Below are 65,971 nucleotides of genomic sequence, written 5' to 3' on the forward strand. Positions count from 1 at the left end.
CTGGTCAAATCATATTGTCAACACCATGTAAAGAAAGGATCAAAAAAAGATGAAACCTGTTGTATCACACTAAAGCACTAAAACTGCGTCGTTCGTCCCGTTAGAAAAGCTACTTATTACGATGGCCCCGCTAGAAGAAAGCAAGTATGAGTTGATCTCTCGAGCTTTTTTGACTTTTAGTGGGTTCTTTACCGAGGATAAACCGTAGGCTTTGATGCTTACACGTGGACAGACAGTTCCTTGCTCCTAAAGGAATCTCTCTTTTCCAATTTCCATCGTCCATCATCAGCATCATCCATTGTAGGCCTACTCTGTATAACCATTTAACTCCTCTTTTTTACTAGAAATAATGAATGCCCTTTTCGCGAACCCATCTCATTATTCTCATATCATATGACAGTATCACAATAGGTCTCCTTCTAATCACTTGTATTAATTAATAATTGATAAATAAAAAAAAAAAAAGAGTGAGGAAAAGAAAAGAACAAAATATCTTCATATTATTTTACGATTTATAATAATACAGTGGTGAATCTTATTTATAATATTATGGATTTATAACCAAAAAAAAGAAAGTATAAATATAATAGATATGGTAATATAGTTGGTCAATTTTTAGTATAAATATAATAAATGTCCATGATTACCACCGGTGAATCCCTTTTCTATATGAATTGACCAGGACCTAAGAAGCTACGTACATCACATCAACAAGGTTGGAATATCTAACAATTTAAGAAAATTATTAATTAAATTGTTAGCAATTTGGATAGTACAATGTGAAAGTGCCTACATGATACCCATTTTCTCAAATAAATTTTAGACTATCTGGCTACCTATTCGGATAAGTGGATCTCACGTGGGCTCTTTCACACAAACTATCTAAATTACTTATAATTTAGATAGCAAGTCACTAAAAATCCTTATCGGCTTCAACTTTCTCGTACAATTGCTTCACGAGGGGGAGGCAATGGCAATTGCTGAATGGAAAATTACCCCAATTGTTTCAGATCCACCAGCAGCTCAGATTCTTCACAAATTGGACTGCCTCTAAAGCGAGTAAATGTGCAAAGTAAAGCACCTCATATTGCCAAATGGGTGGCTTCCCACAAATTATTGGGAAGCTCTCCAATTTCTTCCCCCTAATCTTCCATATACTTGGAGCTGGTTTGGAGATTTTTATTTCTAGGGAGTTTTTTCAATGAGATTATAATATAATATATTAGAAAACCACACAACTCAAAAATTTACCCTATTGAATTTCGACCCAATTGTGCTGTATTAATACTTATTCCTAATATGTTTTTTTAGTATAAAACTCAATTGTTTTCCATATAATGTTATAAGATATAAAAGTCTATATAAAGTTCAATTGTCCTGATGAATAGATTGTTTGAGACTTGTTTAAATAAATAAGTTTTAAGTAAAAAATTATTTATATTTATTAACAATTCACACAACAAAATTACTAAAAATCTTTATCCGATATCTTCTATGATTGGGTTGGACGATTAATTGTACCGTAAAATAATTGTGAAGCCCTTTACTCTTTCCCAACCGGGCTCACACGAACGGACCGACAACAACCCCTTTCACGAAGTTACTGTCTTAATTTACACTGATCTCTAATCTTAATCTTAATAACAAATTCATTCTTCAGTCCTTTTGTCTTCTTCCACTTCACAAATCTCACTCTCACAGAACCCTCGTCACTCTCTTCAATCTTGGGAGTAGAGGTAGAAGAAGGCAGAACCAAGATGGGTTCTGTGTCTCTGAAAATAGGGGATGGAACAGCCAGATTCAGCAGAGCAACTCTGTGCTCTTCAGCAGTCAACATCCTCATGCTCCTTTCTGTGCTCACCACCAATCTATTTGCTCTCTATGCTTTCACATCCGCTCCAAAGGACCACCAAAACCACCTACTCCACAACACTCACAAGAACATCTCTCTCATATCGGAGCAGGTAGCTCTGATCCTCGGACAGATCGATGTCTCACAGAAAAAGCTAGCCAAGATGGAAAAAGAGATTCTTGGCTATGAAAGCCTCGATCTTTCAAGACCCAACCTTGCAAAAGAGCTCGAACTTTTTCTCCAGCACCACCAGCTCCCATTGGGCAAAGATTCAAGAACTGGGATCACTGAAATGGTGGCTTCTGTGGGCCATTCCTGTGAGAAGTCTGTAGATTTATTGTCTCAGTATATGACTTACAAGGTCTCTGGGCCTTGCCCCGACGATTGGAGCGCTGCCCAGAAGCTTATTTTGCGTGGATGTGAGCCTCTGCCGAGAAGGAGGTGCTTTGCCAAGTCTGCTCCCAAGGTGGGCCTCTTCCCCTTTCCTATTTCGCTTTGGAAACCTGTTAGTGATAAGATTTTTACTTGGAGTGGCCTTGGGTGTAAGAGTTTAGAGTGTTTGAACAAAAAGAAAATGAGTAGAGATTGTGTTGGTTGTTTTGATTTGGTAAATGGGTATGAGAATCAGAGATTTGTTAAGGGTAGAAGCACACATGATTTTCTGATTGATGATGTTTTAGCTTTGGGAAATGGAGGGATCAGAATTGGGCTTGATATTGGAGGTGGGTCGGGGACCTTTGCTGCTAGAATGGCAGAGAGGAATGTGACTGTGATCACTAACACTTTGAATGTTGATGCCCCATTTAGTGAATTCATTGCTGCAAGAGGACTATTCCCTCTGTTCTTGAGTTTAGATCATCGGTTCCCTTTCTATGATAATGTGTTCGATTTAGTTCATGCAGCGAGTGGATTTGATATCGGGGGAAAACCTGAGAAATTGGAGTTCTTGATGTTTGATATTGATCGCATTTTGAGGGCTGGCGGCTTGTTTTGGTTGGATAACTTTTACTGTGTAAATGATGAGAAGAAAAGGGAGCTAACAAGGTTGATTGAAAGGTTTGGATATAAAAAGCTGAAATGGGTTGTGGGGGAGAAAGTGGACGCAGCTGGGTCGAAATCAGAGAATTATTTGTCTGCCGTTTTGCAGAAGCCTGTAAGAGTATGACAGTAAGGAGCTTCAGTAGGAAACCGCAAGAGGTAAAATATTATTTGCTAGTTCTATCTTTGTTCTCACAGAATCAGTGTGAGTTCATTGCTTCTTCTAAAGCAGAATAAGTGCATCAATTTTTTTTCTTTTCCCAACTGCAATTCAGCAGTGAAGGATGATTTGTAATGTAATTTTAAGGTTGCTACATTTCTTATTCCGCACTTTAGTGGATAGTCTTTGAATATTAATTAAATGATTAAGCTTAAGCTTTTGGGATAAGTGATAATTTAACAGATAGCGGCTATTTGGGTTACTTGGACAATCAAGTTTAGGTATTTCATATTTGATGTTTTGGATTGAAATATGTTTTCCTCTTAATAATGTTTCTACTTGAATGAAGATGAGCTTTACTCAGATCCTAATGAAAATCAGCATTATGGTATGTCTGACTTTGCATCAGCTCGATATCCACTTGTAATCTGTGTGTGAATGGCACATTGGTTGCTTTATGGACTCCCTGAAGTTGATACTGCATATATGGATCGGGTGCAACTAAGGATGCCTATTGTATAGGGGTTGGACACTACTCATTAAAAAGGTTGTAGCACATGTTTGAGCAAACGGGGTCGGGTGTTCTCTCACATGAGGTTGTCCATTGCACCGCTCATCGTACCGGGCAATGAACCGCCTTCATTGCACCGGATCGATCTGGATCTAAAACCACCAATCTTATGACCATATACAAATAGCCATTCGAACTTTGCACCAAATTTGGCTATTCAGAAATCCTGACCCAGAACATCCATTTACTTCCCTTTCTCTGATCACTGAAATTAATCAGAAAACTGCCTTGGGCGTCTTACTTGTAGGAGATGCCTGATGAAATATTCAGAAACTATATAGTATATCAAATTGTCAAAATCACTTATGCTGGTGCCTAGAAAATGAGGACTGTTTGTCACGATCATTAATTTGACTTTCCTACCGTTGATCCAAATGAAAAACTCTATTTTTTAGCGATATGGGTCTACGGTCTCATACCCTGTCAGCCTGTTGACTACTCTTGTTTTAGTGCGGTTATGACTCATGAGACGTAATTTTTTGGTTACTAAGGGAAGGGAATAGGATCCTCTCTCCATTTTAAATGATGGTCCGATTGAAAGTTTGTTCATCTAACGATATATATATAAAGTTAATGTTGGCACAATTTAAAAAAATTTAAATATCAGAGAATTATATATATTGTTAGATGCACAAACTTAAAATATTGACAATTAAATGAATATTTATCTATTTTATTACAAATTGAGAGGAGAGGATCCTTGTCCAAAGGAAGGCACTCACCGAAATTGCAGCTTTGATTTCTTAGACCTTTAGTTAGATTCACATCCGGCTTAGCAAATTTTCTTTCTAGTTATTACAAAAATAATAATAATAATAATAAAAAATTACATTTTTCTGTTTTAACTATCCATTTTTTCAAAGCACTTACATCCGGCTCTCTATTTTAGCTATTAACTTTCACTATTTTATTTAAGTATTATTTTTTTTTTTTTTAAGGATTTCTTTATTCTTCATAAACCTAAACTGCTTGTTATGAATGGTGCACTTGCCCTGAAATGGCTTAATTGGAAATTCCGGTACTTCGAACCTTTCAATACAACCAAATAAAAAGTCCAATCTATGTGAATTAAATAAATTATTTTTCTGTTGCCAGTATAGGACTAATAAAAGCCTCGTAGGAAAATTGTAACTCAGCGGTGAAAGCCAAACCGGGTTAGGCCAGGTTGTAGAGCACCAAAGCACATAACCTAGCAAGGCCGAATTTAATTGCTATTGGTTGTATTAGTTTTTTTTTAAGTTGTTTCGTTTCATGATCCAAATTAAATTTCACATATCTAATAGCGTATATGTTGCCACTAATAAGTATATTGTCACGTCATTTAAAATTTTTTGAGGTAATTATTTTTTCCCTCCAAGAACTACCAAAAAATGCGCGATGCCCCATCAACTACGAACTCGACCAAAAAAGAGCATTCAACTACTACAGCTACATGTTTTGTCCCTTTCTGTTAGCCTAACTCGTGAAAATACTTAAATACCCTCACTCAATTTCAAAAATGACTTAAATGCCCTCGACTTGAAGAAAAAAAAAAAAATAGGAGAAGGGGTGCTGCCGGAGGATTGGCTCACAGCCACCCCGCAACCTGGGGGGCCGTGCGGCCACCCTAGAGAAGAACTAGGGTGGCTCGCACGCCACCCCCTCCAGCTGCCACCTCATATTCTTTTATCTCTTTTTTGCTTTTTTTATGCTCTTTTTTTTTAAAATATATATATATATATATTAATTTTATTATTTTTTATTAATAAATTTAAACCAAATTAATAAACTAATTTTTTTTTTTATCAATTAAGGGCATTTTTGTCTTTTAATCAAAATTAACGTCCAAAATCGGCATATTCCGTCCATGTTAACGGGTTTAACCGACAGAAGAGGGCAAAATGTGTAAATTTGATAGTTTGATGCTCTTTTTTGGTCGAGTTGATAGTTCATGAGAACATTGCGCATTTTTCGATAGTTTATGAGAAAAAAAGGAATTACCCCAAATTTTTTAAATAACGTGACACCATTATATGTAACAAAACAAAAGTCGTATCGTAAAATGATTCATTTCCATTTCAAGTATCCTACTCTCAATCATATTGTCCCACATTCAGATTTTGCAATCATTGTCAGAGACACAGATTATATGATCATCTAACAATCCTCCATCTTCACCATTAAACATAAGCTCTTTTATACTAGAGGGGATCCTCATCTACTTCCATGTTCTTACAAATGTGACTAATGTCAAACAGCACATTGCTCCTTTACAAGGCAAAAGCAAGTAAAATGTAGCCACATCAAGTGCCCATGATCGAGGCCATATCGATATTTCAGGCACAAAGAAGCTGAGAGAAGTCTCCCCTCCCCAATATGGATGCATTTTAAGATGCGTGGAATTCTCGTGGATCATTGCAGCTACCCCTGCATTGCAGCACTGTTTAGAAGCTTCATGCCCTCTTCGCTCATCTTCTGAACTTCTGAAGGAGACAAAATTTTGATGCAACGAACACATCGAACAAATTGCCTGCACAAACACAATGCACAGCTAATGAATCTTTAAGCAGAGAAAGCAAGAAGAGCAACAAATGAACCATATGGACTAGAAGAAAGAAAACTCACTCCCAAGGATCATCCCCAACCAGTAGAACATCATTCTCGAAATCCACATATACCAATTTCCACCCCGAACCTCTGGGGTCATTGAGCAGCCCCTTAAGCCCAAACATACACTCAATTGCAGAACATAGTTCATCATAGTTTTTAAAACCCGTGACATCAATTGACCTCCCAACAGATCCTTTTTTCTGAACCTGTCAACAAAAATGAAATTACTTGGTCAAAATATACATAATGTAGCACCTCCAGATACCAAAAGGCACAAGCACAGAGAGCTTATAATGAGATAATAACTTCACTAGGGAATCAACTGAAACAATGAACACGCTCTTATTGAACGATTCAACGTATGCCATAATGTGTCATTGACTGAATCTTCAAAGCACAACTTAAATCCAATTCAACCAATGCACTAGTCTCACCAATTTGGCAAAATGTGAGCTCGGGCATCGTGTACTCCATGAAAAAAAGTAATGACGAAATTGTTAAATATAAAACGGATGCATAATTACGGATGCATAATTTAGAGAAGGGAAAGAAGAGATAACACAAAGGATCTAAGGTGGTACAACCTTAGAGGCCTACATCTACCGTTATAATGCCCAGTAGGATTACATCTTGATTTTATTGACTTGAAAATATTGTACTACAATGGAGGAATTTGTAGAACAATGAGGTTTGCAAGGTGATAGGTCAGATACGCCAGACGAGTAAGAAGATCCCAAAGATTCGAATGTGTGAATAAGCAAATATAGAAAGTAAATCCTGAAGATCCTAACATCCCAAAAACTCAATGTGAAAGCTTGAGTTTGGAAGAAAAAACAATTAGGTGTTTTTTTAGGTTTTTTTATTTTTATGGTCGGACGATTCTCAGACAACATGCCAAGGCTGGACAGGGTTGGCGGGCCTAGGCCAAACGGCAAATTTTTTTTTTTTTTTATTTTTTTTTTTTTTGTGTTTGGACTTTGGACCGGTGTTTTCGGTTGTTGAGCTTAGGATTAGGCTGGGGTAACCAGCCCAACTAAGAAAAGATAAGTTACTTGGCACACGTGGCATGTAGCAAGGATGGTGCACGTGTGGAGCGTGCAAAGACTGGCATGCTAGAAGTGACATAAATCGCTTGAGTAATGGTAGCACATCAGAAGAAGACAGCAATAACTTTAGATGGCATGTGAGGGCGCATCAAAATAGCTTCATTTCACCGGCATGGTGTAGAGATTGGAATTGATAAAATCTGTGGGTATTATCTTTTAGCATAACAATACCTAGAAACGGTCAATCATAGAAGAATACGTGCGGTGGCAAGAGGAAGCTTTCTAACACACTATTGGAGGCTACAACAAAGTAGCTTTGATATCATGTTAAAATATAAAACAAAATTATAATAGCAGAAGCAGAATTTAGAGAGGAAAGAAGAAAAAACATAAAGGATTTAAGGTGATTCAACCTAAGACACCTACATTGACCGTTACCAGGGGCGGAGCCCCCCAAAAAAAAAAAAATTAAATTTTACCCCCTTTTTTTTTGGCCCCCCCAAATTATTTTTTTTTATCAATTTGGCCCCCCCAAAGTCTAAAACTTGGCTCCACCCGACCATTACAATGCCTAATAGGGCTACATGTGTATCATATGTCATGGAAAGACAATCCTCAGGATTGCAACAGAAATAATGGTGATCTAAAACATATGTACAATTTTCAGATTGATAGGCTACTCTGGCTGCATATTACAAGTAAATGTCCAGTTCACACTATGTATGGGATTTAATAATTTATAAATAAAAAAAAGTTCATACCTTTGTATAAGTTCGCACAGGTGGGACTACTGGCTGCCATGAGCTATTCTGCAGAAGACTGCCCTCATCAAAATCCACATTGCTTGAAGATGTACCTCCTGAATTGTCTAGGATGTCCTGCCGAGAGAAAGCCTGAGAGTCTCCTAGGCTTGTAGTGGTAATCTGAGATTGAACATCCTGACACGAACTGAAGTTGCCTACTAAATAATCGGAGGGATTATGAAAATTGGCATTCTTCACCATACACAGGTCATCCAGAATGGCACTTGAAACAGAAGGATCTACCACAGCACTTCCACCATTATTAATATCAACATTAGCACAACCGTAAATCCCACTTTGGTTGTAGCTCTCATCTGACAAATCTCTTAAGCCACTAGATATGTTACATGGGTCTTGATGAGAAAATGCAGTGAGCTGATCAGCTTGGGATAAAATATTTAAATTATTAAGCTGATGATCCCAAATTTCCTGACCCATAGAAGGCAAGGGGGGATTAACTGCTTCAGTAAACATTGCTGAAGGGTCTTGCAATCCAAACACAGATAAAGGTGCAGGTGATCTAAACATTCCACCAAGAGGTTGGCAAGACGGATAAAATTTCCATTCATCAGGGTCTAGGGATGGAAGTAAGCCATTTAGATTAGAACAATCAACTTGTTGGACATCAAGTTGTTGGGAATGGTAGACCAATGATTCCAATTGTGGCTGCATAGGCCACGAACTAGTTTGTGATTGCAATGAGTCCTGGTTCTGGTTAATGAATGTTGGCTGGTTTACAGGGCTCTGAAGACTTATAGGGCATGCAGCTGGTTTTTCCTCGTTGCACTCTCCTGTTGAAGTCAACTGGCTTAACTCATCTGTTGAAACCTCAGGTTCTAAACTTGGCTTTTCAGCATTAACTCCAGCCAGTGTTCGGTTTTCAAATTCAGGTACATAACTCAATTTTCCAATTGCTTTCGATAAGGAATTTGAGTTAATGACATCAGCTTGGTAAAGGCATGACTGAGGCTGAATTGGATATGTACCCTCTGATGAGATAAGCTGAGATTTTTGGTGGGCTGTGCCATGCATGGTCTTCACATCCTGTGATGGATCCAACTTCGTAGCAGATTCTTGCTGTAGAGTAGACAAAAAGTTTCCAGGATGGTTCATAAGTTGAGGTCTCATAAGCATCTTGATCAGTTTTTCTGAGCATATATTAGATATCGAGTATGATAAATCTCCACTTCCATTTTCAGGAACCTGGACAAGGGGTCTTTTAACCAAATGTGCCCATTCAGTTTCTGCTCCTGGTAGCACAATAAATGCCCATAAGATAGATTTCTAAAAAACTTGAACGGCAGAGAACATTGAAAAGATAAACTTACCCAAAAATCCAGCATGTAGTGGTCGTTTGAGACCTGAAGTCAGAGAAGGAAAAATGAAAAGACTTTCAGGAGTCTCTACTTCCCATGGACTAACCCTATTCTGTTTATCACAACACCCTGGCTCATCCCACTCCACCTGTTAAATAAAACAGACACGAAGTTTGACAGCTACACTATCATAAGACAATGATTCCTGGCATCTAATAGGAACAAAAACTAACAACAATTTGAAAGAACAGTTAAGGTACATCAACAAGTATCTAGTCCACCTGAAGATTTCTCCACTTGGAACCAGGCCACCTCAGTGGATCTAAGTCATTAATGCCAACTATTGTACCCATATACCTGCAGGAAAGAAGAAAATATCAACTTTGTCTGCATATTTCTATTGTCCACTAGACTCTAAACGGAAAAATATAAGCAGTAATTGGCCAATATCACATTCCTTCCAGCCAAAATTTAATGATAATACCTGCAGGGTACAAATATATATGTAACAGAATCAACTTATTAAGAAAATTACCTCCGCTTACTCGACTCCTCTGTTTCAAACATCATCCCAAACCTCATGCCAACTGACAATTGCGTCCCATAGACAGATTTACGGTATCTAGCCAAATGAATGACAAATTCTGAAGGACATGCCCTGCAAATAAGAAGAAAGCATTGCAAGGTCAAGAAGCAGAGACAAGATCCAGAAAAGTGGGAAAAGAAAAGAAAAAAACAAAACAAATATATGTGAAAGATTGCACATCAAGTAAACCTTGGGTTGTAGAATATTGTGAATGGGCTTCGGTTAGCAGCAGCATGAGCTGCAGCAGCAAGGACACCAATGTGCATGCTATCAGCAGATAGAACTGATGACGGTAATGTTGTTTGCTGTCGGTTTGCACGCCTCACACCAACCAATAACTGAGACTTTTCACCCCTAGTAACAAATTCAAGAAATGTGTAATCAGGTGATGGCAGTAAGTTATAATATGATCAAGCTTTGACAAAACTTCAACTACATTAAATTGACAAGAAATAGAGCACTGTGCTTTCAGATGGCTTCCATATTACTTGGATTTGGAGCTCAAAGCAATGATAGAAATCTTAGCACACCATGAAAACATGAGCTAGATGAGCAAAGTTGGCACATCACCATGACTTTAGAGACTTCAGCACACAAAGTCGAGTTAGCATTACTAATAAGTTTGCTAGGAACATAGATATTTACAACTATTTGTGTCAATTCTCTCCCAAAACAGTTGCAATAATCAGACCAAAAACTGAACCACAAAATGATTGCTTGAGGTCGAATAAGCAAACATAAGGTGGAAAATTCTCAACACGTACTCAACAGGAGATAGTGTCCAATTTATAGAAAAAACACCATAATTTTTTGTTGCATAAGGCAGCAAGGTAGTTGACGACCATTTACCTGATAAACAGGACAGCATCACCTGCTTTAAGTCTTTTGGCACCAACAAACAAACTCCATCCAGTTGTGAGAAGGTGTCGCTTGGGTTGCCCTAAATAAAAGAGAATAATAGGTCATACTTGAGAGAACAAATCCAATGCATTGTGCACAGATGCATATATACGGAAGAACCATTCAGAAGGGAATATTGTGTAGTGCAGAAATACCAACAACTACTAGGAGAAGAAAAAATAAGTACTAAGACATTTTCCTGCAATACAAGCCAAATTTAAAGTTTAAAACCCCCGAAAGTAATAGTACCAAATAGAGACAAATATCAGTATCCTCACCGCGGTATATGTGGCGAAATGTCCATGTGTTATCATGCAAGTCCTGAACGACAAGTTCTTGCATTGGTGGTTGCACTGTATAATCCTGGAAAGGGTACACATTTGAAAGTGAATATATAAAATATTCCCCAAGTCCATCATAGCATGAAAGGGTATATAAACTAAAAAGTTTTAAATCTTACCAAAGGAGGAAAGAGCTTTTCTGCTGCCCTGCGTGGTACTGAAAAGCCACCATGTGTGCTTGTATCACTTGCAGTTAAAGTTTTGCAGAAAAACTCACTCGGATGTTTGCTGGGCTTTAGTCCAAAGTCTGGTACAGGGAAGACATCTTTTTCCTGAGCCAAAGGAAAATTCATAATGAATATCCAATACCAAGAAATCTTGCAATGTTATTCTTTTCTTTTCTCCTTTCTTTTTTTGTCTTCCTCCACAAACTATATAAATAAACGTAAAAAATCATATAATATTTAGTAAATAAGCTTACAGAGGTGACAGGTTGAAGACTCATTTGAGCAAATATTTCATCTGTATCTTTGTCTGCCTATCAAAAAATGTAAAGCCAAGGGTAAAATCATAGATGTTCTAATCATATATATGCAATAATGTCCATAAGTACATGATTGGGAACCAAATAATCACCCACAAACACATACATGTAATGTGACATTTTGAACTTGGCACATCAACTGAGAAGGGAGATTCGGATAGTTGGGAATTTGTGAGGTTACTGTCCGTTTAGTAGAAGCAGCTACCTATACCAACAAACAAAGAATACATTAGCTTTATCAACCATTATAGGATAAAAAAAAAAAAAAAAAAACTCAACAGAGAAGCTGTCTCCCATATATCCGGGAAATACTTTCCAAAAAAGCAGCCACCACACTCTATCTTTTAATATTTTTGAGATCTTGCTGTTATGAAAACAAGCTAAATGTACAAACTTCTTCCATTCAAAAGTGCTGTGGTCGAATTTTTATGCACCAACTTTACAATCAATTAACTGCACACCTGATTTGCTTGAAAGAAGGTAGCCAGATAGTATACAATTCATCCAATAGAATCACTGCACCGTTTCCCAATTCCATTTCCCGTTAACCCATACAAAGCCAAAATTTAAAATGAATAACAAAAGGTGCAGAGTAGACCCAACTTGGTGATTTGACGAGGGTGGTCTTTTAAACAGACAAGTCTTGGTGATTTCAAATTAGATGCGTAGATAATTATCTTATGTTGATAACATTTCATACACATTTTTTGGTACCAATCAGATACGGAGACGTCTGCCATTGTGACGTATCAGTGCTTCCTAGGGTAACAGAGGAGCTAGTTTCTTAGGATCGAAGTACTTCGCTGTGAAGCAACCAAATGGAGAAGGAAAGTGGCGGCCTCTAGCTGTGAACTTCTGTACTTAAAATTATCCTAAAAACTTCAAAGTTGTATTAGTTGGTTTTCATTGAAATATAGGAGTACTTCCTTAGGAAGTAACCTTTGCTATAAAAGGACGTAACATATAATCTTTTGGACGTGATGGAATAAATCATGAATTGAGAGTTGAGTTTGTTTGAATAAAATCATAATTTTAGGCAGAAAAAGGGAACCAATTGCACACGTCGTACTTGAAAACAGACAGAATATCTTCTACCAACAGTTGAAGAGAAATGCTTTTATAATTTAACGAGAAATGCCACATTGGAAGCCCTGGAAGATTCTATGCAGTGGGGACTCGACGGCTGCCCAGAAAACCAAAAGAATAAAAAAAAAAAAAAAAAAAAAAAAGTACACAAATCCAACAAAACATAAAAGTTAATTCTACAAAAATACAAAAATATTCTTCCTCCTTTACCATTTCATTTTATATATTGTGATTTCCGCTTTTGAATGTCATTAACCATTCTATACTGGCTAAAGAGCCATCCTAGCGCATCATACAGCAAATTGTGTAAGTGTCAAAATGGCAAGTTGAGAAAAGAAAAAAAGAATAAAATAAAAAATAGAGCAGGCAGCTCTTCAAAGGTCAGTATTCAAAAGTAAGGGAAATAAATGCAAACCTGCTCGCTATGACCTTGGGGGAAGTAGTACACCAGACTCCCCACCTGAGGCAACGAAACAAGAGGGCCGGCGCAGGCGTGCCATAATTCGGAGTTTATAACCTTCCTGGCACCTGATATAAACCAGTACGCATCCCAAATAAGATAATCTCTTGAAAAGATTCTAAGAAAAAGACAGATGAAGCAAATTAAAAACTGTTATTGTGTCATTCACCAAATAAGAAAAACCAAAAAACAAAAGCCATTAATGCGTTATGAAGTGTACTAAATGTGCTCCAAGCTAAGCCTACATAAAATAAGATTAAAAAAATATTCAACCTGTAGCAGTTCCAAACTTCACTAACCAGAATTCCAAGCTTATAAGCAAAGAAACTTCAAAAGCTCAAGAACAAAAAAAAAAAAAAACGATTTTTTAACGGAAGGGAACAAACCGGACTGATCCTGCATTTCTTTTAAGAACTTCATCCCCTCAAGCAGACTTGTATTTGCCCCACTAATCAACCCTCCAGCTCTGATTTTCTCTTCAACAAAACCCATCATGTGTGCCCCAATGCAACACCCCAGAACCTCAAACTCCAAAACCCATTAATTCCAAGAAGTAAATTCTTATTCCTCATCTACAAGAATTTTCTCTGATCTTTCTCAGATTACATTTCCCTCATAACTTTTCCTTGAGAAAGATGGGAAATTACCCTCGACCCACGTCTCAGAATTAGATGTTCTCCGAGAAATACAAACAGTCCAATCGGGCACAAAAGCATAGCCGAGTCCCCACTCCCCAAGAATCCAAAATCAAGGAACAAAAACTGCAAAAAGGGACTGCAAATCTTAGAGGTGGGGCTTCAGGGCACAAAGAAAAGGAAAGAAAAAAACCCATCAGTTCGCATCAAAGCACGCGGACCGAAGCATGAGTGGCCCTCCTCTGTATTATAATCAAGTGCTTGTTTTTATCTTCCAAAAGAAACCGACCTTTCGATGAACCCCCCACCCACTTATCACACTGATTCCCTCCTATGCCTCCCCTCCCCTCTCTCAATCAACGACACCAAAAAGAAAAAAGGTCTCTCTCTCTCTCTCTCTCTGTGTTTGTGTTGAAACTGGGAAGAGTGTGCAAGCTCTTATCCTGCGCACACACTTTCTGTATATGGGGGATTCCGTCGCAGCTTTAAACTGTAAGAAGTTTTAAAAAGAGTGAAGAATTATTAAATATAACTTGGAAAAAGCAGAGCAATACTACGTGAACACGAAAACAGTACAAGAAAAGCTCACACAGAGAAGAGAGAGAGAAAGAGAGAGAATGAGAGATTTTTTTTTTTCAAAAAGGGAGGGAGTAGAGAGTGTTTTCGTAGGAAAAGAAAGAATGTCAAGGTGGCGCATTTTAGCACGTGGGTTATACGATGATTTGCAGGGCTTTCATACATATCTTAGCTCCTATTTTCACCTACTCTGTAATATATATATACTTTATATATCTATGTATATTAAACGTACGTATGTTTCCGGTATATTTATGGAAAATTTGGAAAGGGGGAAGAGAAAGAAGAAAAGGTTCTTTCTGAGCACTTTGCGTCTGATATTTGACCGTTCAGCACGCGTGCGGTTCACGACAAATAAAACCAGGAGGCGCACGTTAACTCAACTGACGAGCGTCACAGTCCTCACTGGGCTAGTGGTCTGTCACGGCGACATGGGCACTGTGACCCTTGCGATCTACCCGAAGAATCACAGGGATCAAAAGTCTCTGTTTTACTTAATTTTATCAACTTCAAACCACTACTTCTCAGTTCAATCAAGCAAAATGTTTGAATTTATAATATAAACTGTAATAGTTCTAGCAGCATTTTTTAATGAAATATAACAATTTTAATAGGATCATGGGCAGAACTACCTTCCAAAATTTGAAAATTTCCTTTTAATTTTTAATTTTTTTTTATTTTTATGACATGAATCTCTCAAAATTAATTGTTTACTCTCCCCTCAACTTTTTTTTAATCACATAATTTAAATACTAAGTATTATATAATATATATACCGTTAGATATAATAAAATACTATAACGTTCAACCCAAAGAAACTTGGATAGTTTTATATTCTTGTGTATGCATATCTGAAGTGGAGATACGATTTTGGATCTTAGAAACCAGGAAGATAAGGATTAGTGGATGGAGCAATTTATGGTGGTATTAAATATGAGCAAATAATTGTTCCGCTTGATAGCTTTGGTCCTTTTTTACGGAACAAATATTAAATATATCTAATTATGCGCCTCATAATTACTCATAAAAGAAGCTTTCTTTTTTTATTTCTCAAATAGCTGAATTTTCCTTTATAAAACCTAATAATTTCTTATAAAAACATTAGTGTAAGAGAAAACCTAATAATATTTGGAAACCCAATAATTTCTTCATTCTCGACGCATGGGCTAAGAAAAGGATCGTAAAAAACGACAATCTTTTAAGTAGTTTGACGGATAAATTGTTTGAACAACTGTTTACTGCAACGATAAAAGAGCTTGATAGCCACAGCATGCATAGGAACACTGATAATAATTAGATCCGAGTCATTGTAAAGAAGCGCTACTGTGATGTCCGACAAAAAATTTAAAAAAAATAAAAAGAAAAGAAAAATGCCCAACAATAAATGCTTAGTAAATATGGCATCTTAATTTAGAAGCCTCTATAGCAAAAATGGAACCTCTTCTCTCTTGGAAAGGGGTATGGGTGTGAGGGTGTGACCTTTCCATAATTTGATGGCTCAGGCCTAGTACATGATAAGGAATGATGTGCCTTGAGCCCTTGGCCACTGTTTCGTGGTTCCATAGAAAGCACTGTTGCATGGTGAAAGCGTCACGCACCCCATATGTCTATTAATGCTAAAATTACTTCTTTTTCTTCTTTTTTTTTTAATTTTTAAAAAATTATTTTAAAAGGTTAATTGTGTCACTCTCAATCAATTAATTAATCAATCTCTAAATTAATTATTATTAAAATAAATCAAATGATTGATCGTATTAATATTTTGAGATAATTATGAGATTAAAATGTAATATATAACACTAAATTCCACATAAAAACAAAATTAAATATTTTAAGTGACTAACATATCAGCCATTTAATAAAATTAAAAACTTAAAACAAGTCTCATTAAGTTGTCTTGTTAAGTTGTGGACTAATGTAAAATAACTATAATAATTAAGTGTGAAAATAATAATTTTTGAAAATTTTAAGCTAATGCATTCTGCCTACAGTTTTTACAATAATGCTGACAGACCGCATTAAATGGTGCCACGGGGGACCGCGTAGCCGCGTAGGTTTTGATCAAAAGTCATAAAGATTTTCCTCGTTTTGTCTTTCGTGAAAGATCAGCCAAGAAGGCCTTGGATCAATCGGTTAGACAGGCGACTTCTACCGACAAGCACGTACGTACTGCCAAGCCAACCCCAACCCGACACCGTTTTAAACGGTTAGATTGCCATCATAATACCATTGCTTTTTCTTTTTTTCTTTTTTTTATATAGATACGTTAAGAAGAAATTATATCAACTAGGATTGGACAACCCAAAACATAAAAAAAAAACATTAAAACTTATGAATGAAAGTACGCGGAGGCAATGCTTCCAAAGATGTGGGCCTATTGAGCCTTGAAACGGATGCCAAGAACCTGGGCCACCAGTGAAAGTGGTAAAGGGTGGATGCAGAATCGGGAGGATCCAAACACCACTTAGGTAACCATTATAGAGGTCACAACGGAATATACAACAGAAAATCCTACGTAACAAATAAATACAACAAAAACACATAAATTTAACTGCCCAGAAATACAAAAGGAAAAAAATCACAACAGCAGCATCTAAACACAGTTAAATGTTAAACAAAATCGCAGTTTAACCATTAAAATTATGTATTTTTTTTTAAAACACCTATTGCTTGCAATTTGAAAAAACAATTTTTTCCTATGTTTCAAATTGTAATTTTTTTAAAACGTAATACTAAATAATATATTTTTTACAATTTGGTTTAAAATCGCACTTTTAATTTGTAAAACCGCAATCTCAAACACACTATTCGTAAACTGCTATACGATTATCATACAACTCAGGTGATGCGGTAGTGAGAATCACTTTTTATTTTTACAAGTGTTAATCAAATTGCTCATTTTCACTGCCACATCATCAACTTGTACGACAGCCGCATAACATTCTACTAAATAACATTACTCGTAAAGAAATCAAGCTTTTTTTTATTATTATTATTATCTTTTTGTTTGAAACAGGTAGTTTTCTATGTCTGCTATGTTTACGGATTGAATTTTTATTGAACTTTAAGTGCATGATACTTCAACAAATAAACATACTCGGCCAAAATAGTCGTATAATTTTCTATTTTGAATCTTGTAATAATAAAGAAATAAGGGGAAACTAATTATCCCTTAAATTATCTCTTAATTTGTAATGTTTTTTCACAAACTTTAAAAAATTGTAATTTACACTACCCATCTACCAAACCCTTTCATAATTTCATTTAGCCCCCTAACGTGTAATATGTTTGTTATACCCTCATAAAATTTATAAAATATAACAATGCCCTTAGATTAAAAAATAAAACAAGATTTGGGTCATTTTTGCTTATGTTTTTTTATATACCTTTTTATGAATGAATATTTTGGACATTTTTTTTTACTTCATTCATTATGATTTAATAGAAAATCTAAATGGAGTAACCGAAAGGGCTTGGTAGATTGGTAAGGTACATTATAATTTTTTTTTAAGTTTAAGAAATATTATAAATTGTGTGGTAATTTGAGGGAATAAGACTACAGAATCTCTAGCTGCGTTGGAAGCCGTTCATTTTGCTAGAGAAGCTGGGTTTTTAGATGCTATATTTGAAGGAAATGCAGTCCATGTTATTACGGAAATTAACTCAAATCCTCCTTACCTTTCAAGATCAGACCATATTTTGGAGAGTTTTCATGTTGCGCGGCAAAGTTTACATACATGTAGTTTCGATTTTGTTTATAGTGAAGCCAATTGTGCAGTCCATTGTCTTGCTAAAGAGGCTACTAGTACTATGATTGATTTGTGTTTGCTGGAGGATACTCTCACTAGTATTTTCAGTATTGTTGTTAGGAAAGTTGTTTATCCCTCGATCCTTGTTTTTTAGGGTCAAGTGTATTTTTGTCATGAATGAAGAGTATGAGTATTTCTGTTCAAAAAAAACAAAAAAATAATAATAATAATCTTTTCATATAAGAAAAATATCATTCAAATAATAACTATTATACAAACTAGGCTTCACAATAAAATTGAAGATAAGTTTTTGATTGATTATTTGATGTTTTACAATGAAAGAAAAATTGTTGAAAAAATTCCTTATATATCACAAGCCAAACTCATGAAATATTGGAATAAATTTTTATTTTATTTTTTATTTTAAATATATATATACCTTGATAAGATTTTCCTCATTTTTCTTCTTTTTGCTTGGTGAAAGTGAAACAATTCAAGAAACAGCCTACCATTGACGTGTCGTGTTCACACCTCATGGGCGTGTTATTCCAAGAGCTTCCAGCGCGCCAGAGTTCCTATTGGATGACCGATGCATGCCACGTGATGTCTATCCGACTATTCGAATCCTATCTCTCGGGCGTGGATTCATGTGGATGTGGAACCTGATCGGACGGTCCACATCCGACACCGAATTCGAGTTGCACGCGGAGTAGGAAATTGACTCCCTAGCTGCACACTGTTCAATGGCTTTTTGGAACTTAAACTCGCCGTATTCTCGGCTTATCCAGCCGTTAATTCCTAGCTTAACTTCCATACTTTCCACAAATACTCGTGTTTTCTAAACACCGTTCGATATTTTACACGTGTCAAACATGCACGTACACTTCCTAACTGCCCAACAACTGAATCCCATCACCGTTGATATACGTCGTCGTTGCATACGCTTGCCAAGTTGCCATAAGGAAGCACATAATTTTGTTCAAGTAAAACCTTGACAAAGAGTAATGTTATACATCGTGTTTTTTTTTTTTTTTTTTTTTTTTTTGTAAAAAAAAAAAAAAGAATTTGACGACTTGACACTAACAATTAGTATTTGAAGTGTCTATTTGAATCATGTTATATAAATTTGGTGTACTATTCATTACTGATAAATTTTAAAAACCAGTTTTATTTCACTCTTACTTTATTTTGCTGATGTGTGTAGATTTTTCAACAGATTCTTCGTACAGCTCATAATAATTATATTTAGTTATATGAGCCACTTTATCTATCTAGTATATACTTCAAAATATATCATGTTCATCAATTTTGCTACAATGAACTGTTATTATCTTTATCTTCCCTCTTTCTCCCTTCTCACTCTCCTTCTTCTTTCACAATAAAAAAATACATTGAAAATAAGATTTAAAGAAATTAGAAAATGAGATAGATTATCTGTTAGAGTTTATATTGAAAATCTAGCAGCCAAAATAGAAAAATATATATTTTGAGCAGCTAAAATAACCACAAATACTCGAGCTATTTCGTATTGTCTAAGAGACAAATCTTCCAGTGTTACTCAAAAACTTACTAATTTTTATTTATTTTTATGGTGTTAAATTATCACTTATTTCGAAAAGCTTAAGTTAATAATAATAATAATAATAAATGATTGATTTAATCGATATTCTCACTTTTCCTCACATATCGGCTCTAGCTTTTTCAATAAATAAAACACAAGAAGTAAAAGATTTAATTAAAAGGGTTAAATACATTGTTGATATTTGAGTTTTTAGCTTTTTTAAATTTAATACCTCAGTTTTCATTTGTTTCATATGTGGTACTTGAGTTTATAGGTAAAAACCACTTTGGTACTTCTGTTACATTTACCGTCTAAATATTAACGGTCTGTCATGTGTCAATAGCTAATGTTGACACGTGGTACTATATAATTTTTTTAAAAAAATTTAAAAATAATAATAATAAATTTTTTTGAAAAAGTATTCAGCCACCCCCCTTCACCCAAGATTTTTATTTTTATTATATGGTGCCATGTGTCAACCTCAGTGGTTGACACGTAGTGTAAACCGTAAATATTTGTACAGAAAATGTAACAGAAGTATCAAAGTGGTTTTTACACCTAAACGCAAGTACCATATATGAAACAAATGAAAATTCAGATATTAAATTTAAAAAAGGCTGAAAACTCAAATACCAATAAAATTTTTAATCATTTTAATTAAAATAGTAAGTGAATTATAAAAACAAGATTCAAACTCATGACGTTCATTTGCTTTGATAACATGTTATATTGCTACGCATCTTAAAAACTTAAACTAAAAAAAATAATTGAGTTACTCATTTAATCAATATTATAGCAATACGTTAACTTATTATCACTGATTAAAGCATTAAATCTCTCCCCCTTGTGAATGGTAAAGTCTCTAAGCATTTATACGGGACACAAACAAATAGAGCTAGCTACAAAGTAATGGGCTGCCGACATGGTACAATGTAGAGTGTTTGAGCGTCAGTGTGTGCAATTATGTGGTACGTAGTTTGACCAGTGATGGTAAACAGTAATAAGTAAATTCACTTTAAAGGGAAAAAAGATGCAATGAAGGTTTCTGTGGGGAGGGTCCCTGTGGGGTCAAATGACATTCGATCGAAGCCATGTATTATGTATATGCTCTGTTCCCTCGTCATAATTGATTTTGGGCAATGCGTCCCACTGGTGATCCAGCTCCAATAGTAATGATGGATTTAATTCTTAAGAAATAAAAACAGAGACAAGTTGCTGCATATAACGTATAAAATTGGACAAGTTGAAGAATAAATGAGGCCCTTTTGATATAATCGCATACTTTGTTTTTTCTTTTATTATTAAATGATTACATAACATCATCCAAATAATTGAAGAGGGAAAATGAGAAAAACAAAGGAGTGGCAAAGAAGAGGTAGTCAATCAAGGTAGTGTAAAATTGGATAGGCATGAAGAAGGGCTTCGATGAGATTTATCGGCCCGAACAAGTATTTGAGTAAATCCCATTAAAATTCTTTCGATTTATTGTTCAAATTAATTACGATTAAACTGTTACATAGAGTTTTGATTGAGGTAGATTGGTAGTACATTATAGTTATCAAGTGAAAATTTTTGTTATGGGTGATAGGTTAGATAAGTGTGAGACTTTAATTTGGATTGCGATCGTGAGAGAGAGATTATATGAAATTTATTTACTCCAACAAATAAATTTCATATAAATTGTTTGATAATTACTGTTGAAAACGAATGGATCATGATCTGAATGGGAGACTTTAGTGAAGGAACAAATGATTGAGATTATGATGGAGGTAATAACCTTTAATTAGGGTCAAAACAAAAGTATTAATCAAGAAAAAATGCAAAATTTGGGAAAGCGTACAAAAATGTGGGATGATGGAGATGGGGTCCACAGGTGATAATTGACAGTGAAAGAGCCTAAAAACGGGCGTGGTATGAGGGGAACATGGAAGCAGTGTTGGTTGTAGGGGTGGAAGGGGACACTTGCTTCTGAACCTTCTGATGAGAGACCTCCATTTTGTCTTCCAGTTTCCGCCAACCCCTATTTTACCTTAAAACAAAATAAATATAATAATATCGTTTTTTGAGATATTCCTTTGTTTTTATTTTATTTTTTTATTTTTTTATTCATGATTGCTATATTCATGCAAGTCATTCTCATGTCTTCGGCCTTTGTGGATGTGGCCCGAGATTCGAGGCTCCTTTGAAGGCTTTTCGATAAAGGGAGGAGGGAGAGGCCATTTGCCCATTTTTCTATTGCAAATATAATTCTCACTCTAGTGATTTAGCTCAAAAAAATAATAATAATAATACCAAGGGATTGAGCTGCCACTGAACAAATGAACCTCTTTGTTGATGATTGACAGATGCACTGAACAAAGCCTCACATATTGGTTTTCAGGAAAAAATGGGTTTCCAACAATTGCACTGTTACGTTAGGGAGTAAAGAAAAAAATTGTAAAAATATATGATGGGGTGATATGAAAGAGGAAAGTGAGAGTGGCAGCAAAGAAAAAATAATGTGCTACATCTTATATATTAAAGTATATTGAAGTGTATTGCAATGATCTCTATTTGTAGAAAGGTTAGGAATGGTGAACTAGTAAATCCTATAATAATTAAGAAGAGAATAAACCTTAATATAGAGAATATTTTATAAATATTGTAACAAGATTAAAATGAGAGTGGGTGACCGATGCCGCCCCATGCCCAAATCTGATGGTCTTGGCTTTTTCTTATGACTACGGGGATGACACAACCACTCTTGGAGGTTTGGTTGGAGTGGCCGACCACCTTCGAGGTTGGTTTTTTTTTTTTAGTTCAACGTTGCACTGCCATGTCAATAATTTTTTTTTTTGGAGCTAATGCGGCATTGCCACGTCACATTGACACATCCAAGAGTAAAATGGGAGGATGACTAGCATTTGCGTCATTGCCATGTCACACTGCCACATCCGAGAGTAAAATGGGAGGATGACTGGCATAAGATAAATTGATTTGGAGGAGAAAGTTAATAAAAATAGCATAAGATAAACAATGGTTGTCAAATGACGAGACAGCATAATTTATAAAGGCATGCACCTTTGAGAGAGGACCTTCTTCTCCTTTCCAAACCTCAAAGGGTCATATTGCCCTTATAAAAGAATAGGCCTACCACCAAAATTGAGTCAACCAATGTCACTCTCTCGATTTAGCACTCAAGATTAGTGCTCGAGTAATGTTACACATGCAATTATTTTATAATTTTTTTTTATATGTATTTTTTTGACATCTATTAACATGTAATTAGAGGAGTTTGGTTTACTGCCAATTAAAAAATAATTCAACATCATCCCATATAAAATAAAATGGTGGAGATTGCCTCAAATGAAAAATATAACTAAAATTCTGCCTATTATCATCTCATCTTCGCTGCTTATTTTTTTACAAGTAATAACTAAAATGAGTAATGCTATAAATCATATTTTTATTTTACAACTATTCTACAATAATGATGTGTCAGTGACTCAGTCCTAACGAACCGTTCAATTTTTTATTTTTATCTTTTAATAAGGACTAATCCAAAAGTTGATTGAGATTTACACGTCAACATTGTAAGATAAAAATATAATTTGTAGCATTACTTTAAGAAAAATGCTATACATATATCATCTTTATAACTATTTTACAACTTACTTACAGATGTCAACATGTTATTGGAGCAATCACCAGCGCAGAAGATTGGTGCTTACAACTTTTGTTTGTTTTTGCTTCTTCCCTTTTTATTTGGTCATTGAAAAGAATTTGAAGTCTGTGGGCTTGCAATTTAATTAAGGGCAGCCCGCATTTTTCTCTTCCGTAACTCAGGCTACAATATTTTGGGCTGAAAAAAAGCCCATACAATTTCAAGCCCGATAAGGAGTGGGACGAGGTGTGATTTTTAGCATTTTTTTTTTTTTTAATAAAAAAAGGAAATCGGAGCCCTAGATTTCAAATTTGGGAGCCCAATTTCAGTCAAGCAGTCTCACACCAAAACCACCACCGTACGCCGCCGCCGAGAACGCCGCCCACAGCAGCCCAGCCATCAGTTGAACAGGATAGGTAAACTATTCTACTTTCTCCATTTTGACTCGCTATTCTCCAGAAGAACAGCCCGTCGCCCACGAATTCTTGCTTTCACGACCGGATATTTTTCTGGTGTCTCCCTAGATTCCAAAAAGATGAGTGCATGATACTAAAAGCTAAACGAGAAAACCAGTTCAAAACCAATCCTGCCTGAATAAATGAATACGTCAAGAACCTTCTCGATAAAATCCAAAACATCTTGGTTGTCCATAAATTCAATGTAGCTCCAATTAATTTATTCTTTGCTACATATTTATTTTCATCGAGTGCGAGAAGAGAAAGAGGCTTTGAAGGAAGTCCACGGGGTTGGGGGGGAGGGCTTCTGTGGCGCGAAGGAGGGAGATATGAGAAAATGAAAATATTTGAAAACAGCCGAGGAACATTGTTTTGCCATAGGTAGCATAGAAATATGACAAAAACTAAAATGGCGGAGGAGAAGCGAGTTTGATGGAGTGTTTTCCGAGCTCGTTGAGAATGCTCTTACAAGTAGTAGTGGTGTGCAGACCCGTAACCCCGACCCGTACAGTTAAAACCGACCCGACCTGCAAAACGCACAAACCGCACTTTCAATCCGGTTTTCGTTCCTGTTTCCAGCAATCCGCACGGTGCGGTGCGGTTTGCGGGTCGGCATTTCGAAAAATCTCGGGGACTCGCCCCGCCCCGTATAAATATTAAAAAAAAAAAAAAAAAACACCCTAAAGTTCTTACTTCTTAACCCTAGCGCCGCACCCCTTTTGATTTTTTTTCTCTTTTCTTTAGTTCCAAGTTCCAGAGAGTTCCACACTTCCACTCCTACGCTGCGCAGCCTCCCTGCCCTCCCTAGTCCCCTTTTCTTCTCTCTTCACACTGCACCGACGCCGATCTTCTCCGTCGTGGGTATGAAGTTCTGAAGGGAACCCGTGTGTTCGTCAATGTCTGGATGTTGCATCGAGACCCAAGGGTTTGGCCGGTCCCGGAAGAGTTTTTGCCGGAGAGGTTTCTGACGAGCCATGCAAATATCGATGCTTCAGCCTTCACCGTTTTAAGTTCACGCTGTTTGGGTCCGGTAGACGGTCTTGCCCGGGCTTCACGCTTGCCTTGCAAATATCGCACCTTTAGAGTGAAGACTGACGCTGGCTCGCTTGCTTCAGCCTTCAGGGATTTGAGTGGACAACGCCGCTGAACCCGCCCCGCCCCACAAACCCGCGCCCCCCGCCCCGCACGTACCCGCACCGCACGGATTTCACTACTTTTTAGCGGTTCACGGGTCCAATTTCCCCTGCCCGCAGGGTGTGGGGCGGGTCCAAAGAGACTAAGAGTGTGAGGCTCGCAATGGAGGGATTGAAGGTATCAGATGCCAATTTGATAGTCTACGTGCACCCATCCAAGAGTACCAAGGTTTCCCAAGCGGTCCTCCGTGAGCTTAGCTCTATGCTTTTCAAGTACTATTCCTTAAACCCCTCTTTTGATTTTTTTTTAATTATCAATGATTTTGAGCTTTTTCTATTGTTGTTATTATTGCGATATTGGAGTGGATGAATGAGCTTATTCTTTGTGATAGATTGATTACACACTGAGTTTTATAGTTGGATGGGTGTTGATTTGTTTTTGTTTGGTAGCAGAGAAAACTTGGGAAAGTAACTGGGAAACTTTGAATGTATTGGTGAATATGTCCGGTGTGACATATGTAAAGATTCAATAGAGCTTTCTTTCAAATGGGTTTTGTTTTGAGTAACCAATAGCCTTGCACTTCTTCATATGGTATACATTGAGTAATTATGGTTTTGTTTAGATGCTATCAACCAAATTGATGAAATGTAATTCTTGTGCATTGATAGCAAGCTCTACCAGCCGACATTGCGTAGTTCTTGTACTTAGAAGCACAAGCTTTTTGCAGTTTTAGAGATTGTGGCATTAAGAAATCCATTTTCTGTTTTGGGGATGGTATAAAGTGCGAAACATCTGTATCTAATTTTAAAATTTTGAATTATGATCCTCCAAAATTAGGTCATAGGTCTGCTTCTGCTAATGTGCTTCTATGGCAATTGTGTTGTTGATTACAGGTTTAATGAAACCTTTGAAGGCGTGGTATTAGCTTATGACGTCCAAATTCAAGATAAACTTGCGAAGATTCTTCCTGCAATTCATCCTTATTTTGGTGTAAGCCTAAAAGCAAAGTTATTACTTTTTGCTCCAAAGCCAAATATGCTATTAGGTAGTTATGCTATGTCCCTTCTCATCATTCATGGGAAACTATACTCCACTTTCCTTTTCTTTTCTTCTATTTCCTTTTGTTCTTTTTAAATATAATAAAAGGGTTTTTAACAGAGGGACCACATGTACACTCCATTAAGATTTCATGAACATGTGCTGCATATTCTTTATATGCTTTTATGTTGTCCATACTAATTGTTTTCTTGTATTGTCATTTCCAGAAGGGAAGGTAGTGAAGCTTACACAAACATCTATTCATGTCATTGTTCTTGGTTTCTCATCTGCTGTCATAACAGATGAAGACGTTCGAAAAGAATTCAAATATAAAACTGTAAGTCGCTCTTCATCATCGGCATTTCAAAGTTTACATCCTTTTCCTCTGTATTTTGTACCACGTTACCTCCAGGAGGGGGATATTAATTTAGTTATATGATATGCTTATTTGTGCTAGAAACATGGTGAGGAACTATATGCTAGCAGATCTCACAAGCCACATGTGATAAAGGTTGGAACCATGATACGCTTTTTAGTCAAGAGGTGACATACTTTTATTACATCTATTATTTAGAGTAAATGTTATATATGAATTTGTGTGTTGGGGTGTGTGTATGTATTTCCTTCATTTAACTGAAGTATGGCATGCTTTCTCCTCTCCTCCGCTAGCAACTTCCGTCCATCTCTCTCTCTCTCTCTCTCTCTCTCTCTCCCTCACTCTTGCTCTCTCTCCCCCTCCCATGCCCCTCAATATAGGTAGTGTAGGTTGCATATGGAATCTGAGGATTTATATTGCAATTGAAAAAAAAAATCACTGGGTGGTCTTGTTCTCTGATCTAGCTTTATGAAATCTTTATAGTTTTTCACTCTCTCAATACCATAAACAAAAGAGAAGTTTTTTTGTTGAAGAGAACCAACTTTAGTAAAATTTGTTCTCTCTTAAAAACTATTTTGAATTGGAAAAAAATTAAAATAAATGACCTATGCGTTATAGTAAATTGTGTCTTATGTGTCGCTACCAGGTAGTGTGTGAATTACATTTAAAAGGACACCTGACACATAATCAATTTTAGCAGATATGATTATGAGAATTGTGATGATGGACTGGTGGGATTTACCACCTTAGTTGCTTATATTATTGGGGTTCTACCTACATTGTGACATTATGCAACAATATTTATGCTTTAACGAGTTACATTGTTACATCATACAACAATATTTATGCTTTAACGTCTGAATTTTTTTTTTCTTTTTCTCTCTAATTCGTCAACTGTGAAAGGATTGAGGGAACAAGCTCCTATTTGTGTTTTTAGAAATGTTCATTCCCTTCCAGGATCTTCCTCAGTGATTTGTTTGTTGATTAATTGTCGTCTACTTGCAAGATATTTTTGTATTATTCAAATTAACATATTTTCCTTTAGTTTAGAAATCATCATATGTATAAGTGTTGCTACATATTTTCTAAAATCTTCAACATGTTGATTGCTGAGTTCATCAATTTCGTAATTGCTCCATTGTTGAATTTATTAAGCGTAGTGTTATGGTTATGTGAGGTTCTGAGATTTTTTGCTTATGGTTTTGTAAATTTTGAAGAAAATCAAAATTTTCTAACTGCTATGCATATTATGTTGAATTTTGAGTCCTGATAGCATGTGAAAATCATCCTATAAAGAACATGGATCACATGATTCACATCAGCGATTCTTCATCTTTGCAGTTTTGATGAGGAAATACTGCACATTTCTGGGTCTCTAGTTCCAACTAACACAGGAAGCATTCGTTGGTTGGCTAAACATATGGAAGATGTTCCACCAATCGACAGGTTTTCAACAGAACTTATAACTTCCAGAACTCGAAAGAATTTTTCGTTTAAATTTGATTTTTTTTTTTTTTTTTTAAAGCTTCTCCCGTGCATGACAGTAATTTAAAACACTTTGTATAGGAGTACAAAGAAGAGGGGAGAAAGTGAGGGAGAAACGGTAATTCAAGAGCATTATACTGTAGTTGGTGAAGCTTATTCCTGGCAAAGTGACCATCAAATCAAGAAATCAAAGAAACGTAAGATTAAACAGGAGTCTTAAAGACTATTTGTACTCTTGTTTATCATGCGAGTGTGCAAGGCAATTTCAGCTTTCATGTAAGCCTCTTTATGGCATTGATGTTTTATTATAATGCCTAGAATTTTTGTTGATGTATACGAGTCTGATGACTTTTTCTTCACCTCATTAAGCTTATAATATCAAGATAACATTTTTGTCAATTTGCAAGCTTTTGTACCATCGGATTTCTTTTAGTAGAACCAACTGCACTGCAGGGCTGGGCTCATCTTCAAAGCCCAAAGTTCTGCCTTGCCCAACTTCAGAATATTGGAAAGTTATTTTGTTTGCCTAGAGATGTTTTTTGTGTTTGTTTATTCTTGTCAATTTTTTTGTTTGGGTATTACATGGCTACTGACATAACAAAACGAACGTGAATGGTGTTCAAAATGAAACGTATTTTTGGGACTCTTGTTGGAATGCCTGCATTTGTATGTTACAGCTAGAATGGACAGATGTCAAAAACCCAAGACTCGGTTGGAGATTTTGTCAATCGTATAAGCAAATGAAAAGTTGTGTTGGTTCATCAATCAATTTAGAGGGGGATTTGGGGATGCAAAGTACCATTCCATTTAAGCCATGTACTTATCATAGCCATAGCAGTTGTATATCTGGGTAGGTAATCTTAATTAAGAAATTCAAAGACAGATCTATGTTTATGTGGAATATTTTCTCAATCATCGTCAGGTATGGGGCTCCTGTCAAAAACACCCAATCATAGACAGTTATAGCTTCTCTTTCTAAATATATTAAAAAGAAAATACAAAACTTTAAAGGTTTGTTTGGATGATAATTGCACTACATATTAATAGGATAGTTTATGAAATTGAGGTGAAAGAGTTCAGGTTGGTGAATGATTCTCACGTCCATCCAACTCCCCATGTGAGCCCTTTGTATTATAATGAGAAGAATATAGGAGAGAAGGTTGTGACACAGTTTTCCCGCATAATCCGGCATTGTAACATGCCCCCATACTGTCTTATTAACACAAGTATCCGAATCTACCGAAAAAAAAATGGGGGAGAAGAAGAAGAAGTATCCAAAACCTCTATTTTTTTCCTTGATGGGCTTATTAGTTGTTTCCACCTCTTTAGGACACTTTGAGATGTGAACCCGAAAAGATTGAGTAATGATACTGTTTAAACCTATTTCACACCAGCTAATATGACGTGTTTTAAGTGGCTTTTCATTTTAGTTATTTTAAAAAAACAGAAGGAAAACCGTTTAAAACACGTTACGTTAGCCAATGTGAAAAGCTACTCCTAAAAGATTAGATGACTCCAGAATCTTTGTTTGGTTTCTCTCTGTCTCAATGTTGAGAATCGATTCTAAAAATTTTTTCTAGATGAGAATATGATATTATACAAGTGTGAAAGGCGGTAGTTAAATATGCTCTTACATTTAAATCTCATCCTTCCTATTCTATATATTAGGTGATTTGCATTGAAAAAAGAATTAAAAAAATGAAAGATAATAGCTTTGTTAATTTGTTTATCATTTGCAATAACTGTTCTTGATCTTAATACGGAAAATTAGTTATGGAAGACAAGCTATAGACATTAATGCCCTTATTTGGTGGTTTGAATTATACAGAGGCTTCAATCCCATTTTCAATCTAGAATATCGTTTAATTATAGTAGTTAATACAAAAATAGTGAGAGATTGAAATTGTACTAGAGGGGCCTTGGGGGTGTGGCCCCCACCTCTGAGGACCCTCCTTGTTCTCGTGACTTTTTTGGTTCTGTCTCAAATTATGCACAAATTTTAAAACCGAGAAAGAATGATAGCCTCCGACCTACCTGATTTCATCTCTGAAAATAGATGATGGAAGATGAAAATGATTGGGATGAATCTCATATAATATTAGTATGAAAACTGCAGGATAAGTATTTGAGGATGAGTATTAGAGAGTTTAATGGTAAGATTTAAAAGAATTTGATAGGATGTCAATGACACCAATGGCAGTTGACCCTAACAATTCCCTTGTAACTCTTTAAAAAAAATAATAAAAAAATAAAAAAAACATTAAGACAATGTTCTTCGTAAAGGATTTGCTGATCAAAGTCATAATTGATGTAGAGATTCAAATCTAATTGCTAAGTAGGTAGTCTGCCAATCATTTTCAATCATTTGTTTTGATTAAACAATTAAACAGTTAAGGAATAATTAGGGCTTGGAGTAATTAAACCCGACATGCCACCCACCAAAATTTGTCAAACACTTCACACTACCATTATAATCATGTTAATGAGGTCGCCTGCATGCATCATAGTGTCCCTAATGCATGATCTTTGATTATCATATTTGAATTCATTATAATCATCATTATGTAACTTATGTTTGAGAGAGAGAGAGAGAGAGAGAGAGAGAGAATTTGTAAGGCAATATGTAAAATTAAGGTGCTATGACAGCCAACAATATAGGTCTTATATGGAATAAGAGTAATGACATATTTATTTCATAATACTGATGTGGTAGTCTCAACTAAATTTTTTTTTTAAAAAAATAAAAAATAAAAAAAAAAACAAAAAAAAAAAATTATGATTGATCCAACTTTCGAGAATTGATTGAGACTGTCACATTAATATTGTGAGATAGTTGAGATTACTCTTGTAGATAATTTTGTCTTATAGGTAGTTTAATGCCACTACAGATCATCATCGGCTTTATATATTAATTTTTTGTTTTTTGTTTTTATCTTTTGAAAAGAAACAAAACAAAAACATTAACAAACAATTCTAAAATAAAAAAATAAAAAATTATAATTAATAAACAGAACCTAAAAGATTTTGGACCGGCCTCTTCTTAATTATCACATATTAATTATATATATCAGCATCTTCCATGCATGGATCAAACAAAGTGAAAAGGTACTGTTAATAATGATTGAACACAAACGGGCAGCATGCAGTTGAAGAAAGCCTCGAGGGATGGATGTTATGGGCTCTCTCTGTGATTATATAATTTCTTGGGAAAGACCGATTTCCAAATTTATCTAAAAGCAAAACGAAAAGAACAAATATTAATAAAAGGGTTTTGTTTGCTTGCTACTCGATCATCAGAAGTTGGCTGGATGGGGGTGCCTATTGCGCCGCTGCCCATGCATTAACAGGAGTGATCAGGATATCAACTTTTAATATTCAATGAATTTGATCAGACGATTCAGATCTCCTCTTCTCTTTCGTGATGTGTATATATATATATATATATATATATATAGATGAGATCGAATCTGTGGGCATGAAGCTGTAACCAATCATCAATCATGGCTTTATAAATTTTCTGGATCGAGTTAGATTCTACTGTACCTGCACGGTGCACCGTGCCACCGTCCAAATTATAGCCTGAAAAAGCTGCAACATGAAAAAGCTAGGTTTATGGTTGTGGGCGTGGGCGTGCGTTGACAACGTTTCCAAAGGGGTCGGTTTGTTTCGGTGGATGATCCATCCGGTACGTGCTACTGCACTTGTGTCTGTACTGCTGTCCTGGATCTCCTTTGATTTCACAGAAAGACAAAGTGCATGCCCTTCGATCCCTTTATCATGTGGTCGGTCCAAATAGAATATTATTGCTTTTTTGTGCTCTATATATATATATATATATATATTCAAGTATTTCTTAATTATATGACCCTCTAATTTCGAATTGCCATCCCCTACAATGTCATTTAATTTGGGCATACTATTACTATTTTTTTTTTTTTGAAAAAAATAAAATAAAAAGACCACTGCAGCAAGTAAATCCAATATAAAGATTAAGGGTATGTTTTTCGTCTTCATTTTGAAGAGAGAAATAAGAGGAACCGTACTTCTTTTGGAAATAATTTTTGATAGAGATTGTGATCTATTATTGAAATTCAAGTGATAGAAATTAATTTGTCCAGAAAATTAATGTTTCTAATGAATTTTTATTTTTGGGCTCAAAATTTGTCGTGTACAATAGCCTTGAATTAAATAGCTAATACACTTTCAGTTTTTTCTTTTTTCTTTTTTCTTTTTTCTTTTTTCTTTTTTCTTTTTTCTTTTTTTGAGTAATACACTTTTAGTTGATGAGAAGAAGAGGGAGAAGAATAGTAGAAAATGTTTTGCTTATATTAACAATAAATAGTTAATAGTTAATATATTGTTAAAGCTTTTGGTAGCACTAATTTGTTGTGGGATTACATTGCAATATCATATATTACAAATGCTGTTTCCTCTTGCCACCTTCAAATTGTAGGTCCAAAGGTGGGCAATGGAGGTTCAATTTGGATTCAGATCGATTTCCAACAATTTATTATTGAAATTGCTAGTAATTTAAGTAGAACATCGTGAGAAATGTCATATAAGACTTACTTAGTCAAATAAATTTTGAACTATCCTACCACTTACTTGAACGAATAAGTCTCATATAAATTCTTTCACATATACTGCTCAAATTGTAGTATATCCTAATCCATTCAACCTCCAGCTTTACAGCCTTTACAGTACATCAGCACCCTACATAATTTCATGAAAATTCATGACCACATTTTTCTTTATATCTTGGTGGCTGTAGCCTGTAGTGATGTTTCCTTCCAACAGAGTCACAGACTACAGAAGTAAATAGTGTCTTCAATTTTTCTGTAAAAGGCTCTATGAAGTGACTCAATTCTTCATAGGGCACCTGCACAATGTTGCTATCTATTTGTGTCAACACTAACGCTATAACTATATGTAATTTGACCTAAATAAAAAATAAAAAATAAAAAATTATATATGTAATTTAATGTAACTATGCCACATCGCACATATAGCTAGTGGATATATACATGACCTTCCGTGTACTAAACGTGTCTAAATTAATTGGTCTGATGTAACATACAATTAATTAATTAGACAGATTGTTGATGAAATGACTTATTTAGAACCAAAGAAAAACTCGACGACCCAATTATTGAAATCGAAAACTTAAGGAATAAATTAAAATTGCATGAAAATTTAGGCATTAAATTTGATTTTTCCCTAAAATAAAGGAAAGAGAATTCTTAATTTTTATTTTTTATTTTTTATTTTTGTTAGAAAAACCATGACACTTTTATTTGTGTACGAAATGGTGTTTATGTTAATAGCCATGCCAGATAATGAACTAGCTCATCAGATTTATTGCTAATTACACAATTTGTTCTCAATCTGTCAGCCTAATTATACAAGTATAGAACAAAAAGAGGATATATATATTTATGGGTCAACATCTAAAACTAAGGAAGTATATGGAGAAAACTGATCAAAATAATATTAGTCAAACATTATAATAGCAAAATCAGGTCTTATATATATATATATGGTCCACAAGTGTACCTTTTCGTTATCAAATATGAAGGGTTACGTTTAAACTTTAAAGGTGCACATGATGTACACCACCATGAATACGACCCCATTATGAATTATGATACAATTAGTTGCAAATTACTTTAGTTATTCTGATAAACTCATTTAAGCTCGCTCTCCTGCACCCACCAACTATTCTTGGATTAGTGTTTGGAATTTGATTTGATAATTGGATCCCGATTTTTAATATTTTGTTGTTAGTATTGTTAGTTATTCGAGTAGGAAATGTAAAAGAATTTTGATGGAACTCATAGGTTTGAACAATTAGGCGGGTTGCTTTAGATCTGTTTGGGTAGGTGAGACTTGTAAATACATTTTTCATATTTATTGTTCGAATTACTAGCAATTCGAAAAACAAAATTGTTACCCACCTATTGATATAAATCACTATATATAAAATGTGTATTCTAAAAATGTCTATTTATCACGCTTTCTATTTGACAATATTTCCTCTACATGCATTTCCTCGTCCAATCGGTGTTAGTGCTATTGTCACCACAGACTGCGCCAGTGCTCAAGTTTCACTTATTTGCGGTTGCGGATCCTACCTATGCAGTTCAACCGAAGAGTTCGTCCGGCCTCTTTGACTTGATTGTAAAACCACCGGTCACAACAGTGGCCCTTATCTTGGCCGACACACCAAAATCCCTTTGGATCGTGCTTTGGCCTATTTCTTCTATTCTTATCATAAATTCTAACACCGATGTCTTTGTGTTTATATTTTCATTATACTGGTTAGGTTGGAGGAGATCTTACTTGTTTTATTTTTGGATTTCTCTTTTCTTTGCTACAATAGCCATTTAATATATTAATTTTGTTAAATAAAATAATAATTTTGCCTGCCTAAGTTTGTTATTCTAATCATAGCTGGAAGGTTATTAAGAAAAAAGACCTACAAGATCGACCGTTGGAATTGTAGAGGTGCATGGTATATGTTCTCACAACTTCAAAGCAATTTCAAATTTTCAATATCCTTGGACTATTAATTGTTTTATTTTAAACGTAGTAAGCAATTTCTAAATAATTCTCGTATGTAGAATAATTCTTATGTAACCCTATAAATTAATCCCATGTAACCCCTACATGTAAAATAATTCCCATGTAACTCTCATAATATATTATATTAAGCTTAAATTTATAAATTGTGCGTTTTCAAAATGTGCAACCTTTAAAATGGTACGTTTTCAAAAAACATACCCATCTGATTGTTGTGAAAAACATTTTTTTTTTTTTATATATATATTTTTGCATTTTTTTTATGTTTTCAAACTATATTTTTTTGTTTAATAACTAATTTCTTCAATTTTAATTAAAAACTAAGGGTTTGACATGTGAAATCACATGGCCAAACGCTCTCAAACTCTTAGAACATTCAGCATCAGCCCATTAATCATCAAAAAGGCTAAAATTATAGCAGAGCACCTTCAGATTCTTTCAGATCATAATTGTCTCAAGTATTGAAACACCAAAATCAAGTCCGAAGACAGAGACTCTCAATCCTATGCGACTCCCAAGTGACATACGACAATATATAATTCATTAACGACTTATTTTTTAAAATAAGTGAGATTTGAAATATTTAATTAAATTAATGATTAAATATTATTTAGTCCCTTCAACTAATAATTATTATTTTTATGAAATACAACGAACCGACAAGTATTATAATTTAGCCATTCAAACTGCCAATCTATTATTATTTAGTCACATCAGTTAATTTTGACTATTATGTTAGACAGGAAATTAGAGTTGACCAAAGTATTTCGAAAATACCCCTAGTTTGACCATTAAAAAACAAAAATTAACCTTTGTATTTATTGATTAGTAGAAAAGATTTATTTATTTATTTTTTTTTAAAAAAGGAATTACCCTTTGTATTTATTAAAAAGATTTTTTTTTTCTAATTAATAAATACAAGGGGAATGTTAGAGCTCTTTTAGTGTTCTTCTGGTGTTTATCTAAAAGGATATAAATGCAATAAAAAAAATTAAAAAAAATTACATCCATGTCATCCAGAATTACATAAATGTAATTTTTTTTTTTACATTTATGTTTTTTCAGGTGAATACTAGAAGAAACTCTAGCATTCCTTTAAATACAAATGATAACTTTAGTTTTTCAATGGTCAAAATAAGGACATTCTCGAAATATTTTGGTCAATTTTGATTTTTCATCTATAATAACGGTCAAAATTGACGGATTTGACTAAGTAATAACATACTAACCGTTTGAAAGGTTAAATTATGACACTTGTCGATTCGTGACGTTTAGTAACAAATAACTATTAGTTAAGGGTGATAAATTGTATATTTAGCACGTGTAAGATCTCCCATTCGAATATATTCAACTTAGAGGAGTGATCCTTACACTCACACTATACAACAATGGCACAACACCAAGGCACAATGGAGTGAGGTTCATGTATGGGCCCTACTTCATTGTGCCTTGATGTTGTATCATTGTTGTACAGTGTGAGTGTTTTAATCATTTCTCTTCAACTTAATATGAGATAATGCATGTGGTGTTGCAGTTGCAGTATGTACTTTCTGATTGAAATTACGAAACAAATCTTCAGTCAATCACGAAATAAATCTTCAGTCAGTGATGCCAACAGCCAACCTAATAAAACGCCGGACTGTTAGGGCCTCCGTTATTAATTAATTATTGTGCTAAACGTGAATTCTCATAACATTTACATCCCGCCTACTAATTTTATTTCTTTTCTAATTAAGATATTACTATTTTATCTACCCACCTTTTTAAAATACTTCCATCTTTTTTCTCTTTATTTATTTTAAGTATCTACCTCCACTATTACATTAAATATTATTTCTTAGAAATTCCTTTATTGTGAAGGTTCTTTTTATATATATATATATTTGGTGAGCACTATAACAATTCACTAAATTTGTTGTTTAAATAGTCAGTTGAATGACTCGGATGTGGGTGATTTTTCATCCAAATTTTGCATCCCGATTAGCTAAAATAAGCTTTGATTAGCTAGATGTGTGAATGCTCTAACTTTGCACAACATATTTATGACTAAATTTCACTTCTTAACACACATAGTGACATCTAGCGTGCTTGCCGCTTATTCTAAATCAAATACTAGTTGATATAATAGGAGAGATTTGAACTGTCTTCGTATTTCACTTCATATTTTAATTAAATATTTTATATATTGAACTTGAACCCCCCTACTCAGATAGGAAAGTCCCATTGGAATACTCTTACAGTCTCCAATCTAATTTTCCCTGTAGCAAGGAAGATGAAAAAAAATTTCAGCAATTTAAGTTGTTAGGATATGTGAAAGGGTCCGTATGAAATTCACTTATTCAAATAAGTGTTCGTATAGTCCAAAATTTATTTAAACAAATAAATTTCATATATTTTTTTTATAATGTACTGTCTAAATTACTGGTAATTTGAACAGAAATTCGTTAAAAATCTTTTTTTTTTTGAAGGGAAGATGTAATCATTTCATTAAACACCCAAAGGGTAACATAGTTACAGTCATAAACAAACTCAGACCAATAAGGGACTCATAATAATACAAATGTCCCCTTACAGTTACCCTAAAACTCAGATTATACCGATAGTTGCTACAAATAAACCTAATCAATAGAAATGTGCCTCTGCGTTGACATTTGAACCTCTACTTGCACTATGGAGTCAGTCACAAATCATCAAAGACTAGGCTAAATCTAACACAAAGCAAACTATCAAATACAATCTGCAATCAAGAACAGGAAACCACCCAAAGAAAGAGCTGTCGTCGAAATAAAGCACCGCCGGAGACGGCAACTCCCCTGCAGCAACCGAACACCAGATCCACCGAACGCCACCAAGCATGGCAATAGAGGCGGAAACGTGGTCATCACGCGCGGCCCAAGGAGTGACTAACCCCCTGGCGCGTGTCGACCACGCGCCGGTCAACGGTGAGTATATCGGCCGTAGCTAGCAGCGGCAGAGCTGGAGGACGACGGCGAGCAAGGCTGGGGGGCGCGTGTCGACTAGAGAGTGGCAGAACAGAGCAGATCTGGAACTAAAAAATGATAAAAATTGAGACTCCCCAAATCGTTCCGCCGGCGACACGTACGACGGAAGCTACCCCTTCCGGCTCCTCTCTGAAGTGTTTTCCTGCCAAGAAACAAAGAAACCTAAAAAACTAAAAAACAAACACACTCCATAGTCCAAAAAGACTAGGAGGACTAAAACCACACTGGAACAAGTCCAGGGGGACTCAAAACTTCACAACCCTAGTGGTTGGGAGACTCTAGCCTCCACTAGGCTAACCCAGGGAGGAACAAAATCTGAGAGGAGGGAGGGACCTCCCTCCTCCGGCAACCCAAACTCAGAAGTTTTTCTCCCTCTTTTCAATGAAGTCCTCAGAGAGAGAGAGAGAGAGAGAGAGAGGGGTTAAAAATCTTAATCCAAAAAAGATAGCTGCAAGCTCTTTTTTTTTTTTTAAATGTTTCAAATTACAAATGCATCAAACTAATTCACACCAGCGACGTGGCAGTGTCTGGACTCTGGAGGCTGTTTTGGCATGCACCGAAAGTGGGTGAGATATAAAATTCAAAAGATAAATCTGATAAGACATCTCTTTTTCTGAAAGAAATAGTAATTATTATGTCTCTAAACAAGCTTAGCATGTGCCAGCTAGGGAATTATACTACTATAATCATATTGCAGCCAAGATTGTCAGCTTAATCCAACCTATTTACCTTAAACCCTAGATGTCGTGACAAAAGGATAAATAGATTCCCCCCAAAAAGCAAACACTAGTACAAACTACCAACAAAAGTTTTTCTATTATAACTAAAACTATGGGGAAACACACGTCCTCTTTCCACATTTCCAAACTAATAAACACCTTTGATTGATGTTTCCCTAACTTCTTTGTCCTTTTTTCCTAACCCATTGCTTCACTTACCAAGTCAGCCACCTAAACGTGAGTTGTTACATGTCTATTTATATGACACTCATTTACATATAACGTGAGTTGTTAAATTTAATAAGAAATATTGTTTTTGTTCTGAAAAACACATTAACCACTAAAAAAATAATCTCCACACATTTCAATCGCACACCAAAATGGGTCAAAAGTTGTTTAATTACTTTTCACACTAGTTAACCTAACGTGTTTTAAGTGACTGATATAATTTTCGAAGTCACTTTTGTGTTTTTAAAAAAATGATGTGACTTTTAAAATCACTACTTGATCAAAATTCAATAGTGATTAATCATAAGTTTAATGATAATTTTAAAAATTATATCAGTTTTTGAGGGATACAAAAGTGACAAAAAAATTATTTCTAGCATTATTCGTTAAAACGCGGTACATTGAATTTGGGTGTGAGTGCAATATAAGGTAGGAGTTTTACATTTTCACTTTAAGATTTAAAAATTACAAGCTGCCCGTACGAGAAGTAGACGAAGGGCCGTGGGTCCGTGAGGCCCGTGACACCGTTCAGTACAACTAAGCGGCTCCGAACCTGGACGGCCTTTCTCAAAAGTACTGCCAAGTCCTTCCGCGACTGTTGCAAGTGTTCTTTTCTTTCTCTCCGTGAGCACATAAAATATTATAACCCCAATTGGGTCCAATTTGGGGGGGGGGGGGGGTCTTTTATTCAAGGGTCCCACTCAAGGACCCCTTTGGAATGGCTCCCAAGACGGAAGTCGGTGCCATGTCAGCATTTGGCAGTGCGTGGATTTAACGGTATTCCTAGATAACCGTACTGAAATGCCACGTCATTCGAGAAGTGGGTCCCGGATACCTAGGGGCTCGAGCTTTTTTACATGCTCGATCGGGTCGCAGTGGATAATAAACCCCCAGCCAAGAGATGCGCAAGGCTGAAAAATAGCCTTGGCTGTATTGTGTAATTTCGAGATTGCCCTTGTTCCAGAAATCCTGCAAATATTCCCCAAATCTGCCTCTACAATTTTTGTCTAGAAGAAACAAGGAACATGGGAATTAAATTGAAGAAGAAAACAAATAGAAGAGATTAATGTGTCATGTATGTGATATGATTCGCGAGTATTTGGAGGATTTTATAATGAGTATGTTTGTTAATAAGTTTTAGAGAATAATTTTTATTTTTTGTTTGAAAAGGTGTTCCGATACAACATAAATGTGGAAATATATTGTGGGTTTTGAGCAATGTTTTGTATTTTGAGTTGTAAATCTATTTGTTCTAGGAACATAAAATTATCTTTGTCAATGTGTTTGGAGATTTTTTTTTTTAGTTTGAAAATGTGTTCGAATGTTATAGAGAATATGAGTGCATTGTGTTTTTGATTGTTTGTAATGTTTTTATTTTGAAAACTGAACATAAATGACTCAGAATAAAAGTTTGAGTAATGTTACTCTTCAAGTTCATTAATCATACATATTTTATATTGGTTGACGTGACGTGCTTTTAGACTTTTAGTTGCTATATATATATATATTTTGTTAAGTGCCTAACATAAAAAATTGCTTAAAACATGTCATATCAACTGGTGTGAAGAACAACATAACTTTAAAAATTTCAACGAGCATGGCCATATTTTATGTTGCGCAAATGGGGTCTTAAAATTGTTCATGGATTTTGTTTGGAGGTGTATCTGGTGAGAATATTGAACAATGAAAATAAATGCTATGATCCTTAAATCTTAACAGGTGGGGTAGTGGCTATGCTAACCAGAAGTTATGGGGGATGTACCATACAAGCATAACATGCACGTGGACCCATGGATCCCATATAGGCCCATCTTGACTGCATTTCTCAAGTCATATAATTAGTGGAGTTGAGACCTTGGAAAATCTTTAGGGCATCATGAGAATAGTGAAAATGATTAATCTAGATGGCGACTTGAACTGTCGCCATCGAAGGAGAGATAGTTTTTTTTAGTAATTTTGTTGTTCGGATTGTTAAAGAGAATATTTATGAGATTCACATGTATCAAGCAGCCCGCTCACTCATTGCTAACCATTTTGAACAAAATAAATCCATATCCGGAAGAACTTCACACTTAAATTAAGCTGAAATTCGATTGGGTAAGATGCTGAATATAGAGGAAAAGAGTTGATTAGGAGAGGAAACAGTTTGGCTGTTTGTTTGTGGAGGTTTAAAGAAATGGAAAGATGGGGCATCCTTGCACATGGGAAATGGTCAGATTTGGAGAATACAAAATGGCTGCCTTTGGGGGACCTGAATTTTTTTAAGTATGAAGAGAGCGAAAAGAGCATCTTTCATTGGCCTCAACTACTGCTTGAGCCTAGAGAGAGGGGCATTGGGGGAACCTTTTAGTTCCAACCACGCATGTGGGTGGGCATCCGGCACGGACAGCTCAAAGACTCTCTACTTTCCCACACTTTTTCTCTTTGGCCTCGGCGGCTGCGGCACTACTCCTGATGTTTTTTTTATACGAAAGGCGGCAGTACTCGTAGTTTAATCACATCAATTACGACTGAAATTTAAAGCATTTTTTTTTCTTTTTTCCTTTTTTAAATTAAATTCGGTCCCGGTAATTTTACTGAATTACAAATATCACGTTAACAATAAAAATTAATTAAAAACTCTTTATAATAAATAAAATTAACAAATAGATTTTTGTGTTGAAAATTATTTCATGAAAATCTAAGTTTATCTCTTATTTGAATATATATAGAAATTTAAGTTTATCTTAAATTTGAATATTTAAATTTTTCTCTATTTCTTTTTATTATTTTTTGTCCTAAATTGAAAAGCTATGAGTAATTTTTGTGCTTTATAAGCATTTATCAAGCTCTTATATTGAATAAGATTTTGAGTATACATGTACTAGTTATGCTAGTTGCGTCAGAAACTATATTTTCTAATTGTTTTTTCAACGGTTAAAAACTGTTGTAAACTGATTCTGAGTTTTTTAGATAAAAACTATATTTTCCAGCAGATTTAAGTGTTCTTTGTTATTCTCTTCTTTTTTATCTTTTCTGTTGTTACAGAATTTCGATATTCAGAGTAGTGTTCAGAATTTGTGATCTGCACCCTACATTTGGACAGTATTGTATCCTGAGGACAAAATTATTGTATTCCCTTTTGCAAAACCTATTGTTTAAGTGAGAGACAATATTTATCTAAGAGACAGATTTACATTCACCTTCCTGCCAAATATTCTTTCTATACAATTTTATTTTTCTTCTTTCTTCATTTTTCTGTAGTTCGCGTCATTAGTTTTGCAACAATTTGTACCCAAATTTATATTTGCGCATAAGCTGATCACATTTTAACTTTCATATAGAGAAGCATCCGCTGAGTAAAGCTGTATACCATCTCTTTACTTGATCAAGTTGTCTTCAAAAAATAAAGGGAAAAGTACACATAACTCCCTCAAACTACCACATCATTGTCAATGTACCCCCCAAACTACCAATTGTGTCAATCTCCCCCCTTAAACTACCAAAAAATGTCAATGTCCCCCTAATGACAAAAATGCCCTTCATAAAATTATTAAAATAAAATAAAAACTAAAAAAAATTATTAAAAAAATATAAAATAACAAAAAATTATTCCAAAAAAAAAATTAAAAATTAAAACTGCTTTTTATTATTTTTTTAAATAATAATTTTCAGTTTTTTTTCCATTTTTTTTTTAAAAAAAATTGTTCTTTTTCGTTTTTTTTTTTTAAAAAAATGTTCTTTTTCGTTTTTTAATTTAATAAAAACTGTTTTTTTTTCTTTTCATTTGTTTTATTTTTTAAAAAAATAAATAAATTTCAGTTATTTTTTGTTTTTTTTTCTTTAAAAAAATTTGTTATTTTTCGTTTTTTAATTTAATAAAAACTGGTTTTTATTTTTTTTTTTTCATTTTTTTTTTTTTTAAAAAAAAATCAGTTATTTTTTGTTTACTTTTTTAAAAAAAAATTAAAAAATTTGTTCTTTTTTTTAAATATTTTTTTTTTCGTTTTTTATTTAATTTTTTATTATTATTATTTTTAAGTTTTTTAGTTTTAGTTTTAACTTTTTTGAATTTATGAGGACATTTTTGTCTTACTAAAAAAAAATTAGGGTTATTTTTGTCTTTTTGTTGGTCTTAGGGGGAACATTGACATTTTCTGGTAGTTTAGGGGGGGAGATTGACACAATTGGTAGTTTAAGGGGTACATTGACAATTGAGTGGTAGTTTGAGGGGGTTATGTGTACTTTTCCCAAAAATAAAATACAATATATATAGCATTACTCAATGGCATTCGATGGTAGTAATCTTTTTGGGCTCAGATAATAATAATAATAATATTATTATTATTATTATTTACTGGGAATTGACTACACTAGTACTTACTAGTTCACAAGTTATTAAGAAATACCTTCTTTTTTTCTTTTTCTTTTTTTTTGTGTGAGTAAATGACTAAAAAATACACCCCTAATTCACAATGGACCAATTTTTTGGGGGGCTGTCTGGCATTTAAAGTTTGATCAAAACATAGCATGATAGCAATAACATGATCAATGATTTCTTTCAATAATATTCATACCAAAAAAAAAAAAAACTAATTATAAATTACAGCATTAATATCTTATACTTAAACCATTATTATTATTATTATTTTAAAAAAAAAACAATAGCAAATTTATTTGATTCTTGCACTACACCATCACAACAACACCTCACATGAGGGTGGGCCCTAGTGTGTGGGGTCCACCCTCATATGAAGGGTTGTTGTGCAGTTGTTGTATTGGTGTTGTAAATCTAACATTTTTCATACTTACATACTATACTCTTATATCATTGGATTGATGTTGTGGTATTTATCCGGCTTTGTTAAATAATTAAAAAAAAAAATAGCAAGACTAACAATATATTTTCTACGACTTTGTTTAAAGTTGCACTTTTGTCGTGCTAAAATTGTAGGGGCAAACACACCCTTACTCAATAAAGTAAATGTATAGGATGAATTATAATAACCCAACCTTAGCTCTTACTAAAAATTTCTCAAAATTGAAATCCCCTAAAATTAGGCAATTGGAATTTCACAAAAATTCAAACAGTATAAGAAAAAATGGACGTGGGCCCAGATAGGTGGACTCAGCACCTTAAACTACTCGAGACAGGTAAATTCCACAACCTGCTATTTTAGACTTTTAAAATTTCTATAAAATTAGAGGAGCGAAACTGTAATGAATCTTCGTCCAAATTCCCACTCATTGTGAAGCTAAATGTTTATACTGAAAATAAATTATACTTTTCAATAATCACATACTGGTAAGTAGAAGTGCATACCAACCCACCAGAAGAAAAAAAAAATAATAATAATAAAAAAAAAACCCAGCTAACACCGTAAATAAATAAATAATTATAAATTACTCATTCTTAACTTCGTCCAAAATACGGGATCGTATTATTCAACTAACCCTACCCCGAGTCAGCAAATCATTGCCCTTCAAAAAACATTGGCTGCAGAAACAGCAAACAGAACCTCGTAATTATCTCCAAAACCAAGGGTACTTTCCAATCCGTATCTTTATATAACCCACGTCTCTCCCATTATGCCAAACCCTCCAACATTACTCACATCTTTCTCAGAAAACCGAAACTCACAAACACCAAACAGGAGTTGGTCGCTGTTTTTCCGTCACTTTCCCGAGAAAAAATGTCAGCGGGGCTGGGAAAATGCAACAAAATCCGCCACATTGTGAGGCTCCGCCAGATGTTGCGGCGGTGGCGCAACAAAGCCCGCTTGTCGTCGGCCAACCGCATCCCGTCCGACGTGCCCGCCGGCCACGTGGCGGTCTGCGTGGGCACCAGCTGCAGGCGCTTCGTGGTGCGCGCTACGTACCTGAACCACCCCGTCTTCAAGAATCTCCTGGTCCAGGCCGAGGAAGAGTACGGATTCGCCAACCAAGGCCCACTCGCAATTCCATGCGACGAGTCGCTCTTCGAGGAGGTCCTCCGGTTCATCTCGCGGTCCGATTCAGGTAACTCTGCCCGGTTCGCCAACCTCGAGGACTTTCAGAGGTACTGCCACGCGGGCGTCCGGAACAACCTCGACTTCTGGCCCGAGTCTCGGCCGTTGCTTCATGCGTTCGCCGAGAAAACCATCTGGTAAACGAAGAAATCGGTTTCCGGTTCTCCACCCGGGTTTGACTGGACCGAGTTATCCGAGTTGGGGTTTGCAAATGGGTTTTCACAGTACAGGTGGTTTTACCCTTTTACCCTTTCTTTTTATTTTCTTTTTTTGGGGTGGGGGGTGGGGGAATATATTATTATTGGGTACTGGGGTTGTGAGTAATTACTGTAATGCTCCGGAGAATGCTAAGGAGACGGCAAATGCACCGAGTCGTCCCGGGTTCGGATCGGAGTGGAGGCGAGAAAAAGAAAAGAAAAGAAAAAAAATGTGAGAGGCACTTGAATTTCGTGCAAGCAAAGAAAAACAAGTGATGATTAGGGATTATGGGCCACTTTTGTAAATTCTATGATTTATTATTGATTAATTAATGGAAAATTGTAGAGAAATTCCACCATGATTGTCCATTATCTCAATAATACTTTCTTGACAGCAAATGTCAATGTTTTTATTTGTACTTTGCTACGATTGATTTTTTGTTTTTTTATGGGTAAGGTTAGAAATTACAATTTTTATTTCTAAATTATTTTACAATATTGAAGTAATAGTTTCAACTACCTTTAGACTACTCTTTGTTAAAAAAAAAAAAGATAAAAAAATTGAATAATTAGTTAAGATTGCCGTATTAATATTGTGAGATAAAAATGTAGTCTATAGTATGATTTCTTTTAAAATAAATGCACTAACAAATAATTTAAAATACAAAAGGAGATTTTATTTTATTTCTTTGGGGTTTTTGATTTAGTTTTCTAAAAAGGTTAATAAGGAGAGGATGTATAGAAGGGCTCGTGAAGATTTGAGCTTCAATTGTAGCTCTTACTTTTAAGGAGGTGGAGGTGATTGATGGGGGCCCTCCCATTCTAGGAATCTCCGGGATCCTCAACGGGTACCAATGAAGCTGACCATTAATAACTAGTTCGAACACCAGGAGTGGTCTGACCAAAATAAGGGATCGATGAACTGCTCTTAAAAACATGAAACGAGAGCAAGCTCTCATAGTTCAGAGCATAGTTCCGGAGAAAGTTGACCGAGCGGAGGCATAGGAGGAAGCAGCACTAATAGAAGAGGCATCGCCTGCGCTAGAAATACAAGGGTGAACGCTTTTCCGGTAGTGACACATTATAATATATTTTTGCATTAAAAATAAAAATAAATTCTCTTAATTTTGTTCAACGATCAGGATCAAATTCTGATATGTAATTTATTTATTGTTTTTAAAAAAATGGTTGTGAACAATTGAATGATGGTAGGAAGTTGCGGGCGTGATAAATGGCAGGAGACCACGTGAAAGCATAGCAAAGTAGTGTTCCACTTGCTCTCTGTTTCCCCTGCTTGGATTTTGTCTTTAACCACTGTTTTTCCCGATAGCTTGTCTGGTAACCAGCAACCTTAACCAAACAGCACGTACGTACGTGGAAAGAGAAAAACTTTGTAATACTAGAGAATAATTTATTGCGGATAAATTGGATGTGATTGTCACGGGGATGTAGGGTATGTTGGGCGAGTGCAGAACAGAACTACAAGACAGAGTGGTAGGTTATTAATTTTAAAATTAGTAAAAAATGATGATGTGATATAAAATAAAAAAAAATTATATAAAAAAATGAAAAAGTTTTAAATTGTAGTAAATTTTTTTATTTAAATAGTAATAAAAAATTATTGATATAATATAAAAAATTAAAAAAATTAAAATATTTTGACGTTGATTGTTATTAAAAAACATTTTAAAAAAAAAAATGTGAACAGTTCTGTTCCGTTCTTGTTCTTTTCAAACAAGCCGGCAGTGTTTCTTCAAATAGGATGTGTCATGTGTCCTGTTCCTCCACCAATTACATTTGAGAACGAGATGATAAAAAATAAAATGAAAAGATTAAGAAGTTGAAAGCTGTTAATCTTGTGTTATCCTTGATCTTTTGTGCTTTTTGATACAAGATATTGACTATTCAGACCCCCAATTAATAAATTTGAGAAATGTATTACCGGCATTTGTAAATCAAGACCTACATTGATTTTTTTTCATCTAATAAATAGCCCAAATGATTATGAATATACAATTACATCATTAGGTTAATAAATTAATAAAGGAAGAAGAGGAAAGAAAAGAAGAATAAGTTGTAGTCTCCTCCATATGGCTCGCCATGGGTGTTTGGCCATGGAGACCAACCCCTCAGTTAAGGGTGGAGGTCATAAAGGCCCAAGACCCCCTCTCGGCAACCTTTGTGGGCGGTGGGTCATATCGTCTCCACGACCCTCTTGTGGAGATCATGCGACTAGGGTCAGAACCAAAAGTTTGATTTGAGGCGTTTGGCTACACTGAATTTTTTGTTAGGGGACCATCATGAGGAGATTAAACAAATTATAATATTTCTTTTTAACAAATTTGGGGAGGGTGGTTAAGGGGGAATGATCCTTCATAGGTGCCTCAATCATGAATAGTGAATACCTTACAATACCTGTTGAAGGCTGATTTTTTGAGACCCAAAAAGAGTATTCACATTTGCTTCAAGAACAAATAATAATAATAATAATAATGATAATAAAAAGGTCCAATTCGAAAAAGATGAACCTACATAAGTTACTTTCAATAAACAAATCATTAAGAGATTGTCATTTAGACGAACACAATCCCAAATAATAGCATTGAGTAAAGCTTAAGGGATTGACGTTACACGGTCAAAAGGTCATTGAACGGCCATGATCCCGCCAAACGACAAGCAGATGCCTACAACTCGGTCAAAGTGAAATTTCTAAGAGCCCATGATGCAGGTAATCTATTATAACCATAAATCTGCAAATTAGGCTCACAAAACACTATTGCCGATAATTTATGGCTCATACTATATTAGACAATTAATCAATATATGGTTATGTACCCTATATTATATTAGGCAATTGACCAGTAATTGATCATATAACCTAGATCGTATTATATTGGGCTGCCGTATACCCCCAGAAGAAGAAAAAAAAAAAGGGGATTAAAGTATAAATCAAATGATTGCTTTGGGCTTAGTTGCAGTGATCTTCGAAGAGGTTCATAATTAAGCCGGTAGCACAACAACTGTTGGATGGGCCATAGAGGGGAAGTCAAGCTCCTTCCATATCCTACACAAATTATGGACCCTTTGACTTGATTTCGAACCTTTCACTCCTTTGTTTTCTGTCCAATTTTTAGGTAGAAAGAAGGCTATAATATATACCCCCAACCCCAATATTCACAGTTGCTTAGGCTGTTTTAGAATATAAAAGGCATGCCCAACTACAGGTCAAACCATTATAATTGCTATTGCCTGTTCGCTTTTGACCTATGACCCATTGCTCTACGTTCAATGAGCCATATATCAAACCAACGGCCAATGGGTTCCTCTTCCTAGGGTCAAGTAAAAGGAATAAGGCTTCTCTATAATTAGGTTGTCACATACTTTAGACAATCCACAGAGAGAATGTGGCTTTGAGATTCACATGCTCAGGACGGTTTGAGGTGTTCAAATTGCGTGTAGTTCAGATGAGATATGATACGTTTACAATTTTTGTACAACTCCAATAATTTTTATTTTTAAAAATCAACCATTTGATATGTAGGACCAACATATAAAAAAAAGATTCAATAGTTAGTTTGAAAAAAAAAAAAAATTTGTTGGAGTTATACAAAAGTTGTAAATGTATCTTATCTCGATTCAAATAGTTAATTATATGAAATCTCAATCTAAGTAAAAGACAAGAATTGAGAGATCTCCTGAAATTAGGCGTGCCAAATATTTGTGAAATTTAGACAACCTGAAAAAAGGTGACTGTGGGGACCACCTACCCCGAGTAAGTAGGTTGTACATTCTAGACTGCCAAGAACAGGTGAGTTCCACAATCCCCTCTTTTATACTACCCGAATTGAGATCCCCCTCAAAAAGACAAATGTGTGTCACTTTTCAATTAATCTATTCCTTCAAAAAAAAAACAAAAACAAACAAAAGTGTAATGCTATATATTACACTTACATTTTACTGGGATAATGTGGCAATGCTCATAAGCTACTGTTAAACTAAATAATAATTCAAGGATTAATAAAAACTGCCACATCAATTCAGTAAGAATAAAAGTGTGCTATAAGCGTAGGAAATATTTATTTATTTTTTTTTTTTAAAAAAAAAAAAAAAAAACCCTCGTAGATTCTTTATCCCCACTTGGTCAAAAGCACTTCAATATGTAGTAAATGGCACCATTGAGTCCGTGGTGAGCATAGTTCTGACGGTGAGGCTGCAAAAGGGAGTGATGCAATTGAGCACCACTACTTATTAAACCCTTTGATCACGTTGAATTATTGCATTGATAGTGTGCCGATCCACCGCATAAAAATGGCGATTTTTGTTGAAAACGACAGGTTTCCTCAGCAGAACACATAGCCCCCCATGTGAAAAATTGACTTCTATGCCCAACCCCCCTCGAAAATGGGTGTCAAAATCAATGCTTTGTAACCTTTGTTCCAGGCTTTTGACTCCAATCATCAAACACTTGGAATAACCGGTGGTAGTGCTGAATTGTCACTTTCTCTCGTATTCGGATCTCCATTCATTTATTCTTCGAATGGTTACCGATTTTATAAGTAAATATAAAGAGAGTTTCTATAGGACTCATCTACTTAAATTGGCAGTTGAACTATCTGAAAGCCTGTTCGAATAGATATATTCCATTAAAAAAAAATAAAATCACACTTGATGCCGAACAGTAAATTTCGTGATATCTGTCATTTTCTTTCTTTCTTTTGAAGTCTATTCAGTTAAAGTTTGGTGCAGATAAGTAAATGGGGTCTAATCACAATGGGCATCAGATTGGATCAGATTAGGCTGGATTTCCTTTCATTTTAGTCCTACAAAGTTGTACTATTTGATAATGGGTGCAAGACTGATGCCTGATAGCTACGGTTTGATGATGGCAGAAATTCGTTTTAAGTGGTTTTTTGACTTAATATCTAACTTTTTCCCCTCTCCTACCAGGTCCCCTTCTCACCTATCATTTCTATGTAATTTTATACTAACGAGTTAATACAGCAGTCAACATGAATGTTTCCACTAGTTTCAATTAAAACAAATAACAATTTAAAAATACACTTAAGCGTTTGGCAAATTAGCGGTTCAACTTTTAAAATCACGTATTTTAAAAAATGCACTCCTTGTTTAGTGCACGAAAACGTTGACTTTTCACAATTTTGCTTTAAAAACGTGTCATCGGCCTGCAAAAATGCGGAGCCGAACGAAGTCTTAATCTCTCTATATTAGGCTCCATTGCCACCAATCTCTTAATCTCTCTATATTAGACTGAATTGCCACCTTTCTTCATAGATTTTTCATGAAGGTGATACTAAATTTTGGGTAGATTTTAATCAGCAAGCTTTGGGCAAGACGTAGAAGGCCCATGTGTTATAATGGACCCAAAAAAGAAAGAAAAAGAAGGCCCATCCATTCAGAACCCGAGTTCGATTCAATCCCACGGGCTTGTCAATCTGGGCATTACGGAGTGGACTCAAGTTAAAATGTTGACTTGACTTTCCAGCCTTACCTTTTAACCCAGAAAAAAAAAGGGTCATTTTCTTTCATTTGGGGGGTACATCCCAAAGATATATGGGCTTTGGGTTGAAGGTTATTTTACTTTTTTTTTTACGACAACATTTATTACATCAACAATCAAACAATTAAATTTAACTATAATTGTCAGACAATTTCAGGCGAATAGCCACGTCAGTTTGCAAATTCTCGTCTCACTTTTACAAATAGTCACTTGAGGGTAAATGTTTGGGTGAGAAAAAAATTTCAAATATTTTTTAAGTACTGTTTTTCAAATATCAAATTCTACTCGAATTTTATCCAACTTTTTTTAATTTTGTTTCAGGTATTCTCAATCATCTAAACATAATTTCAAAAAATAAATTATTTTCATATTCGTAATTTTTTAAAAATAACTAAATTTGATAAAAAAAAAAAATATATATGATTCATGCACGATCCATATTGCACAATAATCCTGTAACCAAAACACATGAAGTGAGATATATGCATATGGCCGATGTGTCTTAAAATTGTAGAATAGTTGTGCATATTTCTCAAATTTGATAAGAGTACAACGTGAATTACTACATGGACGACACTGTAATGAGTACAAATAATTTTTTGAGTAATGATTGAATACCACTTAAAGATACAACTTTTCACCACCCCCACTAATTTTTTAATTTTTTTATTTTTTAAAAATAAATTAAGGTAGAGAATCACCTTACATATGACCACTTAACTACGTAAACAAAATAGTAAAAAATTGTTTTTTTTTTTTTTTTTTGTAGTATTCGACCATTAGGAGTCTAATTTTTAAATTTTTTATACAAAGGTGAAAGGTGTAAGCTGGTTGGTCTCAATCCCGAAGAAAAAAACGTGATTGAAACACGACCACATGAGACGGAGTACGGCATTAATCACAGACTCACAGCTAGTGCCGGTTGTTGCAGACCCAAAGTTGCAGAAAATCCCAAAGTTGCTGCTCTTTGTGATTAGTTTCCAGCTAGCTAGCTGTTGGCTCCATTTATGTATATAGATAGACAACAGTTTTAGGTCGGCCTAGATGTCTGAGACTAGTGAATAGGCCAGGAAGAGTTTGCATGTGAACCGAAAACGTGCGCCGGCTGGGTCTTACTGAGCCATGCTCGTTTGGCCGTTTAGGAGTCAAGAAAAAGTAGAATTTGGATGGACCACTTTGTGGCAGTGCAAGGCACTCCTTCATTACTGCTTAGAGCATCTTTCTGTACTACGACGCTTCATTATGATCTGTTTCTACGGATCTTACTCCTCCTAGCTAGCCCGCTTCTGGCGCAGAAAATAAAGCAAAAGTAAAAGTTTCATCTCCCACCTATATCATCTTATAGGGATTAGCATCACCTGCAACTTTCTGTACAAGCGTTCGTAGGGTAAAAAATGTTCATGTATGGATTAAGTTATTATATTTATTCATTTTTATTCATTTAAACTTTTAAAATAAATAATAATTTAAGAGAAAAAAATAAATAAAAAAATAAATAAAAAAAAAAAAAAAAAAAAAAAAAAAAAGGACTTTCTGCTTGGGCAGGAGCTTCGAGCACTTCTATCGGAGCAATTTGTTCAAACGGGTGGACCTTTCGAGCCCCTTCGATCAATATCCTACAATAAGACTTGAGGATTAATTTCAGAAGATTGAGAAGAATTTTCAAAATTTTCAATTATAGGAAATTCGGATGCATAATATAATACTTTATATTTTAACTACTGTTTTTTTTATATTATCTCTAATAAATTTTTTATTTTACTCTTTATCTTCCTTAAACATTATTTTGTGTGAAAGATAGTGTCAAAGAAAGAGGGAGATAGAGTGTGTAAAAAAAAAGAAATGAAAAGAGAAAAATAATAAAAAATTATTTGTAGTGTGAATAGTGAATAGGCTATAGAAGGAAAAATTTTATTCTGCTGAAAACGAAAAATTACTTATACTAATTAAATTTAACTATTACGAGCCATTTATATATTTCGGTTGGAGATGCTTTAAGTGAGATACAATACTAGAAGGCATTAATTCTGACATAGATTATGTTTAATTTCATATTTACTACATGCTGATTGAAATTTTATTTTTTGTAAATATTGGGTTGGAGGGGACGAGGATGTTAATATGTTGAGAAATAATTCCTACACTCATTTCTCACAACAGCCCCACAACAAGCTGATGTGGCTGGTAATATTTTATTATTTTTTTAAAAAAATAAAATAAAAGAAAACAAAAAAATAATAAAATATTATTAGCCACGTCAGCTTGTTGTGGGGCTGTTGTGAGAAATGAGTATAGGGATCATTTCTCAAATATGTTATCCCAGCAGGAAAACCCCACCAAACACGTGGTATTGTCCTAGTTTCAGATCTTAGGCTTCCTGTCTGTTTCTATGCTCAAGAGCCACTGAGCCAGTGCATTTCCCAATATCCATGTAGTATTCAGGGCAAGAAGTACATGGAAAATGGATGCGAATCGGGTGTAATAAGTCTAGTGTGAGAGAGCATCCGTCCCTTATTTGATTCAGACAGATGTTTGGACAGTCCAGAAGCTACCTATTCGGACTGCTCGAATATGTAGGGTTTGGGAGACTTCTTACATGAAGACAACCTCTTTGAATAGGATATGAATCCAAGGACTAAAATCTCAACCATTCATGAGTTGTATAATTTTCAACAATTAATCTATGCAAGTCTAGCTTCCCATGGATGACGTGATGATTGTCCACCATGTCGCCCAAAAGAAGAAATAATTCCACTTGATTTTCAGTCCATCAACGGCCAAATCTCTCCAACTACAGCATGAAGATAATGTGATAATTTATATATATAATTTTTTACGCTAAACTATGATTATCACTTCTTTTTTTTTTTGGTTTGTCGTTACTTTTGGTGTGTCGGGACTCTAAAGAACTAGGATTTGTTTCATAATTAAGAAACGAAAAAGAGAAGAACAACTTAGATTAGTTTCAATTAATTACCAAAATAAAAAAAGATTTGCTCCAATTAGATAATCATTTGTCATCATGAATAAGATCTATAAATGACAACCATAAGTTTACTCCAACACTTTCAGCTTAGCAAATAATGATGTTATCGACTGATATTGACACTACTGTAGCTCATTTATCTTCTCGTTGTTCGTGTATGTGCTTTTACCTTCTTCTTTTTTTATTTTTTTTATTTATATTTGCTAAATAGTTAGTTTACATATGATCAAATTTGATCATTGTTCTAGGAAAAAACGAAAGTAATTTCAGTGAAGTGACATTATAGGCCTATACTACAATCAACTATATAACATTAAAATGTGCACTATTTTCTTTTTTTTCTTTTTCTTTTTTAATCATTGGTTGGGCCTAAAAATTAAGCTAGGCCGTATCAAAATTAGGCTTGACGTCTTGACCCCTGGTTCATGCTTTGTTCACCCGAAGAGAAATATTGATTTCGTCCCCACTACGAGCTTTACTATATATGTCTTTCCAAAACTTTGCTCATTAGATTGTATATATTAATGAGAACACTAACAATTATAATAGTGCAAGTCAGAATTGAGAATATTTTATTTGTGTTAGATTATTACACTAATAAGCTACTAGATAATAGATATATCTTTGTTACGTTAAATCATCACTTCTTTCAAAAATTTAAATTCATGAGAAATGTGAGACTCAACCATTTAAATTATTATTTTACTATTATTCATCATGTATAGGCTCAAATTCTCTCTCAACAAATGAGACCCAACAGGTAAAATATTTAACTAAAATATAAGTAAATTATGAAGTCGTGGTTTAAACTTATAACTTCTATTTTAATACCACATTAAACCATCTATTATTGCAAAAGTTTAAAGTAATTATAAAGAATGATAGACTTCATCACTGCAATTATACTTTTACAATCCTTTTGAACCATCCATTGCCATCACATAAGGAACTGTCGGTGTAGTTTTCTTTTTCCATCTTCTGTTCATCAGTCTCAACCAAGCACTAGGGGATAAAAGAAATTATGAAAGGAAAAAGAGAAAGGGGAAGAAAATGAAGCACGAGCAATAAAAAGATTAAAAGAAGATAAAACTTTCTATACACGCAATGACTTCAACTACACAATGGGCCCTTGGTTGGTTGGCCCCAGCAATTCAAGCCATGGCCCAGCTTGCATCAAGTTTGGTGGGTCAAATCAAAGCCTTGGATCATACCACTTTAGAGACCTCCCTCCTTTTGGGTTGACAGAATATGATTCTTGGATTGCCCAAAAAAAAAAATATATATATATATATATATATATATATATATATATATATGTGCATATTCTCCATTGGGTCCTCCACATGTACTAAAATATTAATTAATTTTTTATTTTTTATTGGTGTAAGTTTTTAAAATAACTGGTAATTTAACATAGTTTGTCTCTGTAATTCAACTTACATTTCTGCTACATTTGTTTCGAAGTATAATGATTTCCGTCGTAAAATATTTTCAAATAAATCATTTTTCAGAAAAATATTTTATGGTGTTTGGGTTGCAAGAAGAAATATCCAACTGCGAAAAACGGAATCTGTCAACGTCCGGTTGCCGGATTCCGGCCAAATTGGCCGGAATCTGGTTCATCGGCGGAATCCGATGAGTACTACCGGATTCCGGCAATCAGATACCAAAATTTGGGTCCTTCGCAGTAGATTCAAGCTACCAACAAACTCAAATGCCTGACGGTGACGGATTCTCACAAACGTGCGTGTAAAAATTAAGAGTTTAAATCCGAAAAATGATTTACGGTTTTCAAAATCGTAAATTGTTTTTCAAAAATTAAATAAGTTTTTTCGGTCAAACTGAAAATGATTTCCATTGACCATTATTTTCGCCCACAATAAATATCGAAAAATGCCGAAAACATTTTACTCCAAAACAAATGGAGTATTCAATTGAATATTCCAAATGTTATAATCCATTATTTCCTATCAAATTAAGTTTTTAAAATAACTAGTAACTCATATTGTTCATTGTTCATTGTTCATTTTTTGGGGGGTAAGAACTACATCAATCTCACTTGCTGTTTGCTAAGAAATTGAACTTGTAAATCATTTATTGTATTTACAATCAAGCCTTAAAAATTACCATTTACTTACCAAATTCATTACCTAACATAAATTTCTTGATAATGGTTCAGACTACGCGGTTTATGCTCCGTTCGTTTCGACGTAAAATGGTTTTCGTCGTAAAATGATTTCAGAGAAGTCATTTTTCTGGAAAATATTTTTCGCTGAAAGCATTTTCCAGTGTTTGGTGCGTACAGAAAATCACAAATTTTCTTAATGTTTTTATTCATTCATATTAACCTATAAAAATCAATTTTTATTCCAAACATATAAATATTAATGTAAAATAATATAAAAATTACCGAAGACGAGATTATGTCACTGACCGACAGATTCCGGCCACTTTTACCGGATTCCGCCATTCTGGCTACTATAGCCGGAATCTGAACAGTTTCGTCGAAATCTGGGTTGGCCGGATTCCGGCACAAAACGGCCGGACTTCGGCATATTGGCCGAAATCTGCCAGAACCACCAGAATCCAGCCAGTAGGCCGAAATCTGGCCCTTCTAACCAGATCCAGGCCAGTCGGCAAGGATCCAGCAGTTTTGGCCAGAATTTTCTGGCCAGATCCGGCCGGCCAACTGTTCTAGCCTGATCTGTTCGGCCAGATTCCTGCGACAGATCGAATGCTGTCGAATTTCGGTACCGGCAAGATTTCAGTGATGATCAATTGCTTGAAGTGAAGGTCGACTGTGTCGTTTAATAGGAGTCGAATGCGTTTGGCGTATTCGGAAAATGATTTACACTTTTAAAAAGCATAAATCATTTTCCAAAATTTACTAAGGGTTTTCGGTGAAACAGAAATCATTTTCCGGTTGACTATTATTTTCGCCATTACAAAACACCGGAAAATGCCAAAATCATTTTCCAGAAATCATTTTATGCCGAAACAAACGAAGCATTAGTGAAAAGTAAAGAGAAATCGAAGAGAAAGCAAAATATGGAGATTTTTCGCAATTCGACCATGTGTTTACGTTAACAAGAGTGAACTGTCAATGTTTTCATTATGTCAAAAAAGAATAGGATTACAACTTATAATATATGTTGTTCTCAATTAAAACCCGAACTTCTTGATAGATTGAAATATTTTCAATATATCCTTATCATATCTTGTGTTTACCCGAAAACACGTGAGGCATGTTACTTCCTCGATCAGAATATGAGGCACATACCGTGTCTAACAATATTGCTAAATTTTAAAGCAAGTTTTTTTTTTTTTGTTGACATGTTCACACAAAAGGGGAAGGGGCGATTCTAATTAGTAACATCCGCTTTATGAGGCGTGGTCTCCAGCCGATTGAACTACCCATTGAGAACATTTTTAAAGCAAGTTAAGACAAGATAAAGAAGAACCAATTTGATGATAATAACCCTAGCCTTTTATATATTCATGTATATTATAAATATAATGATGATAATCAGTAATCACCCAAGATGGAAAGGGAAAAAAGCAAAAAATAAAAGAGGCCATGAGTTGGAGAAGTTGTAAAGGCAAATAGAATCCAAGGATAAATGGATAAAAAAAGAAGAAGAGAGGATGCGGGGAGGTGGACTAAAGCTGTCGTTTGTATGAGTGGTCCCCAAAGACCAAGTGGAGATTACCCGCTCCCCCCACCCAGAGATCGACCCGGAAAAAATGAAAAGAAATTCTGTCGTACGAACCAAGCAAAGGTTGAAATTCCCAGGAAAAAATATTACACAAAAATTAATGAGGCTCCACGCTGGCAATCATGCATTCTCATCATCGCATCCCATTCCGCCTAGCCTCCACTCCACTATATGCAGGGCTTTAAGAATTTCAACTATTTGATTTCCACCACGATTCTTGGGATCCCACGTGAACCAGCGCTCCATAGATGCCCATACGCCTCCCTCCTTTCTTTTTCCTTTCTTTTATATATATCTTATTTAATGCTCTGTTTGTTTCGGCGTAAAATAATTTTTGAAAAATAATTTTGACATTTTTCAGTATTTGGTAGGGGCAAAAATAATAGTCAACCGGAAAATAATTTCCGTTTGACAAAAAATACTTAGTAAATTTAGGAAAATGATTTACGCTTTTTTAAAGTGTAAATCATTTTCCAAAAACACCAGACGCATTCGACCCCTATTAAACGACACAGTCGACCTTCACTTTAAGCAGTCGATCATCAACAAAATCTTGCTGGTACTGAAATCCGACAGCATTCGGGCAATGTCGCCGGAATCCGGCGACAGAATCCGACCATCGTCGTCGGAATCCGGTCAGCCTAGATTTCGGCCATCTGGTCAGAATCTGGCCAGAACGCCCGGATTCCGGGCGGCTGTCCAGATCCGGCCAAAACGGACAGATTCCGGCCGGCTGGCCGGATCTGCCAGAACATCCCGGCTGGCCAGACAGATCAAGCCAGAACGGCCGGAATCCGGCAGTTTTGGCTGGTATCCGGTAATTTTTGGCCGGAATCCGGCCAACCCAGATTCCGACGAAACTATTCGGATTCCGGCATTTATTTTGGATTCTGGTTATAGTAGCCGGAATGGTGGAATTCGGTAAAAGTAGCTGAAATCCTGTCGGTCAATGACGGAATCTCGTCTTCTTTAATTTTTATATTATTTTTCATTAATATTTATATGTTTTGAATAAAAATGACTTCTCTGAAATCATTTTACGTCGAAACAAACGGAGCATAAGTTATATTTCTAAATTTTAGTTAAAAAAATTTACTTTTGTTATTCTAACTACTGTTTTTAACAAATTTTTAGTATTTTTACGTCAAACTCTTTAAATATTTATCTATTATAACTAGCTAGATATTAACTTTTTGTTGGTTTTAAGCAACCACGCCTAACAAATAAGGAGAAAGAAAAATGAAAAGTGAAGTGAAAAAACAGAGAAATGATTAAATATTCAATAACTTATGAAATTTGTGAGCCAAATTTAGAGTGGAATTCTGACAAGAGTCAAAATAGATAAATTATAGAACGTTTGTTGAAGTGATTTTTTTTGAGTTTTTCACCAAAATTTGAAATGGAGAGCCAACTAGGAATGCTCTAACACTCTAGTTTTATACTGAAAAGATTATTAGCTTACATGGAATATATAGATTTTAAAGAAATTTACGGAATGTTAAGTTTTACATTAGTTTCTTATTAGGTGAGATTGAATTTTATAAGCGATTATGAAGAGTTGACTAGTCCTTTTATAATGAGTGCAGATATGACTATATCTTTTCTTAATTCGTTACAAAATGTACTTGAGTAATTTAGTAACGCCTCCATGTGGTACTTAAACGTACACTGCATGACGTGACTGTCGATTTTAAGGAGCTCCAATTGCAAACTTGACTAATCATTTTGGAGTGAAAGTATAAATATAACTAACGCTTTTGCTAAGTCGTTACAAATATACACGATTTGAAAATTGAACCAATAAAATTTTAGTTTGACACCCATTGAGCTATGCTAAACTGATATGGATAATTTTATATATTTTAAATTGAGTGGAGAAAATTCCTTCAATGCGTTTTATTTAATTGTTTTTGTTTAAAATAAATGTATTTGAAATTCTTTATTAATTACATATGGCTATAAGATTGCATGACTACCCAATATCCAGTTTTATATTCTATGTTATTCATGCTTCGTGTGCAAAAGTAGTGTTACACGACATTTCACGTGACATGCATGTGTAGAAATATCATGTCCGTGCATGTGCGTACAACTCAAAAACACGATCAAATAATATTTAGTGTTCCCCGTATATGTTTCGCATTGTGACAACTAGCTAACACGTCTTGTAACATTAATTTAATACGCTAACACGTCTTCTAAACGTGAATTAGGAAGAGCTTAATTAATACTGGAAAGTTTATTCTCTCTATTCTTAATTTTCTATTATTTTTTAGGCCAGAAAATTAAAATACGTAAATGGGTTAACTCTGTTTACTTCATTTAACTATATTTATTTTTTGTACTGTCTCCTCAATGTTTTCAATTTCTGCAATGTTCGATAATCTAAAATGACAAAAATATATTCTAAAAAATAAAAAATAACTTCTAATTTTTTTATATTATATATGGAGAGTATTTTTGTCGTTTTGGGTCACGGAAACGAGACATTGGAACTCCAAAGATAAATTATACATTGAAAAAATTAAAACATTGGGTGTAGACAGAGAAAAAAAGGATAGTAGTTAAACAAGGATAAATTATAACCTTGTTGACTAAAAAAAAAAATTATTCATTAATAATAAAGTGTCAAATGAGAGAGTTAGTATTTTGATAAATAAATAAGAAAACTCCCATTTTAATAAGTAAAGAGAATTTATCTAAATTCATAATTAATTAAGTTATTTGGTCTAACTATCTTATGCACGAAATGGGAACAATCCAAACGCATAGAGATCGAGTTATTTAACTCAGATTCTGCTTGAGTTAAGTTACAGTTAGAATTCGATCAATTGAGATTGAGACACATGCATGTTCCTTGAGTCATGTTATAGGACACATGGCATAACCCCAATAATTAAGTTCAGCTCTAACTAGAACTTAAACTAAAGCCAAACCCATTTCAGTAATCTGGTTTAGTTTTAAAATTTCACATTCTTTATAATTCTAATATGATTCTATTGTAATTTCATCAGCATAAAATACATGTACAATATTCCATATTGCACGAGAGACTTCTAGCAGATTTAAATTGCGCTAAGCCCGCTCCTCCCCCTCAACACATGCATAAAAAAATGGCCACTGGATAACGTATAAAAAGTGCATACAAATTAATAAACTGAAGAAAATAATCCACGTACACGTCATGCTAATAGTTTTCTAATCTAATTTCTAGCTGGCTAATGGAGGAGTTTCTTTTTTATAACAATAATTGCCGCAGAGAAAGCATCCAATTGTTTCCCCCTGTCATTTTCCCTTTAGAATTCAGATATTGATTAATATGCATGACAAGTACTACAAACATTTGGGTTAAAACGACGTCTCAACCACTGGTTTCACTAAACTAATGGCATTAGAAGGATCGGATAACAACACTATGTAAACTGCATGTAGTCAGGGATGGAATTAGTGTCTTCAATAGTATGGTCTCCTTCAAATTGCTTTTCATAATGGTATTTAAATGAGAAAGGAATCAAACCCAACTTAAAATCAAATGGGTTTATGACTGTCGGGCTAATTAATGGTTTTATTCAATTTATAGGTCATTAGAAAAATTTACAATTTATTTAAAAAAACAAATCAAAGTTATTAGCAAAAACAAAGATGTCATCATTGATGCTAGTTATCCGCGACTAGGGGCGGAGCCGGCATATGAGATTTGGGGGGGTAAAATTGAAAAAAAAAAATGGGGGCAAAACTAAATAAATAAAAAAATTTAGGAGTAAATTTATTTTTTTGGAAAACCTCGAGCCTTGGTAGCTCTGCCCCTGTCCACGACGACACTTCGCTGATAATGTATCAATAGCGATGACATGTCGGTTAAGGTGCGCTCTTATGTTATTTGCGACCACATGCATCTAATATCATCAACAACTGGTAACCTTTCTCGATGAAGCACCAACAACGACTTATTAGCGACAACATGTCGTCCTTAAAAGTCATTAGCAACTATCTTTGAATTTTAGCGGCAATAAAATATCGTTGCTAAAAACCAAAATTCTTGTAATGGAACCAGATGGCTAGAGAGCCACCCCTCCTTAGTTTTAAAATACCCTATATAGCCTCCTCCCCCCAAATTAGGTAAACCATCTTTGTCATCACTTGTTGAGATGAGCTTAAAGCATTTACAGTTTACGACAAATTGCTTAATTGAACTGTCTCGATCTAGACGCAGTCAAAGTTGTAATTATACTCTGCTTATCTAAATAAATTATTATTAATTAATTAATTAGTGCTTGATGTTGATATTCCTCAATTATCCAAGCCGCTTATATTATATATATATATGATATTTTCATTGAATCGGAACATTAATTAATAGTAATTACAACAGGACAACCTGGATAAGTCTGCACCTTAAACTATATATGTTCTCAAAGGAAGAAAAATATGAATTGTTTTATATAATTGATATGAAATTTAACAACTATATATAGTGTTATCGTCACAAGAAAATTACTCATGGCTGAATCGAGGAGGATTAGGGTCAGATTCATAGTTTAAATTTTGTTGGGTTTCATCTAATATTGTATATTATGTCACGTCATTGAAATTTTTTAAATAGCGTGAGAATATATTCAATTCAACAAAATGGTTCATCTCGATTTATTCGAATTGAGTGTAAAAGTAGACACCAGACACATTAAAAAATTAAAATGGCAGCAAAAGTTTGGTTGGTTAATGAAAAATTTTGGTCACGAATAGCTCACTTAATTGATAATTAAATCAAATGATTGGGTCAATTGGTGGTTAGTGCTTAATGCTCATCTAAATCCAGTTGTTAACCTGTTTATTCAGAACTAACACATGCATTGATGCATATATAGTTATCTAATTAATCCATTAGTTGCATGTTTTTTCAGTGAAAAGTATCCAAACTTGACGTAAATACGACTCTGCAGGTCTGGTGTCTGTATCCATTTTATATATGCTTCAATCTATAATTTGTAAATATTTTGCAAAAAGAAAAGAAAAAAAGAAAAAAAAATTATTCTAATTAAGCGCAAATCACTGTCTTCCACTGATTTTCACGTTCCTTTAAATTGAAAAAAAATACCTAGATAAATAAACTAATAAGAAATTTCCAATAATATCCGTAGTGTCATGATTATATAAATAGTCATAAAACAATCTAATTAATGTAGACTTTGTATGAATATAAAATCATCGGTAATAATAACAAACCAAATATAAAAATAATAGCACATACAATATAAGTATAATAATGTTCCTAAAGATTTGTAGATTTTTATGAAAATATAAATTATATGATTAAATTTATTAATGTTTATTAGTTTGAGTTGTTGGGAACAATTTTTTTTCACTGATAAACCAAATCTATCGAACTTGTACTTTTCTCACTCTTTATTTTATTTTATATTTTTTAAAAAGGCCATAAAGTATTGGATCAGGATCTTTGGCAATTTATTGTTCAAATTGTTATATATGGGACCAACCTGTCCGAATAAATAGTTAGACAATTCAAAATTTATTTGAAGATAGATTCTATATGGACTATCTCACGTACAAGTCACAATGTGCTGTCTAACTATCAATTTAGACAGCTAGTTGCTGGGGATCCCAACCTGAAACTACAAGCTTCTCAAAGCTAGATGTTGTTTAATTACCCTAAGAATGAAGGATTGAGATCCACAACAATTATTTGTCCAAATTTGTAGTAATTTGGGCAGGTAACGTAAGAGAGCTCATATGAAACTCTTCTATCCGGATAGTTGACTAGGCAACCTACTATTTTTTTAACAGGTAAGTTTTATATGAATTATTTTCTATTACCTAACCAAATTACTAACAATTTAGACATTGTAATTAGTGTAAATCAATAAATCGCACTTTAAGGCATTAACCCTACTTTGGTGTTGACAGGAATTAACTCTAGATCTACACTAAAGAAGTTGACGTTGATAACTTGATATACCAATTTTTGGAAAACGAAATTCGTGGCGTGGAGAGTTATTGTTATTGAGCTGATCGATCTTGTCTTGCTTAATTGAGGAGGAGTAGTACTGCTTGATCGTTTCATGTTATGCACCAAATTAGGTTGAATTTAGCTGCAGCTAGAGTGTCAAATATAAGCAAGAGCAACAGTCGATCGGTTTCATGATCTAGATGTGGGCACTTCCAACCCACATGAAAGTCCTTTATATTGGATCCATTTACATGCTGAATATATTGCTTTAACTTTCCTTTCTTTTTCCGTAGCTCTTGATGTTACTTTGAGAGAGGGAGAAAAAGAACATAATTACCCCAAATTTATACTCATGCCCCTACTATAGGGACACTTGGGGATCGTGTGTGTACACCTTTCATTTTTTTTTTTATTTTTTTAAATGGCCAGAAAAAGAAAATATTTAATGATTGTGTTGTTTATGCCATCAGGTGCGGTTTGCAAATTACAAATTTTTTTATAAACTGATATGATAATTTATTTGACACCTAGTAATTTAGTCACCAAATAGTTAAATTCGATTATAGTTGATATGACAATGTCTTGCGGATTGTTATGTTAATTCGTAAGTTCACATAACATTTATTACGTTAATTACTAAACAATAAAATATAATTATGGTTGATATAACAATGGCATGCGAAGTGACATATCAATTTGCAATAAACGTATCCAATTACAAACAGATTCAGAGGGGGGCTTACAAGAAAAAATTTAGCCTTTAAATTTGTTATAAAAATGTTCTTTAGATATTTTATTTTATTTTTTATAAGTTTTAGATATTTTATTTAAAAACAAAAAATTAGCCCCTCAAAAAAAAAAAAAATCAATGCGGCCTAACTTGTGGCAGCCGACAAAACGTTCCATGCGGAGGACTTCGAAGGCATTCTAAGGATTGTGAGGCTCCAATCTGTCATGTTTGGTTTTTTCTTTTTCTTTTACCTCAATTAATGTATAATGATATAATGATGCTGCTGCGTTTTGTTTTGTATGGGGATGGGTTAAATCTCGTGTTTCAATCGTAATTTGTCGTGTTTATAGCCATTGGTTCTCTCTCTTTCTCTCTCTCTCTCTCCCTTTCTTCTCTTATCTCTGCCGACGCTGTCCGTCTCGATAATTAAGGCGAGACCATTCGGGTTTTACTAAACGTGGTCGCTTTCTGCCGACACGTGTCGTAGAAGCTCTCAGGACTCTGGAGTTGGGACGGGTGGTCCCCACTTGATCGAAAAGGCTAGTGAGCGCTGATACGTGTGGTGCCTGGGGACCACGTGTCCTTTTTTTTTTTCCTCGACATCATTGGATGCTTCACCTCTGCTCCACTATGGAATTGCAGCGAGGCTCTCCTGTTCTTTTATACGCCTTACCTTCGACGCGCTTCGACTTGTGTGGGGTCCACTCTCTCGATTTTGGGTGGTTGTTCGTTCACATTCAATCTCAGTGCCCCCCTACCCCCTTGCTCAGTTGTTCCTTCCTCTATGTACTACTTATATATATATATATATATATATATATGAAAAAAATTGAAAAAAAAAAAAAATCGCTATCCCAAAATAAAAAACAAAAGCAGGGTAAGTTTGCTCTTAATTGTTTTACAGCTACCTATAAGACTTAGGTGAGAATAAAATAAGTAACGAAGTTATTATACCATTAAATATGTGATTTGGTATGACTCAGTTTGTCAATATGTGTGGGCACACGCACAAAAATCATAGGTTCATAGGCCATCAAAATCCCTATTTCATTATGATCACGACGCCTAGGACAATAACTTAAAAGACTTTTCATATCGTACTTCACTTTGAGAGTGAAATCTCCAGCAATTTAATTAGGTAAATAAATTATTAATAATTTAGATAATATATTATAAGATAACCTATATAAAACCCATGTACCTAAATAAATTGGGGCTTATCTGGCTATTTATTAAAACAGATGAATCTCAAGCATTGCCCAAATTATTATCAATTTCGAAAAGAAAAAAAATTATTGAAAATCCTTATCAGTGTGCCATACTTTTTGAACTATAAAACGGTACCTGCCCTTTTTATTTTCCTTGGTTCTAGAGATCTGTTACTATTCATCTCCTATTTATTTATTTATTTCAAATTCACAGGGAGATTTGTCTACATATTTAATAGTGAAATTTTAAAAAATATGAATAAAAATAGATTAAAAAAAAATTAATAAGAGATGAAAAAACATAATTTATTTCTTTGTTCTACTGGGTCATGAATTAATTACCTCTTATTTGTAGCCCACTAGCCGTTCATGGAAAGTGAAAGATGATCGTATTTCTAAGTTATATGTTAACATCATTTTCTTTCGTATGATTAGAACTCGCCACATCGGGTGAAAGAGATTGATTTACACTTCTGAAAAATTTATACGGAAACAGCGCGACCCTCGGGAATTTTGCTGTGCATGAAAATTAATAAAAGACACAAAATAAATTAAATGTCGTTTAGCTATATTGAATTTGTTGTATAACAGTTTTTCTTCTCCCTTTTATATTTTTATTTTCAAAATAAAAATATAAAACACTTTAAACTATTTTTACTTTTATGTAATTTTTTTTTTGTTATAAAAAATCACAATCTAAAAAATATTAACATGATTTCTCTAAATTGGTTTAGAATAATTTTTTTAATAAAAGTATCTTGTATTTCTTAATATATGGCTGCACATAATTTTTTTAATAGCTTATCGATGTAAAAAACGGTTTGGTTTTAAAGAAATTTAAAATTGTAGGATCTGATCCCTTCAACTGTGGGACTCGAAAATCAGCGTTGCCTTTTTCGCTTTAGACGGCTGTAATTGGTTTGACAAGTTCACATGACATTTCGTGATTAGAGCAGCTGATGACCAAAGGCTCTGATTAAAGCGATCGGTATCAGGGGTGGGATTGCTAAAGTTACAGCCGTCAACTCGGGGTTGTTTGTCGAGAAACAATACATTATACTGTTTATGTACTTTTTTTTTTTTCATTTTTTTATACTTTTCACTACTAATCAACATCAAAATATTTCTAATTTTTTCATTTTTTTATATCACATCAATAATTTTTTATTACTATTCAAATAAAAAAATCCACTACAATACAAAACTTTTTCACTTTTTTATACAAATTCTTTTTATTTTATATCACATCATC

At 34.5% G+C, this 65,971-nt stretch overlaps 4 protein-coding genes across 4 annotated transcripts; 3 read left to right on the top strand and 1 right to left on the bottom strand.

Moving 5' to 3' along the window:
• Positions 1 to 1,635: 1,635 nt before the first annotated feature.
• Positions 1,636 to 3,278, top strand: LOC133871866 (probable methyltransferase At1g29790). Its single transcript, XM_062309311.1, has one exon. The coding sequence runs from the start codon at positions 1,758 to 1,760 to the stop codon at positions 3,015 to 3,017; it is 1,260 nt and encodes a 419-aa protein (XP_062165295.1). The 5' UTR covers positions 1,636 to 1,757; the 3' UTR covers positions 3,018 to 3,278.
• A 2,375-nt stretch (positions 3,279 to 5,653) lies between these two features.
• On the bottom strand, positions 5,654 to 14,606 carry LOC133870483 (auxin response factor 5). Its single transcript, XM_062307623.1, has 14 exons — positions 13,619 to 14,606; positions 13,188 to 13,300; positions 11,793 to 11,891; positions 11,624 to 11,680; positions 11,322 to 11,474; positions 11,140 to 11,224; positions 10,811 to 10,901; positions 10,151 to 10,315; positions 9,911 to 10,033; positions 9,657 to 9,732; positions 9,388 to 9,523; positions 8,018 to 9,309; positions 6,226 to 6,416; positions 5,654 to 6,130 (listed from the first exon to the last, which is right to left on the bottom strand). Exons 1-14 carry the CDS (start codon positions 13,725 to 13,727, stop codon positions 6,022 to 6,024), a joined length of 2,799 nt encoding a protein of 932 aa, XP_062163607.1. The 5' UTR covers positions 13,728 to 14,606; the 3' UTR covers positions 5,654 to 6,021.
• A 9,945-nt stretch (positions 14,607 to 24,551) lies between these two features.
• Positions 24,552 to 28,283, top strand: LOC133872023 (uncharacterized). The gene is made up of 6 exons (XM_062309526.1): positions 24,552 to 25,257; positions 25,879 to 26,030; positions 26,251 to 26,360; positions 26,481 to 26,566; positions 27,741 to 27,845; positions 27,966 to 28,283. Exons 1-6 carry the CDS (start codon positions 25,148 to 25,150, stop codon positions 28,102 to 28,104), a joined length of 702 nt encoding a protein of 233 aa, XP_062165510.1. The 5' UTR covers positions 24,552 to 25,147; the 3' UTR covers positions 28,105 to 28,283.
• A 15,718-nt stretch (positions 28,284 to 44,001) lies between these two features.
• On the top strand, positions 44,002 to 45,009 carry LOC133871310 (protein SMALL AUXIN UP-REGULATED RNA 12-like). Its single transcript, XM_062308729.1, has one exon. It carries the CDS (start codon positions 44,085 to 44,087, stop codon positions 44,538 to 44,540), a length of 456 nt encoding a protein of 151 aa, XP_062164713.1. The 5' UTR covers positions 44,002 to 44,084; the 3' UTR covers positions 44,541 to 45,009.
• The last annotated feature ends 20,962 nt before the right edge of the window (positions 45,010 to 65,971 follow it).

The sequence above is a fragment of the Alnus glutinosa genome, chromosome 6 (assembly GCF_958979055.1).
Source record: "Alnus glutinosa chromosome 6, dhAlnGlut1.1, whole genome shotgun sequence".
Classification (NCBI taxonomy): Eukaryota; Viridiplantae; Streptophyta; class Magnoliopsida; order Fagales; family Betulaceae; genus Alnus; species Alnus glutinosa.

Excerpts from the sequence above, each read along its gene's own strand:
- LOC133871310 (XM_062308729.1), top strand. The coding sequence starts at position 44,085 with ATGTCAGCGGGGCTGGGAAAATGCAACAAAATCCGCCACATTGTGAGG.
- LOC133872023 (XM_062309526.1), top strand. The coding sequence starts at position 25,148 with ATGGAGGGATTGAAGGTATCAGATGCCAATTTGATAGTCTACGTGCAC. Across the intron at positions 26,031-26,250 it reads AAAGCCAAATATGCTATTAG|AAGGGAAGGTAGTGAAGCTT; the intron begins GTAGTTATGCTA and ends TGTCATTTCCAG. Across the intron at positions 26,361-26,480 it reads AAGAATTCAAATATAAAACT|AAACATGGTGAGGAACTATA; the intron begins GTAAGTCGCTCT and ends TATTTGTGCTAG.
- LOC133870483 (XM_062307623.1), bottom strand. The coding sequence starts at position 13,727 with ATGATGGGTTTTGTTGAAGAGAAAATCAGAGCTGGAGGGTTGATTAGT. Across the intron at positions 13,301-13,618 it reads AGAAATGCAGGATCAGTCCG|GTGCCAGGAAGGTTATAAAC; the intron begins GTTTGTTCCCTT and ends GGTTTATATCAG. Across the intron at positions 11,475-11,623 it reads GTCTTCAACCTGTCACCTCT|GAAAAAGATGTCTTCCCTGT; the intron begins GTAAGCTTATTT and ends CCTTTGGCTCAG.
- LOC133871866 (XM_062309311.1), top strand. The coding sequence starts at position 1,758 with ATGGGTTCTGTGTCTCTGAAAATAGGGGATGGAACAGCCAGATTCAGC.